Source organism: Silene latifolia, chromosome X (assembly GCF_048544455.1).
Source record: "Silene latifolia isolate original U9 population chromosome X, ASM4854445v1, whole genome shotgun sequence".
Lineage (NCBI taxonomy): Eukaryota > Viridiplantae > Streptophyta > Magnoliopsida > Caryophyllales > Caryophyllaceae > Silene > Silene latifolia.
This window is the reverse complement of record NC_133537.1, coordinates 325,047,757-325,119,845: the sequence shown is the minus strand read 5'-3', so window position 1 is coordinate 325,119,845 and position 72,089 is coordinate 325,047,757. Positions and strand designations below refer to the sequence as shown.

The 72,089-nt window shown below is 39.2% G+C and overlaps 1 protein-coding gene across 2 annotated transcripts; it reads right to left on the bottom strand.

Moving 5' to 3' along the window:
- Positions 1–23,155: 23,155 nt before the first annotated feature.
- Positions 23,156–26,031, bottom strand: LOC141618219 (alkane hydroxylase MAH1-like). Of its 2 annotated transcripts, XM_074435327.1 has the most exons (2): positions 24,552–26,031; positions 23,156–23,337 (listed from the first exon to the last, which is right to left on the bottom strand). In XM_074435327.1, exons 1-2 carry the CDS (start codon positions 25,993–25,995, stop codon positions 23,309–23,311), a joined length of 1,473 nt encoding a protein of 490 aa, XP_074291428.1. In that variant the 5' UTR covers positions 25,996–26,031; the 3' UTR covers positions 23,156–23,308. The 2 variants fall into 2 exon arrangements, with proteins under 2 accessions (XP_074291428.1, XP_074291427.1); XM_074435326.1 differs by lacking the exon at positions 23,156–23,337 and having other exon boundaries at positions 24,386–26,031.
- Between the last annotated feature and the right edge of the window lie 46,058 nt (positions 26,032–72,089).

The window sequence follows — 72,089 nt, the reverse complement described above, 5'->3', positions numbered from 1 at the left end:
TGACCCATATGGAGTTTCCTAAGTTTACGTGGTATTTGCCTTAATTGTTTGACTACTAGGTGCGTTTTGTACGTATTTTGTTTTGGAAATTATTATAATTTCCTAATTGTCTTTGTTTTCTAATTAGTTTAGGTCTCTTATCTAGGGTGGAATAAATCTATATAAAGACCATTATATCAGTCTAGGTTAACTAAGGAGAGGAAGATAATATTTGTGAGCACAATCTTATGAGAGTCGATTTGTGAGCTTCCCTCCAAGGAAGCTTTAGTTTGTTCCGGGCTCGAGTAGATTCGCGTTTGTCTGAATTTGGAGATTAAAGGAGTCTGTTCGGATCTTGGTGGCTACAAGATCGCTTGTCCTTCATCTCGTTTGAGTAGTCTCTTTTGTCCTTTTGAGATTACTATTTGGTTGGTAGAATATGGTATACTTTTGGCTTTTATTGAACGCGTGCGTACCGATTTACTGTTGTACTATTATCTCCACAATAGTGAAATTGCTCTCTTTCAGGGTGGACGTAGCCATTTATTTTACTGGTGAACCACGTATATCTGTGTGTCATCTTTATTTGTTATTCCCTATATTTTGTTCTTATCACCCTAATCAATTATTAACTATTGGGTAACAGGACGCCTCCGTTACAACACTTTAGATTAGAACGGGTCAAATAACATACCACTTACATAAATAGAACAAGTTTTGTTAATATCTAAGTATCCGTTTTAAATATAAAACAGATATTCTGTCTTTAAACAAGAATTTGTGAACAAATATATAACACAATTTCCTATTAGAGAGTTGTTGAATAAATATTGCTCCGTAAAATCTCGTAATGCTGAAAAATAATGCTCGTAATATAGAGATAGTACAAAACTATTGAGAAATTTTATCGTTTTAATTAGTTTTCCTACAAATGACCACAATTAAGATTATACATTCAATTGTATATGAGCATGGTACAACCAATACAATTCTAATTAAGCTTATATGTATTATTTTTAAGTTTCATTAAAATATATTGAGTTTAAAATTTATATAAAGACGCTCAGATTGTTTCCAATAAACTTCGTAAAATGTTTATATAAGCTGAAATTCTTTATTATAAAGTTCTAAATTTATAAAACGAGTTGCATACAACGGGTTATATAGTCTACTAATTGACAAATGACTAGCTTATAATTAATATGTCAATTTAGTTCAATTGTGAAATTATCGAAGATGTCCAATACAAGTTATTCATCTTCATCTTCATCTATTTATAATACTCCGTCACAAGTTCACAACCCAAGCAATAGAGCATTAAGTACTCCTTGCGTAAAAATTTGAACAAGTAAAGAACTAAGTCATCAGGCCAACTAGTACGGAGTATATGAGAATGCTCGACTCACAAAGGAAAATTGTTCGTGCCAACATACCTAAAATGACCTTGCGGATAATAGAGTTGATAAATGGGTTACTAAGGTCGGTTATTAGTTGAGTCAAGTGGGTCAGACATATCGCGCAGCCTCAAGTTGTGTTTGGTTAATAACGGGTTTGGGCCATTTACCATGCATGCATGTTGGAACCTTGTCAAGTGGAGTCATCAATCATCATCAATCAAGATTATCGTGTTTTATTATTCCACGACTACAGCTGCCAAAAGCTGCAGTTCTAATTTAGTTTTGGCAGCTTAAACTCTCCCTCCAAATTAACCAATTAACAAGAAATGCTTGGGATGTATGGGGTATGGTGGAGTCGGGTGTTTGGCTGTGACGCTGGGTCGGGTCGGATGCGGTGGGATTCTTTTTCGCTCATGTTTAAGCCATGATTAGCGTTCCTTTCTTTTTTCTTTTTCTGGTTTGTTCATATAAATAACACCTGGTGGTTTAGGGTGTCATGTCCTCTTATCCACGGGTTGATTAGGACGACGGGTAGTGTGCATTGGGTATGTGTTGAGTGTGTTGAGCCTGTTCCTCTGAGACTTTCAGAGATGGATTTGGTAAGGGGAAAGTTTAAGTGGTTTTCCCCTTTAGTTCCCACCTATTTACTCGCTTTTATTGGCTACGAGTTTCTGGTCAACGGGAGTCGTGTTCCAAAGTGTAGGAGTTTTCTCTACTCTGGAGACAGATTTTCATGGTCTGTTATCCGCCTCTTCTTTCTACGTCCTTGGGGCGTAAGTGCACTTTGTTCTCTCTCGTTGGGTCAAGGGGCTCGCTGGGTATCAGATGACGTGTTTTATAGCCAAGGAAATGAATCTCCAAGACGCTTTAGTGGGTCTTGTTGCAGGTATTTCTCTAAAGCTAGATCGATCAAGACGAGTAAAGATGAAGTTGAGTTTATGGGGGCTCGTTGGTTTCCCGAGGAAGTTTATCACAGCCAAGGAGATGAATCTCCGAGACTCGTCCCTGAGTTTTGTTGCAGGTATTTCTCTGAAGCTCCATCAATTAAGACAAGAAAAGATGGTTATTTTCCTTGGGGCGTGACCCCCGAAAAGATTGTTATGGATGTTGACCTTGAAGTCCGTGATCAGACATCCGTCTTTTGTCATCAACACGACACTGCGAGCCGATGCATTTACCTTGTTTTAGTTTATGCTTTTAATATTACTTTAGCGTTTTATGTTGTAGTTTATTGGTATGGTATAGTGAGCCATACTGCCACAATGTAAAACTCTTTCTTTACCGCTGCCAAAAAAAAAAAAAAACAAGAAATGCTTAACTTGAACTATTCATGTTCATATATATGAAGTATTAACAATAATATAAGCAACGTGTTCCTTACATAACAATTTAAATATATGACCATTTATGCTCGACGCCTCGACCACAATGGAAAATTATTCATGCCTCGGTGATGGGACAAGAGTTGGTCGTCACACATCCATCAAACACATTTATAATACTCAACAAACAACTAGTTAGCGGTAAGTCGAGGTCGATCCATGGGACGGTGTGCTTTGGGTTCTAAGTCTATCTATCTCAATTTATGCTAGTGTCACAATTGATGGGGTTTGTAGTTGTGTTCTAGACTAATGCAAGCAATATAGTAAAACAAGCAATAAAAGGAAGGATGTAAACAAATGATTAAAAGTGCTAGGATATCATGGGGTCATGGGGGATTCATGGTGTTGATCATACAAACATGTTTACAAAGTTGCAAGCAATTAATGTTGTGGAGGAACCGAGTTGGTTTATGTCTTACGGTTCATATGAAGAGTTGGGTCCCGGAACCGAATCGATTAGATTGTACAACACCTACAAGTCGACTTACTTTCCTCCTATTCAACTTCTATGCATGGTCTAACAAGACTCGAGTTGGTTTATATCTTACAAGTCAAGTTGAGTAGATAAGAGATGGTAAAAATGCAAGGATTCATAGGCTTAGCATTTCATCAAACATAACATGTGCATAAAGTTGACATCACAACAAGCAAGCAATTTGATTATGAAAACATATTAGATTAAGCATGAATCAATCCCATGTTAATTTCCCCTAATTACCCACTAATCCTAGCTAAGTAACTACTCACTCATTATCAAGTTTAACATGCTAACAAGGTTGTCAATCATATTAACAAGGCCAAACATGATGAACAAGTAAGAAAGATTAATAATTAAAACAAGGATAAATTACAAATAACCACCCCGTATTTACGTTTTTTTACAAATTACCACCTTGTATTTGCGTTTTTACAAATAACCCCCAACATTCATTGTATATTCCCCAATCACCACCGTATATTTACCCCGAATATCGTTTTTTATATTTTCCGTCTCGTTAAGTGACGACTTAAGTAAAATACCCAAAATACCCTCCTTTACATTACTTATTACAAGATACTAATTATCCTAAATGCATTTCATCTTGTTTCCCCAAATCTGAGAACCCTAATTCTTGAACTCTTCCCCAATTCAATCGATTATTTGAGACATTAATATCCTCCTAAATCACTCGATCTACATAAATGGTCAGTCAGCATGTGTCACAGAAGGCACAATAAATTGGGAGCCGCATCTTCTCCAACCGTCAATAAGGTGTCGCCTGACTACCACATGTACGGACACTACTAGCTTTCTTTACTGTGGGTTCCTTTTTTGTTGCCACGAGGATTAAACCAACTTCACTAATGCTTTGGGGTAATTAGGAGGAGATAATGCTTTTCTTCATTGATTATCGAATACGAAGAATATTTATTTAATCTACTGGGCAAATTGTATTTAGGGGGAGAAAATGTTTCAAATAATCGATTGAATTGGTTAAGAATGAAGGAATTTGGGGGATTAGGGTTCTTGAATTGGGGAAACAAAATGAAATGTTTTTGGGGGTAATCAGTGTGTTGTAATAAGTAAAGAAGAGGAGGGTAGTTTGGGTATTTCATTTAAGTTGCCACTTAACGAGACGGAAAATAAGAAAAAACGATGTTCCGGGCAAATATACGGTGGTGATTGGGGAATATACAATGAATGTTGGGGGTTATTTGTAAAAACGCAAATACAAGGTGGTAATTTGTAAAAAAACGCAAATACAAGGTGGTTATTTGTAATTTATCCTTAAAACAACGATTAAGAGAGTTATACCTATGGAGATTCCAAAATAATAATGCAAAGAATAATAGAAGAAACTTGATTGATTGATGAAGGGTTGTCAATCCTCCAATAATAACCCAATAATCTTCAATTACCCAATAATAAACTCGAATAATAAACTTGAACAATAATTAAGGAGAGATTAATGTGAGATTTGTGGAAAGATTAAAGAGTAATCTATTCTAATCTACTCCTAATCTAATCTAAAGAAGGATTTTCTACTCTAAAACTTGATTCTAATCTCATAAAACTTCATGGTTTGATTATTACAAATGGGGTATTTATAGTGGAAATTAGGTGGATGCATTAGGGTTAACTAAGGGCTAAACTAGTAATTACACTTTTGGGATTTGAGCAGGGAGGAGCCGGTATTTTTCGAAGGAAGGGCGTCTTTCACGGAGCTTGAAGAACACGAAAATTGCTGTAAAGGAATCCGAGCGGATTAGCCTCGGGACGCTCGGATTGTAGCAGAGGAAGACGGGCGGATTCGGAGCAAGACGCTCGGGCAAAAAGAGAGGGAATCCGAGCGGATTTGGGGCAATCCGAGTGGATTGTAGGGAAGACGGGCGTCTTCAGCTCGGGACGCGCGGATTCCTGTACAGCTTCTTTGTTTGAGCCCGGATTGTAAAACGGACGTCATTTTCTCATCCGGACTCCTATTGGAGTGATTCAAAAGCCTAGATCGCTTGTTTTTTCGACGCCGTTCCATCTAGCATATTTTCAGAGCCAAAGGAGCAACCCTTGGTTTGCGTTCCGAGCAATTGTCTTCATGAATGGCTTCCTTGGTTTTCCTCCTTGCGTTAAACCTTATGACCCTTCTATATACTCTTTATTCCTACATCATTGGTCATCATTCTTGCCTCCTCTTCATACTAGTCCATCTAATATCATCAATAAGCTTCCAAATATGCACGAAAGACGGGAATTTCCGCCTTATTATCTCCTTTTCTACAAAACATATGAAATTCGATAGAAAAGCAAATAGGAAGGTTTTGACGGATAAAATGGCCATGAAATGCTATAATAGTATGCAAAATAGGCTCAATTAGGGGACTAAATGTGCGCAAATAATGTTCACATCACTCGGTCAAACTCGGGCCGAAATATCTAAAATAATACGGTGGATAGAATTGACAAACTGGTTACTCGGTCGGTTATCAGTCAAGCTAACATAAATAATATTAGACGGTACAGTCAGAGCAACATTAGTCATTTCAGATGTCTTACCCAAGTCCGGCCTGACCTTGGCGGCTTGGCCTACCCAAAACTAAAAAGAAAAAGTTGGTCAAGGCTATCCAAACCAAAACTCAATCAGAGGGACCTGTCTAACCCCTTCAGCAGCTCGATTTAGGGCCATTTGGGGTAAATTGGTCCACGCCCGGGGTGTCCTGGCATGAACGACCCAACCATTTGGCCACCTCTAGGTGTAACTGGCATGCATGAACATCTGGAGAAGAGGATCAATGTCGAATTTATGTGAAATATAGCATCATTCATTGTCGAAATAAAACACAACTCTAATTGAATGATACTCTCTCTATATGAGATGGAGATAACACTATGACTTCTAGGGTGGAAGAGTAGCACTCTCAATTACAAACTCTCACCTCTGTCCACTTTTATAACTTGTCAATTTATGATACTCACATATATATATATATATATATATATATATATATATATATATATATATATATATATATATATATATATATATATAGTAATAAGATCAAATGAGTCCACCTCTTACATTTGAGTCCATAAGTCTCATTGTGAGCCTTTGGATCTTGGAAATGGAGGGCTTAGATGAGAACCCAAAAATTAAGGTTAATGCTCTAATTTGTCCATCTCCCTCTAATTTTCTCATTAACTACATTAATCCTCCTCATCTTTCATTCACCAACTCATTATCACATCTCCTCATTCTCTCTCTATATCTCACTTCTCCATATTCTCTCCAAAAAAACCAAGAAAAAAAAAACCCAAAAAACCAAACAAATAAAAAACCCAAAAAATCCAAATAAATCATTTACTCATCTTTTCCTCATTCACCATCCACCTACCACCACCCACCGGAAACCACCACAGTCGCCAACCGCCACGCCGCCGCCACCACCACCACGCCGTCGCCCGCCTCCCGGCGTCATTTTTTTTTTTTTTTTTTTTTTTTTTTTTTTTTTTTTTTTTAAAAAAAAAAACTTGATGTTTGGGTGTTCTTTTTATTTTTTATTTTTTTTTTTTTTTCTCCTTATATCGTCTTGCTATATAATATTGTTTCAAATTTGTGAGTTTTTTTTTATTTTAATCTTAGATCTACTAAAATAGATCAATTTTCATGACCCGTTTTTTTTTTCATTTCCGTTTTTTTTTTTTTTTTTTTTTTCCAATTTTGATGTTTTGGTCTTTTTTTTTCCGGTAATTGACATTCTTACAAATTATAGTTTGATTTTAGTACTAAATCTATTAGTTATGAAATCTCATTTTTTACTTTTTTCTTGTTGATATCACTTTGTTAATATTCGTCTTGTTATATATTTGCCAAATTTCGTATTTAAAATTTTCTTTTGGTATTGTGTGATTTAGGATCTATTAAAATTACTTTATCGGTTAAAATTACACTTTTTTTCGTTAAAATTACACTTTTTTCCGTTAAAATTACACTTTTTTCCGTTAAAATTACACTTTTTTTGGGTTAAAATCACAGTTTTTTCCTTGTTAAAAATACACTTTTTTCCGTTAAAATTACATTTTTTTGTGTTAAAATTACACTTTTTTTCCGGTTAAAATTATAGTACTAAATCTATTAGTTATGAAATCTCATTTTTTACTTTTTTCTTGTTGATATCACTTTGTTAATATTCGTCTTGTTATATATATTTGCCAAATTTCGTATTTAAAATTTTCTTTTGGTATTGTGTGATTTAGGATCTATTAAAATTACTTTATCGGTTAAAATTATACCTTTTTCCGTTAAAATTACACTTTTTTCCGTTAAAATTACACTTTTTTTTGTTAAAATCACAGTTTTTTCTTTCTTAAAAGTACACTTTTTTCCGTTAAAATTACACTTTTTTCTGTTAAAATTACACTTTTCTTTCGGGTTAAAATTACACTTTTTTCTGTTAAAATTACACTTTTTTCCTTTAAAATTACACTTGTCTTCATTAAAGTTACATTTATCTCTACTAAGGTTATCTTCTCAATGACTAAAGTTACGCTTTTGGACTAAAGTTAGAACAATTTGGACTGAAGTTACAAAAATTTGGACTAAAATTACACAATTTGGACTAAAATTACACAATTTGGACTAAAGATACACAAATTTGGACTATAGTTATACATTTGGATTAACATTACACTTTTATGGACTAAAATTACACTTCCGTGGACTAAAATTACACTTTTGTAGACTAAATTTATACATTTGTGGATTAAAGTTACACATTTGTAGACTAAAATTACACTTTTTTGGACTAAAATTACACTTTTGTGGACTAAAATTACACTCATAAAATGATGTAAGATACACACACTATCAATTTACTAAGTTACACTTTAGTGGACAATGATTGAAATTGCACAATCTAAATGACTCAAAATAAATGAATTGTGTAACTTTAGTTCTAATTGTGTAATTTTACTCTAAATTTAGTCGTAAATAGTGTATTATTAGTTCAAAATTATTCGTAAATAGTGTATTTTTAGTCCAAAAATGTATTTTTAGTCCAAAATTGTATAATTTTAGTCCAAATTTAGTTGTAAACATTGTATTCAATTTAGTCGTAAACTCCATTAGTTCGTCCAAATAGTCCAAATTAGTTAGTCCATATTGTCCAAATTGTCCAAATTAGTTAGTCCATATTGTCCAAATAGTCCAAATTAGTCTGTCTAACTTTAGTCCAAGAGTGTAACTTTAGTCATTAATAGAGATAAGTGTAATTTTTACAGGAAAAAGTGTAATTTTAACCGAAAAAAGTGTAATTTGGAACTAGAAAGATGTATTTTTAAAGGAAAAAAATGTAATTCCAACAAGAAAAAGTGTAATTTTAACAGGAAAAAGTGTAATTGTAACATAATTGAGTGTAATTTTAACATAAAAAGTGTAATTGTAACAAAAAAAGTGTAATTGTAACAAAAAAAGTGTAATTGTAAGAAGAAAAAGTGTAATTGTGACAGAAAAAAGTGTAATTGTAACAAGAAAAAGTGTAATTTTAACGGAAAAAGTGTAATTGTAACAGAATTGAGTGTAATTTTAACATAAAAAGTGTAATTGTAAGAAGAAAAAGTGTAATTGTAACAAGAAAAAGTGTAATTCCAACAAGAAAAAGTGTAATTTTAACAGAAAAAAGTGTAATTGTAACAAAAAAAAGTGTAATTTCAACAAGAAAAAGTGTAATTGTAATAGAAAAAAGTGTAATTTTAACAGGAAAAAGTGTAATTAGAAAAAAAAAATACACAACACTCCAATACCACCAACCTTTATAGATCTAACATTAAAATAAAAGTATATTACACGAAAAAACGAGATTTGAAAAAAAATCTGAAAAAAATAATAATAAGAGATTTGAAACTAGACAATGCTTAACGTATTAGAATGATATTAAGCTTGTAGTGAACAACCGAACAAAATAACAATTTGATACATGGTATAACACCCTTACTTCTTACTATTGTTGAAGAAGGTATTAGATTATATTCTTTACAAAACTCTTACCTGATTTATACAACATATTAAACAATTTGAGAAAAAAGATTGCAAGTCATCGAAACAACTCAAGAGTAAGCATCACATTTGTATATTAGCGTCCAAGTTAAGAAATAAGCAAGATTATAACTGTGTTTCTGTGAAACTAGATCTGAAAAAACGAGTATAATATTAAAATCAAAACATAATTTATAATAACACTACCAAAATACCAACAAACCGAAAATCAAAACAAACAAAAAAAAAAGAAAAAATAAAGTGAAACTAAATCTGAAAAAAACGAGTACATCACCGACATCCAACAATAAAACCATCACCGAAAATAATAGATCTTAACTTAAGAAAAACGAGATTTAGTGGTGGGATCTTAAAAAAAGGAGATTTAGTGGTGGGATCCAACAATAACACCTCTGACCACCATCAAAACTTATAAAAAAAAAAAATAGATCTTAAAAAAAAACGATCTAGGGTGGTGGGATAAAGAAAAACGGGAAGGTGGTGGCTGGATCTCGGGTTAGAAGAGGCGGGGTGAGGGGAGGTGGTGGTTGGCGCGGGTAGTGGCATGTGAGAGGAGGTGCGGTGGTGGGTAGTGGCGGTAGTGGGAGGCCGTCGAGGAGAGGAGAAGGTGGAGGAAGTGCGGTGGTGGAGGAGAGTAGGTGGAGGAGAGGTTTTTTTTTTTTTTAGTTTTTCAGTTTTGGGTTTTTTTTATGGGGTAAATTTTTGGGTTTTTTTATGGGAGAAAAATGAGAGGATTTGAGATTATAGAGAGAGAGGAGGGTTGTGTGATAATGAGGGGATGAATGGATTATTGAAGAACTTAATTGAATTGAGGAACTAATTAAGGGAGATTGATTTGTGGCCATCCATTGAGATCTAATCTCACCCATTGATTCCCTTCATCCAAAGGCCCTTAGAAGGACTTAGGGACTCAATTGATGGAAGGGACTTAGAAGAACTTATCACTATATATATATATATATATATATATATATATATATATATATATATATATATATATATATATATATAGAGCAAAGTTCTTCTAAGTCCCTTTTTTTTTTGAGTCCATAAGTCCCTCCCACAACCATTGGATCATGCATGGTGGAAGGTTGAGATTGAAAGCAAAAAACACACTTAACACTAATTAATTCACTTCTCTCTCTAGTTTTAATAATACATTCACTAATTCATTATCATACACAATTAACACTATATTTTGTCTTATACTTCAAAGTTTATGAAAATTTTGTTAACATTTTTCCCTGTTTCGGTTTTTTTTTTTTTTTTTTTTCCGACAAGTTTTCGAACGCTTTGTTTCGTTTTTTTTTTTCCAGACAAGTTTTCGACATTTTAGGATTTTACGAGTGTAATTCTAACAGCAAAAAGTGTAATTTTAAGAAATATTTTCGAGAATTTAGCGTTTTACAAGTTAACTTCAATCTTTTCCGAGTGATTTTAACGAATAATATTTTGAATTTTTGTCGTTTTATCACAAGTTATTGTAATTTAGCATTTTACGAGTGTTATTTTAATGACAAAAAGTGTTATTTTAGTCCAGGTAAGTGTAATTTCAATCCAATGAGATTCTTATTTTTAGTCAAGGAGAATGTAATTTTAGTCCAGAAAAGTGTAATTTTAGTCCAGAGAAGTATAATTTCAGTCCACTGAGAATGTAATTTTAGTCCATTGAGAATGTAACATTAGTCCAATGAGAAAATGAGAATATGACCAAGTCCATTGAGAGTGTAACATTAGTCCAATAGAGGTAAGTGTAATTCTAACAGAAAATAGTGTAATTCTAACAACAAAAAGTGTAATTCTAACAACAAAAAGTGTAATTTTAACCGAAAAAAATGTTATTCTAGCAAAAAAAGTGTAATTTTAACAAAAAAAAGTGTAATTCTAACAATAAAAAGTGTAATTTTAGCCGAAAAAAGTGTTATTCTAGCAAAAAAAAGTGTAATTTTAACAGAAAAAAGTGTAATTCTAAAAACAAAAAGTGTAATTTTAGCCGAAAAAAATGTGTTATTGTAGCAAAAAAAAGTGTAATTTTAACAAAAAAAAGTGTAATTCTAACAACAAAAAGTGTAATTTTAGCCGAAAAAAGTGTTATTCTAAAAAAAAAAGTAGAATTTTAACATAAAAAAGTGTAATTTTAATGGAGGAAAGTGTGATTTTAACAGAAAAAGGTATAATTTTAACAGAACAAAGTGTAATTTTAATGAAAAAAAGTGTAATTTTAACAGAAAAAAGTGTAATTTTAGCCGAAAAAAGTGTTACACCAACAAAACAACAACAAGAACAACAAATAACTTCAAAAAGTAAGATGCAATTGACGGATCTCATTCTTTGGTTAACCTTTATGATAGTTTAACAAAAGTTCAGTCAAAAGCCACCATTTAGAATATAGATGGAAGCCATTAATCAAAAGACACATCCCAAAAAAATTTTGTTCACAAAAAAGGTAACAGATGGGAAAATAAAAGAATAAAAAAATAAAGATTAAATGAAAAGAAAAAGAGGGACAGTCGTCCCCGTCAAGCCGCCGCCTGATGACGCTCCTCACCGCCACTATTTAGTCGTAGTCACCGCTCCTCACCGGACCACAATAACTCAGGTCGGAGGGTTTTTTTTATCTTGTAGGGGTTGCGACCGACGGTGTTGTTGGTGGCGGTGATTGATGGAGGTCGTCCAGATCTACGGAGGGAGGCGGCTGGTGGGTGTTGACTTGTGGTTAGGAGGCGACGAAGGTGAGTGGTCAAGAGGGGATGTATATGGTGTTGGTGTTGTCGGATCTGAGATGAAGAGGAGGTGAGATGGTTGGTTAGTGTTGTCAGATAAGAGGGAGGTTGTGAGATGGGTTTTTAGTTGTGGGAGGACCGTGGTCGTAGGGGTGGCGTGAGGGGGTGTGATGGTGGTGTGGGGGTGGGTGGTGGTCGTGGGTGTAGGGGGAAGGCGGGATTTTTTTTTTTTTTTTTTGAATTTTAGGGTTTCTGAGAGGGAGAGGTTTTGAGAGAGAGTGTGAAATGATATTGTGTGGATGAGAGATAAGTAGGTGGGAGGAAAAAGGTATATATATTAAATTAGTGAATAATTAGGATTAATTAGTGTGGTAGTGAGAGAGTGGGTTTTGTTAGCTTTAATCTCCTTTTTTTGTGTGTAAATCTCAGCCTTTTATTTTCTTCATCCAAGGGCTATAAGGGGGACTTATGGACTCAAATGTAAGAGGTGGACTCATTTGATCTTTTCACTATATATATATATATATATATATATATATATATATATATATATATATATATATATATATATATATATATATATATATATAGGGTCGGGATCCTATGAGAACCATTGTTATAATGAGAACCGTGAGAACCTCTCATAGGTGGAACTAAGACAAATGAATGAATAGATGTCGCCATTGAACCTCTGTCATTTAACAAAATTATGATCTCTATCAAATTTCTCTCTCTCTCCCCCCCTCACGAAACTCAACTTGAAGAACAAGCTTCAATATTCTGCTCCTACCTTCATCAATGGCGACATTAATCGAACCATCTTTCACTGGTCATCAAAATTCGATGAGGTTTGTTTAATTTCTCTATTAATTTCCCTTAATTTCAACTTTTTGTCTTTCGAATTTCCTAATTCGTCAACAAATTAGGGCTGAAGAATTGATGATTCGAGTTTATATTCATATAATTGGGGGTACGGAAATGAAATCAGGGTTGTGTAAAATTGAGAAATTGCCTCAATTGTTTCGTATTTTTTGATCCGTCAACTTTTCCCATATTAAAGTTCAGGATATTATGCATAATTTATTTGATTGATTTTGTTTTTAACTTAAAGTTGATATGTAGTGAAATAGGGTTCATAGACAATAAAATTGAAGCAATGTACAAAGTGCAATTCTTTGTGTTTGAATCATTGTACGAAGTACACTATAAGCAAATACATTAAGTTTTACACTTGGGTACATCGAGGTATTTAAAGGACGGAGGAAGGAATGGAAAGGTAACAATTTTCATCTCTCGATAGTGCGAAAATTGAAGCACTGTGCGAAGTACAATTCTTTGTGTTTGCTATGTGTTTGTGTATCTGAGAGGGTGAACTCGTGAAGCTAATTGATGTACCCGAGCTCTATTTTTGTGTTCCTGTGAGGTGAAATAGTGTATCTTAGCTATAATTTAGTGCATTAGTGAAATGTAATATTGTATTTGACCTATAGGTTGGTGTTAACCAATTCTTGCTTTCTATGCCATGGTGTAGTTATGTATATGATGTCCCATGAATCGATTTGTGTATCTAGAGGCCTGACATGTGTATCTAGAGTGCTAATGTGTGCATCTATGTAATTTCTCTGGTTCATGGTGGAGATAAGTGGGTGCTGCATCGTTGGAAATATGGTGTTGCTGCCAATGATTGGTGTGGTGGTTGGGGGCAGTGGTGGTGTGTGGTTGAGTGGTGGCCGCTCTGTATTGTCTGAATTTAATTTAGAAACATTGTTGGGATGAGAAATATCTGCTAGGCTTGTGGACTACTCTTAATCACATAAATGCATTACAAAACATTGACAGTTCAATTGATTGCTTTCATATGCTTTGGTTGCATTACCATGTATGTGTATATCAGGGTAAGACAGCATAACTGGAATTGTATTGTTAAAGGTTGTTGTTGTTTTATCAAGTTGTATAATTTTCTTGGTCGTGACGGTATACATAAATTGAAAATGTGTGTGTAGGCCGTGGTGAATAATATGGAAGATGCACACGAGGAAATCGATAGGGCCATATCAACTGCGTTGAAGGAGGGTAAGCCTGTGTATATTAGCATTGTCTGTAATTTATCAATGATGGACTGGAATCAATGATCTTAGATACTAGTAAATTTAGCCCTAAATCAGTGAAAGATTTCTGTGCCCTGGCAGTGGCAAACAAACCAATGACCTCATTTGACGTTTATGGTAAACCAATGTCAATTTCTTCAATTAACATATAAGTAGAGATGTATTGGAAGATTTGTCAAGTTTGTTTTAGCAAACCCTATACTTTCATATAACGTTTTTAAAAAGCTGTAGTGATTGTATATAGTGACTATATATTGGTCAAAATCGACATTGTTTAGTCCAAGAAGGCGAACTAAAACAATATGAATGCGATGGATGGACTACTTGCAGTCTTGCAATGTGATGTGATTTAATGCGTTCTGTCATTTTTCTTGACAGGGTTATGACATTAGCTTTCTCATCACCAACTTCCACTGTGAGGAGATGGAAAAACAAAGGCTTATAGATTTTATTGTTCAGTTTATGGAGGTATGGATTTTTCCTCCTTTTTATTTTTGAATTAATTGTCGCGCCTTGATATCTGTTGTGACTTGAAGAAAACCTGGACCCAATTTGGGTGATGATGAAGAGTAAAGTTTCCATTACCTGTACAAACAAAGTTTTTTCAAGCACCAATACTTACCTTTTACTTATTTCGAAAGCCAATTAGCTCAAATGGCAGAGCATTGTGCAATACACAAGATTTGGGTTCAACTCCCACATTGGCTAAAAAAATACCAGTGTTTCTTTGACATTCTATTATATTATGATTGGCAAGGACTGGAATGTATGGTCATAGTTTCTATGCATAAGCTAGTCTTTTTACTTATGCTCACTATAAAGCTATACATTCCCTCCTCGGCATTCTTGATGCACGCACGCGAGTCGCTCATCTTTGCCTAATTATGACTATGACCCGCTTAATGTTAGTTGTATTATACGGCTTGCATCTCAATAAGTTAAAATCATGGGATTTGTTATTTAATATAGGCTATATGGGATTCGAACCCATACCTTTGTGCAAAATTTGCACTTCGCTCTACCATTGAGCTAATAGCCTTTAAAATATACTAAACAAGGATTGTTTAATGCACATATATTGCTTTTCCGTGCATGTACTAGGTTGTTTAATGCACATATTTGATTTTTTCATGCATCTACATGACTACCCGACTACCTTTGTGCAAAATCTGAAGAACTTTTTCATGCACATAGAACCTTATTTCATGCACATAGAACCTTATTTCATGCACATATAACCTTATTTCATGCCCATGTAATACTTATTTCATGCACATAGAACCTTATTTGATGCACATAGAACCTTATTTCATGCACATATAAGGCTAAAAGTCAAATGCTTGCTATTGAAACTAGAACTCCTAGTACAATGTTGTTAGCCCAGACAACAACAACTTCACTGCTGAAATATCGATAGAATTGGGTAATTGCAAAATCTTAGTTTGGCTTGATTTGAAAACCAATAATCTCACTGATGAAGTCCCGCCTCGGCTAGGTAGGCAGCAAGGTAATCCTAAGTTACTTGAGATTTTATCTGAAATTACCCGATTTTTGTTCGAATGTTGGCAATAGTTGTAAAGGAGTAAGAGAGCTGTTTGAGTGTGTAGGAATCAGACCTGAGAGATTGAACCAAATACCATCACTCAGAAACGGTGATTTTACGCGTATGTACTGAGGTCCAATCCTCAGTTTGTTCACCCAGTACTCATTTTTGGTGCAGATTGATTTGTCTAATAATCAGTTAACTGGCCAAATACCTCAAAGGGGGCAACTCAGTACTCTTCCGGCTACCCAATACAAAAATAATCCCGACCTTTGTGGTGTGACCTTGCCGGAGTGCAAGGATGCAGGTGAATCTAACCCGCCTAATCCAACCCTAAACCCTTTCCTTTATGATGGGAACGGGTTTAACTTAAAAATAAGGTCCTTAACCAATAGTAATTAGATGCAACTGGAGACCTTTGTAGTGCACATACAACCTTATATCATGCACATATAACCTTATTTCATGCACATATAATCTTATTTCCTGCCCATATAACACACTTATTTCATGCATGTACACGGTTGTTTGATGCACATGTATTACCTTTTCATGCATCTACAAGGCTACTTCATGCATTGATAATGATTACTTGACTGCAAAAAGCACGAAAAGGGCGAAATGATAACTACTTAACTAGCAAGCTAGCAGCTCACCAGCAGCACGTGCTGATACTTTACCCTAACTTAAGAGACGAACAAGTTAATGAATGAACTCTTCTATGATTATTGTACAATCAAGACTAACAATTTTAACTCAAATTTTAATGGCTCTATTCATGAGTACTAGCTTCTCGAGCAACTACAAGAGCAATTAGATTATTAGAATAACCAGACAAAATTGAGCACATACTAGTAAACCTATGCTTCTTTAGCCAACTAGTGTTTTTCATTGACTCAAATTACGGTTTGCTTGATCTAAAGCAGGAATATTTAGTCGATAATTGAAGGGAAAATCACAAGCAAATCACATTTTGGAAAACCAAAACAAAAAAGAATTATTTTGGGAAATGGAATGCCTCTAGACTTATACGCAGGTCACATGACTCTATTAATCATCTACAAAAATTAAACATCGCATTGCAACATTTATCGAACAAACTATCAAATCAACTATAAGGAACTGGTCATACCATTGTCTCTGGTCATTAGTAGACTCTCGAAATTCAGTATCTCGTTGCCTCTGCTCTACCAATGATACGCAGTTACAAGTACGATCAACTGCAACCTAGAATTCAACATCAAATTCGGTTATTAACTCGCATCAAGCATATTCAATTAACTCGCATATAAATTATCAGTTAATGTATTAAGACAAAATCTAGTTCAAGAGAATTTGTGTTGTATCATAAGCCTCTAAATATCTAATATCATCTGAACATTATGAAACTTGGATAGGCATATTTTTCCGGAATCAATGTAACTTACATGATTATATTATTCTCTTTCGATGTGCCACATTTGCTAAAATACAGATAACTTTCAAGACGAAAAGTGCTATTGTTATGTCACCCTTATCCTAATTTGTTCAATACGAGCAACACAACAATATCATTTCAACCACTTGTGCGACCATTGCAGAACACTAACAATTCTCTGATGGTAATTAATTAATAAGTTCAAAAAGGAAAAACGGAAATATTCTAAAGCTCATTATGTAAAGTATTAGGTATATGTGTTGTGTAACACTACTACAATCTTCATATCTTAACCACTGCTAGTTAATCTATCGTAAACTCGATTCTAACCCTTGGTAATGGACAATTATTCCTGCATAATTTAGAATCGACTAGTATTCATTGGCCAATCCTCAACCGATCAAAAACCAAATTGAAAGGCAACTCCTACAATGACATCTTATAAACATAATTAGAGCATTACTCGGTATTGTAAACCACGCAGCTAACTATTCCTACATAATTGAGAATGGACGAAGTGAAATGAAGCATTATCGAATGTTGAAGATGAAAAGCAATAACTACATGAGAAATTAGGGTTAGATTATTGTTTAACTCTAACTAAACTAAAATTCCACATAGGTTGAAGCATAAGACTACAAATCTAAGAGTTCCTCATATAAGAACAATCAATTAGCTTAATTAGGGAAATTACTCGAAATTAGGGGTAATAGCTATAGACAAATTGATGAATCTCAAGGAAAATTACATAGCATGAACAAAGTGGCGTAGAATCGCCATAAATTTAAGAAGCGGATTACCTTAATTTGTAGGAATGAAACTCAGTAATGGCGGTTGAATCGGATTAGAGGAACGAAAATGCTATGATGAATGAGTTGAGATTTGAGAAGTGACAGAATTATGATTTGGTTAACGGTGATCGAAGAGGACGATCAGAATGGATGACGAAGAGGGTGATGGTCGAAGAGAGAGAAGGAGAGATGAGTGAGAAAGTGAAAATGAGAAAATGAATGAGATTGAAGGGTTTGGGGGTGCGCGTAGGTTTCAAATAAAATAAAGTCTAATGTCGTCCGTAGTATTATCATTATTATTAGTAGTAGTATAGTGGTTTTCATGGTTCTCATAGGATCCCAAATATATATATATATATATATATAAATTAGATGTAATGTGCCTTTTGGTGGAGTCTTTTGTATTACTTTTTTTATATATTAAAAACGTCATACTTGCCACGTGTCCTAAGCTCCTTGATTATTTTCCCGCCCAAGGTTTCACAAGTCACCAAAGAGTCTAACCTAAAATATTCTCCCTAAATCCTACTGCCGACTTTAGAAATCATTCCTATTCTCGCTAATTTATTCAGGTCTCCATGCGCATAGATTCAAGAAAGACATTCGATCAGATTGCAGATGCCTTCTTTTCCCCCATTAAACTCATCTCAACATTTTCCTGTAAGTCATTATTCCCGGTTTGTTTCGCGTTTTTGTGACTAATATTCACAATTTTTCCGAATCTTTAACATGCTAAGGTTCCAGATTTACTATTTTTCGCCGAGGATTTGTAGAATCAAATAAAGAAATGTTTGTCAAATGAGTATTGTTTGATTGAATTATCTTGCGATTCCTTCATCTTCGGGTTGTTTCGATTTTGGATTGCAGGTGTTTGTTTAGTTTTTTACATGTTGATCATGAATCCGTAAGTTGAAAATTTTTCCAGTTTCATTTTGTTTTTCTAATTGGTCATGTTGTTTAAATTTAGAATTTTATTAACTTGAACAGCTTCTTAATAGAAACTATCCAGATATTCGATTAATGATACTCATGTTTTCAATTTCTATTCTTTGTGAGTTGTGAGAGGTATTTTAATCAAAGACAAATAAATGATTGAGACGAGGGAGTATTATTCAAATTGCCTTTTTTTAGTGTGTTTTTTTAAATTAGAACTAATATTTTTAGGATGCAAACATACTATGAGTCGATGCAATAACGTTTGAAACAATAAGTGAGATCTTAAGATGGTTTAATATTTCCATGAATGAGTGATGTTCATGTATATATGCTCTATGGCTAGAATCTCAGTACAAATGAAGTTTGTCATTGTTGTTAATGCTTTATATTTATTTTGAATTAGAAGCCTAGTTGGTAACAAAATGTTCATATAATAATACTCCCATGTTCCAGTCATTTATTTGCGTTTGATTAAAATACCTATCTCAAAGAATAAAAAAGCAAACAAATAAGTGAGACAAAGAGAGCAATTTGTTTAATCTCAGTACAAACGAAGTTTGTCATTGTGGCTGATCATGCATGGTTGTCGTATTAAGAATGTGGTTCATACTGCTTCAAAATTTGACTGTGATGTAATATGGGCTATGTGGCAGAAATTCAAATTTCATGTTCAAACACATCTTTTGGTGTAAGTTGTGTATGTTAGTAACTTAGCATATTGGGTTATTGTGTATGAGTTGTAGATTATTCACAAGTTGCTGGTAGTACTCCTTATTTCCTTAATAATTCAACTACACCAAGTACCATTGTACTTAGAACATATTGGCCGTAAATAATTCTTCTTAACGATCTGGGATTTGAATTAATTTAATTTTCTATCTTGATAAATAGCACATACTCATTTATGGAGCTGAAGAGGTTCATTTGTGGCTACATTAGTTGACACCGTTTACGCTGTGTGATGCAAAAATGTAATAATCCCAATCACAATGGACCTTTGGCTACAACAAACTCATAATCTTCCCGATTTGTTATCTATGGAGTGTGGATTACCATAGTCCGCGTCTTCTCATTTGCCTGTATAACATGAAATATTGATGTATCTTAAGCTTCTCTTCTTTGGTAAGTAGGTAACATAACAAGTTTTATCTGGACTTTTGGTCTATGATTTCGATGTCATCCTCACATGGATCCTTTTCAGATATGTAATTATTTGTAATTTCAAAGGTCGTAACACCAAGTGTAAACGAAAGGGAAACACTATTGCTCAAACACTATTGACGTATCTTCTAATTTTAGAGTTCTTGCTGCCTTTGCACAACACAAATTTGTATCAACTTATATTTGATGTGGATGTATTTTTTTCTTGATTATGGATAATGTAAGTATGTTTTATAACTCCAACCTTGGCAGTTCTATTCAACTTGGCCTTTTTCTAGGGAATATTGCTAAACACAAATTCTCATTATAGACGGACATATCCGTCTATAGTAAGAGACGGGTCAGATCCCTCTCAGAAAGAGGCAAGTGGGAGGCCAAGTGGAAAACCAAGTGGGTTATCATTTAGCCTCCCACTTGCCTCTTTGTGAGAGGGATCCGACCCGTCTCATTATAGACGGATATACCCCGTCTATAATGAGACTTGCTGAATGCTGATTACTTAAATAGTAGGGAGTATCATTGAAAACAAATTTACGTGGGCAAAAGCTATATAATCCAAATATGTATATGTACGGGGGCAGAGTTTATGATAAGAAATATAGTAGAAAGGTCTAATTAGTCACAACACTGCAATTGACTTTTCGAGAATAATAGTGGTTATATTATATGATTGAGACTTACCCCATACCTAGAATTTGCTCACATTTATAATTTATTTATTCTAATAGTGAGTAATCCCTCATTATGGGAGCTCTGATGAAAGGATAAACAACTGGTCACAAAGTTTGCTTTATTTTATGGACACGAATTGAATCTCCGACCTTTTAATCAAGGGATGAAGTAAGCCACTAACACACCAAAACCACTTTGTGTTATGACACCAAAACCACTTCTCTAAGATAAATTTCTTTATTATTTTTTGAATTTGTTTTGGTATGCTTAAATTTAATCAAATTTATTAAGAAAGCTATTACTTCGTCTCAAGTATATATACACACACTTAAAAAATTTTATGTCATATTATGATACAGAGACAATGTATTAGCCTAGTATGACCCTAATTCTATATAAAAAAGTTCTCAAAATCGTCAATTTGAACAAAGTCAGCCGGTAAAACTTGTTGCGGTATCTAGGAGGTTTAATCCAAATATCCAACACTTTTTTTATAAGTTCTTTTCATCAGACCTCTTGATATTTGTGATCAAACTTTGAGTATCGATAATTTGAACGTGACAAATTTCCGACGAACATATGTAGAGTATGCAGCTCCATGAATCTCTATGCCATAATTCTTAAGTCCGTCTTGTTTGTGACGGTCACAAGCTGACAAGCTTATGACTTCTCATAACCTATGTAATTGAGTTTGTACTATAAAATAGCAATACGTCCATCCACTAATAATAAAATTAGATGTTGATAATAAAATTAGACGTATTAAACTTCTAGAGTTTCAAGGCCACTTAACCTTCGCATGGCTAAAATTATTCGATCCGTTTTTCTTAAGACCATTGCTTTTGGTCTGAAATAAGATGGGTAACATGTCATCATTTTACAATAAAATGTTGTTATTTTCTGATAACATGTTACCATTATTGTTCACATCATTTTCAGGGTAAAAAATGACACCTCTAGTCATAACATTTTGTGAATTAATTGGTTACATTTTCTTAAAAAATGGCAACATTTTATCCGTCTGACAAATAAGACCAAAAGTGTCCGTCTGAAAAAAGAATTTGTGAAAATTATTTTGCTTCTCCTATAAATTTTTATCTTCAAGGCTAATGAGTATATCACACCGCATTATCTTCTCGTTTCTTAAAACCATAGATTACTAGTATTGGTGCCCGACTTCGCTCGGGCTACCTTTACTTACCATTAATTTTTTTTCATTAAATAAAATTACTTAAAGTTGCATAACCCATAAATTTATCATTAATATATTTTTTTATAACATATCCTAAAATTACGATGAAATAAATTTTAAGACAAATTCACTACTCCCGCTATTAATATTTTACTCTTATTAATGAAACAATAGTAATAACATTTCACTACTTGCCCGTAATCATTATTACTTTCACTATTCCCGCCGTAATTATTGTTACTGTCACTACTGCCGCATTAATATTGATAATTTCACTACTCCCGCCGTAATTATTGTTATTTTTACTATTACCGCATTAATATTGATTATTTCACTACTCCCGTTGTTTCTACCACTCTCACTAATCTCGTTGATAATATTGTTACTTTTACTATTCCAATGAATGACTATTATCATATAACTATATCCAATGTTACTACAATTCTTTTCTTTACTGACGAAATTACTTTTACTACTTAGGCATGCAATTTTAAGAGGATTATATATTTATATAAATATATTACATATATGCATTAAATCAAATCGAAAGAATTATGCAATATTATATAGTATTATGGAATCTAACTTGAATTATTTATAACCTCCTTATTATATTTTTGTATGTTAAATAATTAACATCTCTATATATCTAATAAACTATAAAGTTTAATAAAATTGCATCGATTTTAAATTTAATATATAATTTTATTATAATAATAATTAATATCATAAGTGTGCATGTTTATACTAATTAATTATTTTATTCTAGTCTTCTATAAATATTTAGGAAAATTACCATACATATTCTTTCTTTTAGTCTTCTTGAAATTGACCATCTTAATTAATTATTTTATTTTAAGGAAATTGACCATGTTTAGGAAAATTACCAAGATTCTATCTAATTTAATTTTAACCCAAACTATATAATATTTGTATTGAGATCCCTTAATCGGGTCCATCACATGGTGCTATTGATTTAAAACTATATACTATAATTAATTTGTATAACTTTCTTTAATTACATTGAAGTCCCTTGGTTTCTGGATTTAATATATAGTATTGATATATCGAGTATTAATTTATTGGAGTAATACTATTACTTGAAGGGTTTTTCTGGCACATGTTAATAAGTTAATTACAGAAAGTCAATAAATCATGAAAGATAGATGTAGAAACTCACATTTACCATAATTAGTGAAATATTCTCAACAAACTTTCTCTAATTAACTTATTAAGGGCACATGTTAGAAAATCCGTTACTTGAAAGATATGCCTAACCTTAAATCTGTATCACAAAATTAAAAATTACTTAAAAGATATGCCTAACCGTAAATCTGTAGCACAAAATTAAAAACTTATCTTTTCCGCTCTAATACACTTGCAACCTGCTTACCATCGATAACATCGAGTCATCGATACGACAATACGGAGCAAAAAAAAATACTAATCTTATTGTTGATGTTGCAATGTTTCAATTTCATTATGTAAATGCTTGCCCTTCACTCTTTCCTGAAAAATTACAAAAAGCACAAAATTAGATCCCATAATAAAAAAATATAAAATTAACGTGATTTATTAAAGCAAAATTAGGGTAAAGGGAAACTATAAAAGGCTAAGAGCATCTCCAATGGTTTCCTTTAGGGACTTGCTTGCAATATTTATAAAATTGCAAGCAAGTAGCTTAGAGCATCTCCAATGGACGGCTACAATACATTGTAGTCTCATTTGCCAAGTCGGTTTTTTAAGCTGTTTTGCTTTTCAGCTACACACCGCTCCAATGGAAAGCTACAACATTTTGTAGCTTATATGGGTCCCACCTTATTAATTTCATCCAATAAAAAAATTTAACTTTTCTTTTTTTCATGTCAAGCATGTAGCTTGACAAAGCTACAATGCTTTCAAGCTACATTTGTTCACTCCCTCTCCAATGGTTAGCTACTTGCTTGAAATTTTACAAAAATTGCAAGCAAGTCCCTAAAAGCAACCATTGGAGTTGCTCTTATATTACCATTGGAGTATGAAATAGTTGATGTAGCTTATGAGCATTGTAGCTCTACCAAACATGTAGCTCTACCAAGCATGTAGCTTGGTTTTAAAAAATAAAAATAAAATAAAAAGTAAAATTTTTCATTGGTGGAAATTTTATTGTGGGACCCATAAAATTAGAAAATGTTGTAGCAAACCATTGAAGCGGTATGTAGTTGAAGAGCAAAATAGCTTAAAAAACTGAGTTGCAAAATCAAACTACAATACGTTGTAGCTGTCCACTGGAGATGCTAATGAGAAATAACATTCAATTTGAACGATAGCCAAGATGAAAAAGTGAAATATTTATACCATCTATAGTGTTGCAGTTGTAGTTGTATTTAGTATTAGTATTATTCTAGGGCTCTTGACCTCTTGTATAACTAAATGACGTATTAATATAATATAGATAGAAGATTAGATTTTTCTTAATTTCTTAATTATAATCTCTACAACAAATTCATATAATATTGCTCCAAAGTCTTTCGAAATTGTCGGACTATCTGTAATCGCTCGAAAAAAGCTTCATTTATTAATATAGATAGATATACAATTTATTCATTAGATAGAATATAATTTCTTGAATATAATCCTTTGAAAATTATTTAACGTGACTTAAACTTAAATTTTAAACATTTTAACCTTAAAACCATTTTTCATCTTAAGAAGTACAGAATTCTTAGGAACAATAGATTGACCTTCCAATGGTTGGAACTCGTAATTTAGGATAATTGAAGCGGCCATGACCTTCATTTGGATGAAGGCCATATCCTTACCAAGACAAATCTTTGGACCATCACCGAAAGCTAAAAACTTGTTGGGAGGCTCATGCCTAGTCTTCCCTTGTGGCGTTATCCATCTTTCGGGCTTGAACTCGCAACAATCATCACCCCAAATTGCTTTTATCCTTCCCATTGCATACAAGTTGAATATAATTTGCATATGTGGTTCGACTTTGTGCCCACTTGGGAGAATGTCCGTCTTAGTTGGATGTTTTGATTGAAATACTACCGGAGGGTACAATCTTAAGGCCTCACATAGAGCACCGTGAAGATAAACTAGCTTCTCGCTTGTTTCTTTGAAATTGTTCCTAGTGAAAACAGACAACTTGTTCATGTTACAATTGCCATTGTCATTTGTTTTTATGGTTGAGATGAGCTCTTGTCGAATTTTTGTTTGAATTTCGGGATTTTTTGAGATTAGATAGAAAAACCATGATATTGAAATACTGGTCGAATCTCGTCCTGCAACAACAAAACCAAATATTGTATCCCTTAAGAACTTGTCTTCTTCATCCCGGTACAACGTCAAAAGATCAACACCTGTATAGTGTTGATCATTAGGATTAATTGATCCAAAACGCTTCATTTCTTCATCTTTCTTGGCTATGCAATTGTAAATGAATTTGTCTATTGTTTCCCAAGCTTTTTGGAACTTCCTTTCTATTCCTACACCTAGCCACCTCATAAACTTCCATACACTAACGGGTAAAACATGCCGGTAAAATATAGTCTCCACAATATCATCCAAGGCGTTTGAGAAGGGAACACTAGGCAAATCGACACATAACGATCCCGACTCGTATCCCATTAAAAGAGAGCAAATAACATCAAATGTAAACCTTCCAAACAAATCTTGTAAATCAAGTACCAACTCTTGTTTAGAAGCGTGATCAAGTACCGGTATTAGTCCATTTTCGACTTTGGCAAAAATCGTGTTAAGCAAACGTTGATGAAATTGAGGCTGCCCTATAAATGTTTGAGCCATTTTCCTATGGTACTTCCACAATTCATCATCGACATTGAAGATCCCATCACCAAGGACATCGAAAATGTCGTTAAATTTTGGACCTTTTTTATAATGACTAAATTTCGTGCTCAGGATATGGCGTATGTTTCTAGGGTCGGTTGTGAGGAATAGATCCATGGAAGTGTACCAAGGACCCTTGAATAGAAAACTCAAGTCGCGCTCCGTAATATCAATACAAATATAGTGGATTCGATGAAGGTTTTTGAGAAGGGCAGGTAACATCCCAACAAAAGGCCAATTGGTAGGCAGACCATTTTTATTTTTGCGGAAAATGCAATAGAAAAGGAGCAATGTGAAAATGAACGTTAATAAGGAGAGATTGAGAAACTCCATAGAGGAAATAATATGATTATAAGTGCTTCAAGTTTGAAGTTTGAAGTTTAGCTAGTTGTTCTAACGGTATATATAATATATGCATGTATTTGGTGGTTGTTAATTAATGTCTAATTTGAGGTCCAAGATTGACATAGGGTAAGAGTGTGGGACATGTTTACCTTGATGGGGAAAGATCATTTGTCTACTCTCATTTCGCGATAAATATTAAGATAAAAACGGTTAAATCATGCAAACGGTTCTGGATTGCACCCAAATGGATTGTCGATGTACATACAATTAGCGCGTACATAACAATAATGTACGTGCCTAAAAAGTCACACATTAGTTGGAAAATTAATATATTGCAAAAATTGCCATCAAATTAAACTTTGAAAAGTCTCACAGTTGATAAAGAATTGATGTTAAATTAAATAATTAACGCTACAAAAATTTGACAAATAGATAGTAATTAGTAGTATTCTGCGCTTCGCGCGGCATGTTTTAAAATTTTATTATTATAATTGAAAAATAATAATTTCATTTATCTAATATTTCTATTTATAAAGAAAAACGGTTCTGGATTAGAACACCCAAATGGAAGAGATTTACACCTATGAATTAACTCTATTTTTATTGATGAAGGAACTTAGGTCTCAATAAACTCTTGAAAGTGTTAACTTTACCAATTTCGAATACACAGATTTCACTTAAGACGACACTATTCGTCTTAAATTTAAGACGGGTCAAATAACATACTATTTGTTTTAATATGACAAAAACAAAATGTTTAGATAATAGCAAAAGCCTTGTCTTATCTATGCAAGCTAAATGGTAGATTATTTGACAGATGGATATATCCGTTAAGTGAGAGTTATTGTTTCGAATAAGGATAAGCTAGTTTTTTTTGGTGTAAATCGAGGTGTCCACCGTCGACAACAGGGTATAATCCCCTCGCCGCGGGTGCTCTCACGAAGAGGTAAACGGCTGGCCAAAGAGTTTGCTCCATTCCCATGGGCAGGGATCGAACCCCTGACCTCATGGTTAAGGGATGAGGTGAGCAACCACCACACCAAACCCATTTGGTTAATAAGGATAAGCTAGTAGTATATCCGTTAAGTGAGAGTTATTATTTCGAATAAGGGTAAGCTAGTAGTATATCAGTAGCGCTCAAGGATTTATTATTATGCTATAAAAGGCAGTTCGATCGTCGGTTGAGTACAATTAGTGCGTGCATAACAATAGTTGTACGTGCCTAAAAAGTCACACATTAGTTAGAAAATTAATATATTGCAAAAATTGCCATCAAATTAAACTTTGAAAAGTCTCACAGTTGATAAAGAATTGATGTCAAATTAAATAATTAACGCTACAAAAATTTGACAAATAGATAGAAATTAGGTAGTATTCCGCGCTTCGCGCGGCCTGCTATAAAATTTTATTATTATAATTGAAAAATAATAATTTCATTTATATAGGACCTCTAATATTTTTACTTATAAAGAAAGACAAATTAACTTTTCTCAAATTTAAATTTAACTTCAATGTTTTAAAATAAAATACATACAATTTTAATTAAAACTAAAAAGTGATAATTAATTATACATGATCAACGTTTTATAAATAAATTTGTTACTGATCAAATATCATATTAATTAAAATAAAATTTATTCTAATAATGCAACAATCAAAATAAGTTCTCAAACCATATCATTTTACGACACGTTATGTTCCAAATCAATTAATATTTTTTCAAAATGATGTGAATATAATTTTATGTAATTTTTAATTTTTTATGTATAACGTATGATATTTATGTATCAAACATATAGAGTCTAAACTCAACTTATTCAAATGTTTTGATTGTGTGTTGTATGCAGGGGCGCTTCTTTAGGGGTTTCATGGGGTTCCATTAACAAAAGATAAAATTATTATAGTTGAGGAAAACAACAATAATTTGTTAGTGGTGTAATGGTATGAGCTGCCTTTTACTTCCCAAAGGTCGTCGGTTCTATCATCACAACTATCAAATTTTATTTTGTTTTGTTTGTTGGGCTTAATTTCAATTGTTATCATTAAATATTTGTCATTATGTTTGTCCACTTAAATTTTTTTTCCCAATTGATAGATTATTTTTAGTATTTGATCTCATTAATTTCTTTTACTTGTTAATTTTATCTAGCATATTGTAATGAGTTTTATACTTTTATCAAATGTTTCAATACATAACATAAAAAGTTTTCGGGTACCAATGTTATTTTAAGAAAAAAACATTATATTTATAAATTACCGAATTTAGCTTTAAAAAAAATTGTCTATAAAATTCAAACCCCCGTTAGCGAAGTTCTAGAAACGTCACTGGTTGTATGTGCTATGGTTCAAACATATCTATAAGAAATTTACACCTTTTCTTTTTTTTAAACAGCTATATGTAAATATATTATTGTGCGGAAGCGTGAATATCTCGTGTTGGGCCTGTTAAAAATTTTGTGCCTTGAATTGCGTCGAAGACGAAAAGACAAGAAGAAATATGTGTGTGCGAGTCGCGTAGAAGGCTGATCCAAGTGTGAAGTGGATCGTGGTTTGCTACGTGATTCTTCTACTTAGCCTTTGTAGTTTGTTTATTAACTTTTCACGTGAAATTGGTCTTTGACTTTGTCAAGGGCAATTCATCGGCTGTTTATTAGTGTTGGTTAGTCTTCTCTAATTGTCTTTGTTTCCTAATTAATCTAGATCTTTTATTTAGATTGAATAAATCTATATAAAGGCTCTAATATTAGTCTAGAAGAATTAACGAGAGGGAGATAATATTTGTGAGCACAATCTTATGAGAGTCGATTTGTGAGTATAACAATGATAAAAGGGTCAAGGTGGCGGAAACACCTGACCAATCCGATTCGCAACTAAAAACCAAACCCAAACTAATACATTATTCGAGATTCTCAAAACATAAAAGCAACTCCTAATTTATTATTTGGCTCGCCCCTCGATGCATCCCAAACAAACATCATCCAAACAACGACGAGCATTCAACCTGAGAATGGGGGTCGACAATCAGTCGGGAGTAACTAGATGCTCTCTCAGTCATGTTTACAACAATTGAATATAACAAACAATCATTAACAATTGAAACGTAAAACCAGTAAACATGTGAGATCATCTATACTCATGAAACCCAAGACAAACTTATCATTGATAGGTCCATTTTATATATAGTTTACTCCCTATTTTAGCTCGGTTTTATTGGATTATTGTACTTCTATTAGTGTATTTGTGAGCTAATTCCGTGTTCTATGTGTTTTTGCTCGTATTCATTGCATTTTGTACGAAATGAAGCCGTTGGTAGCTTTTTTCCATCAAATTAGCATTCACCCAAGTTCACGAGGCTAATGAGAGCAAGTCTTGACCATGCAAGGGCGTTCCGGGAAGTATAGGGGCGTTTTGGGAAGAAATAGAGAGGATCATCTTATCCATCCTCTACCCATTATCAACATTTTACAAAGAAAAAAAAAGGAAAATAATCCACATGGAGAAATATTATTAGATAGTTGGCATAAGGGTCAATGTTATACTTCCTCTAAAATTAGAGGAAGCATAGAACATCCTCTTGCTAAGAGGATTTCCTTACATGCTCCACAATAGAAAAGACCTCCTCTTAGAGAAGAGAGAGTGCTAAGAGGAGGCTTCATCCTCTCTATTGTGGGTGCTTTAAGTGGGAGTTATTGTTTCGAATAAGGGTAAGCTAGTAGTATATCAATAGCGCTCAAGGATTTATTATGCTATAAAAGGCAGTTCGATCGTCGGTGGAGTACAGTTAGGGCATTAGCAATAGAGGTTTGTCAATATGTTTGTAAGATGATGTGTTAATTATTTTAGAGGTTTGTCAACAAACCCTCTATTGCTGGACATGAGTTTGAGGTTTATAGATGAAAAGGGTTAAAATATAGTATAAAGGTTTGTAGAGAGAGAATGTGAGAGGAGAAAAAGTATAGTGGGTCATGTGATGAACCTTGAAGAAGTTTAATTATTGTTGAGATGAAGTTTGTAAGTAAATGAATTTGTATACTAACTTATGTGGCATGAGAACAAACCTATTGAAGTTTCATCTATTGCGATTGCCCTTAGTGCGTGCATAACAATAGTTGTACGTGCCTAAAAAAGTCACACATTAGTTGGTAAATTAATATATTGCAAAAATTGCCATCAAATTAAACCTTGAAAAGTCTTACAGTTGATAAAGAATTGATGTCAAATTAAATAATTAACGCTACAAAAATTTGACAAATAGATAGTAACTAGCTAGGTAGTATTCCGCGCTTCGCGCGGTTTGTTTTAAAATCTATAAATATTATTGATGGGGCATATTCTGCACCCGCTGACCAAGTCAACATATTGACTAAGGTCAAAGCCAAAAGACAACAAGTCAAAGGAAAAACAACCTAACCGACGAAGCCTGTCGGCCTGTCACTTGGGTCTCGGCTCGGCAACTAGCCGGCCGAGAGGCATATCCGTGTACTCACATCCAGTCCCCTCGGCATGGAGTCAACCAGGCCTACCGGCCTGTCATGGGTCCCTCGGCCGAGGGTAAGACAGTCTTTCCACCTGCTACGACCACTTGGCCACTTGGCCACTACGTGACAAAAGGTGAAAGTCTATAAATACTCCACATCTCTCATTGAGAAACTCATCTCACAAATCTAATAATCTGGTATAAACTCCCTTATCTCTCTGCAATATACTTTGCCAAGTTAAACATACAACTTATCTCTCTAAGTTTACTGACTTGAGCGTCGGAGTGAGTACGCTTGGCCCCAAGCCGAGTCCTCAGTTTGTTAATCGTTACAGAAAAGAGTGAAAGTAAGAGACAAGCAACGACATCATTCTACAAGCTCAAGTGGTCACAATCCTGCTCCGAAATTACAACCCGGAACAATTGGCGCCGTCTGTGGGGAACACGTACTGAAAGCTAGTCACCTACATCACCAAACAAAAAAAAACCCATTCAGCGAGCTAAGAAGATGTCAAAGCAACAAGAAACTGTGAGTGAGGGAACTGCATTCTTCCAGGATGACACGTTCCCTAATTCTGAGATCGGGATGCCGAAAGAGCTCGGGATGCCGAGAGAGCCAGAAACACCGCTGCCTACCGACCAAGTCACTGTCATGGGACATGTGGTCGATACAGCCAAATTGAAGCTATTCCTGGACCTGATGGGTAGTACGCCGGTCACCCCTGTCACGACGACGGTGACGGCAGCGCATCCACAGGTGACCAGGGCCCATAAAGTGACTCCGAACAACTTGACCGGAGCGATACAAGGAGCTGGGCATGCTAGGACGCCGGCAGAGCCCGTGGTGCCAGTGGCAGACCTGAGTCCTTCCCCCACTCGCGGGAGGACAGCGTCGCCGCGAAAACAACGAGGGCTGCCCCGAAGGAATGAAAGAAGTCCGACTCACCAAAGTCGGACAAAAAGCCCTTCCCGCCAGAGGGAGAGAAGCCGAACTAGGGTTGCGTGGAGCCGATCGCCGCGTGTCATTCGACTCGTGGTCAGACAGCCCCTCAGTACCTATGTCCTAGAGATCCCTGTGCCGACTAAGCTGAAGCTGCCGCCCATATCATACAAAGGGGATAGCGACCCGACCGACCATGCCGAGGCTTTCGAGTCGTACATGTCGGTATGGGAGCAGCCTGATGAGGTGTGGTGCCGAGTCTTCCCAACGACCCTGCATGGGATGGCTCAGAGTTGGTACAAGGGGCTACCTAATGGCTCGGTATCTTTCGTTATGCCGACCGAGAGACAATTTCATAGCCCAGTATGCTTGCAACAAGAGAAGGGTCGTGGAAACATCAGATCTCCTAACTATCCGACAGGGGGAGGACGAGTCCCTCCGAAGCTACGTGAAAAGATTCGACGCTAAGGTTCAGCAGATCTGTGAGCTGAACACCGAGCTAGCGGCCTTCGCGCTGATGAAAGGCCTCCCGAAAGGCGAGTTCAAAAACGAGCTGATCAAGTGCGAAGACCTCAACTTAGACTCCGCCAGAAAGATGGCCGACCGAGCCGTAAAGGTGGAAGACTATCACAAGACCTGGGTAGGCCACAGTGAAGCTGGGCACCCAGAGAGGAAGAGCCGCCGGGACAACATAGATGAAGGTCGCCGTGACGGGAATAGGTTACGGCCTGAGAGATTTAATAGAAAACAGCACTCGGCGGGCGCCGGGGGGAGTTCGGGACCGTACAACCAGAAGCGGTACAGTAGTCTCACCCCCCTGGTCGCCTCTCCAGCCGAGGTCTTTACCCTAAGCAAGAATGATGGACGAAGTGGGCAAGGCCCCCAAGGCGGGGGGACGGTGACGCAAGCGATTTTGCGAGTACCACGGCCACACCGGCCATAAAACTGACAACTGTCGGCACCTAAGGAACGCCATCGAAGAGCTAATCCGAAAGGGGAGCCTCAGCAAGTATGTAGCTGGAGGCCCTGTTGGGAAATGTGTCCTCAACAATAGTGCGATCACGTGATTTAAATATCGTTATTAAATCTCATTTTAAAGAATACAATTGGGAAGTAATATTGTTACTGTCAACTGGTCAACATATATCGGTAATGATTGGCTGACTAGAGTTTGACATTACTGTCGTGTGACGGTGGTGATCAGTTGACCCCCTAGGTCATACCTATAGGGCGATACTCTTAATTGATCATTTAATTAATCGTATAATGTTACGAGTTAATTAAATTACTTGAAAATTGACGGACGATTTTGGAAGTAAAATTTACGTATCAAATTGAAATGTGATTAAATGAGATACGGTCTGAGTAATTAAATTGTATAATTACTCGGATGAAATAAATTGTTTAATGTAACAATTAAAATGAATGAATTATTATAAATTCAATCAGTTGAAATTTATAAATGGTAAAATATTTTGGCACAAGTAATTATGAAATTACTAAGTCGATTTTTGTATGTGACGTATTTTTATTAATACGTTGATTTTTAATATGTTAAAAATACATAACATATTTATGTCACATATGACATGTGACATATTGACAATTGACAAAAATAATATGGGATCCATATTATGTTAAGTGCCGAAAAATTGGGGAGATTAAGCTAGTTAATTGTTTTATTTAATTGATAAAACATAATGATGAAAAAGCAAGTCTAGGCATGCAAGCCTATTGTTCCTTGTGAAGAACAAATTTTTTATGCATTGGCTCCCCAATAGCCCTCCTCTTACACGGGTTTGGGGAAGAAAAACTATCATTGTTTTTCTTTAATTTTGCCTAATAATATACTATAGGTAGTGTATTATTTTCTATTCTAATTCACTCATCCAAAATTACAAGTTCTAGTGAGAAGAAAATCCTCTCTTCTTCTCTCTTAAAAACCGAAAAAACACATAAGAGTTTTATAAAGTTTTTGGTTCAATTTTCTCCCATATTAATATTATACTAGATCAAATAATATTAATTAGATTAAGTGTTAAGCCTTGGGTATAAAGCTTGGGGAGAGATCTTATTCTTAGATCTTGTTCATCCATTGGAATAGCTCAAGAACAAGAAGAGAAAGGTGATCTCTCTTGTGCCCAATATAGCCGAAATATTGAATGTAAGGACATTATTTCTCATCTCTTTATTTAATGTTTGCATGCATAAGACCTTTATTAATTTTATGACAAATTAATTTATAAACATATATGAATATGTTAGTGTATATGAATCTACTTTTCCTTCAATCGGTATCAAGAGCCACGGCTGTTTGCATGCAAATTGGTTAAAAGTTTTTCCGAGTTATACGAATAACAAAATAAAACTTGTAAAATTTGTGTTATTATGATATATCACGAAATAATTACATGCATGTTAATATTTCTGGTCCTAAAGTGTTTTAGGATATTTTGGTTAATTTTTCGGATTTTTATTGTTCATAATTTACAATAATGACATTTAAATGTGATTTTATGAGTAAAAATGTCATTTTTGGTCGAAAATTAGCTATACTTCGAATTTTAAGTTGGTTTTTGGATATGTTGTTACATATATTATTTTGAGATAACCTGCAAATGTTCATAATTTTTGGACTAGTTATGCTCGAAAAATGATTTTTTCATCATTAAATTCGGATTTAAGAGAAAAATAGGTTAATATGAGTTAAATTTCGAATCTGGTCATAGAAAATTAATATGTTGTCACATGCAATTTTACAAGATGTGTGTAAAATAATTGGCTATAAAGAAGTCTTTTAGCATGATTTATGAATTTTTGAAGAAAAATGGCATAAATAGTGACATTATTAGTTAAAAATTAATAAAACATAATCTATGACTTAGGAAAAACGTCTAATGTTGCATTTTATTATATTTTTCAGATCTAAAATTGAAAAGTTAATGAAAATAATTTTTCCATGTTTTTATGATTATTTTATTAAATATCGATAAACCGCAACATTGTTTTTCCGGAAAAATTTCGAAATTTTTAACCTAAGATTTTGAACATTATGAGTGTCATGGATTTTTCCAGAATGTTCATGAATTTAAATTTCAAATTTTGAATTTATTTGAATTTTTCGACTTATTTGAAGTTTAATGGCTTATTTTTGTAATTTTGGTCCATTTATGAACAATTTTGTAAATAAAAGTTAATTATGGTCAAATATTTTGAGTCCTAAAAGGTTAGGGTAATTAACTTATGCATAAATATGAGTTTATGTATTTTTGTGATTATAAAATGTTGAAATCACGCAAATCCGTAAAAACCGAGTAATATACGATATTGGCTAATTAAAAGGCGATTTAGCATAAAAATTGAGCATGTTCATACATATTATAATGCTGCATTTTTCCTTTATGATTGTCATAATTTTAATTTATGTAATTTTGAATTATGTAATTTTACTTAGTATGGCCTTAGTTTTTAATTGGTATTTCCCGAAATGTATGGGAATATCGATTCGGTTGTAATTTTTATTGTGATCTCGTATCACCGTTTTGTAATTTAATAGATTTATTTTATTTTAGTTACAAATGTATAATAGGAAATTATGTAATTTATTATGTAATTTTATTCATTCCGGAGTTCCAAAAGACGGATTTCTTCAAGAATGGCGATACATAAAGACGGTGTTACCTCGAGATGCGTGCCACAACCGAAGTTCAAGGGACCAATGGAGTTGGTTTCCGAATATGTAATAGATTAATAGTTTTTCTATTTTAGGAAGGCCATACTAGGATTTATTTATTTTATGCTTGCATTTTATTTTATGTCACATGCATCGCTAAATCGCCATAACTAAACATGCATTGTTATTTTATCGAGTTTATCGACCGTGTCAATTCGAATTATCATAGTTCACCGCTTTAGTTCACTTAAAACGTGATAGATAATAAATTGACATGACCTCTCGCTAAAACAATTAATTGAGACATAGCCTTACCAAAGAGTAGAAACCATGAAAACCTATTTCGTGAGGGAGTGCACTCGGCCACACCGGGGTACAAACCTTGTTACGTAGGGGAAGTGGGTGATAAATGTCTATCCACCGAATTCATGTTGATAAGGGTTTCATCGGCCACACCGTGCCCAAGTAAATGTGGGTTTGGATCATGGACACATTTATTCGAAATTTGGATTGAACTCAACAAAAGTTTTTCGATAAGGGTTTCATCGGCCACACCGTCCCCTTGTTGAATGTGTTTTGGGCTATAGATAAATGTTAATGTAATATTATCGACCAAGAGTTCTAGAAGTAGAATCGATTAAAGCGTTAATCCACCGAGTTATATTGATAAGGGTTTCATCGGCCACACCGTGCCCAAGTTAATATGAATTTGGGTCTTGGAATCATTTATTATAGTTGGGTAGAGGTCACTATATAAATGTTCATATCTTGTTATATTTGCAAGTATGATTTTAAAGACAAATGTTAATATTTCCTTTCCTCCATATTTGTAGTGCATTACTATGAATCCATCAAATGCTACCGCACCGATAACCATTGAGTCATATCACCATGTTCTTGACAACGTATGCTCCAACAATAATTTCGATACAACTAGAGAACTTCATTTCGGGATAGGTTCGGATGGAAACCTTAATTTCATCACCACTTCTAAACCACCCACTACTACTAGACCTCGTGTGAGTCCGTCTCAGGAAGACTACCTCATACGATCTATAGGGTCTTTATCTCTGGAAGATAAGGATGCCAAAGCTAGTGGGAGCTCTAGCAATCAAGTTCTTGCTTCAAAGGGCAAGAGGTTCAAGAAGAAGGGAAAGAAAATCAAGAACTTCAAGCAAGTTAATGATGAGTGCCATTATTGCTATGGCATGGGACATTGGCTAAGGAATTGCCCTATGTATTTGCGAAATATAAGGGAGGGACTCATTACTCCAAAAGGTACAATTCCTAAAGAAATTTATGTTATTGATATAAATTATACTTCCACTACGACATGGGTACTTGATACCGGTTGTGGTTCTCACCTTTGTAATCATTTACGGGGTTTAAGAGATGTGGAAAAGCTTAGCAAGGAGATGTGGATCTTCGACTTGGAAATGGAGCTCGGGTAGCGGCCGAATCCAAAGGAACTTATGTTCTAGCTTTGCCAAATGGTTTTGAGTTGTATTTGCATAATTGTTTTTATGTTCCTACGCTCTCTAAAAACATTATTTCAATCGCCATGCTAGACATGGACGGTTTTTGTTTTGTCATTAAGAACAATCGTTGCTCTATTTCTAGGAATGATTTGGTTATTGGCCAAGCTTCTTCCATAAATGGGATTTACATTTTAGAGACCTCAAATCCGACAAATGATATTTATAACATTCAATCAAAGAAACTCAAAACAAGTGACCCAAGTGAAGCGTTCATTTGGCATTGTCGATTAGGTCACATAAACGAAAATCGCATCAAAAGATTAATTTCTACTAATGTGATTACACCATTTGATTATCAATCATTTGGTACATGCGAATATTGCCTACTTGGCAAAATGACTCGTAATCCTTTTAGCGGTAAAGGGACACGAGCTAGTGAGCTATTGGGACTCATACACACCGATGTATGTGGACCAATGACTATCACCGCTCGTGGTAATTATGACTACTTCATAACCTTCACCGATGATTTAAGTAGATATGGGTATATCTATTTGATGAAACATAAGAGTGAAGCGTTTGAGAAATTCAAGGAGTTTCAAAACGAAGTAGAGAACCAATTGAACAAAAGAATTAAGGCACTACGATCCGATCGCGGTGGAGAATACCTTAGCCATGAATTTGATTCGCACTTGAAAGGTCGTGGTATTATATCACAACTTACTCCACCTGGAACACCACAACTCAATGGTGTTGCCGAAAGGAGGAATCGAACCCTACTAGATATGGTTCGATCCATGATGAGTCAAACCGAGTTACCGAACTCGTTTTGGGGATTTGTGATACAAACCGCAATTCGATCTTTGAACAATAGTCCCACAAAGTCCACTGAAAAGACTCCATGTGAGATGTGGACGGGTAAGATCCCAAATATATCCTATATGAAGATTTGGGGATGTGATGCTTACGTCAAGACTAAAGCCGACAATAAGCTTGCCCCAAGATCCGAAAAATGCATCTTTGTAGGCTATCCTTTGACCTCTCGAGGTTATTACTTCTACAAACCTCAAGATAACAAAGTGTTTGTGTCTTGCGAGGCTGTCTTCTTAGAAAAACAATTTATTTCTAACAGACAGAGTGGGAGAAATTTTGAACTTGACGAAGTTCAAGAGCCACAAACCGAGGTAGAGACGCAAGAAGATGTTCCTTCATCGTCTAACGCGGTTGTACCTCCTCCACTAAGAAGGACGGGCCGAGTTATTCGCCATCCCGATCGATATGTGGGACTTATCGAAGAAGATGGAACGCTCGATGTGTTGCTTATGGAAAGTGACGAGCCCGCCACCTACAAGGCCGCAATCTCTAGTCCTAATTCCACCTTATGGCTTGAAGCCATGAAGTCCGAAATGGATTCTATGCTTGAAAACCAAGTTTGGGACTTGGTAGATTTGCCTAAAGGGGCAAGACCCCTCCAATGCAAATGGATATTAAAGGTCAAAAATGGCATAGAAGGACATGACGATGTCTACAAAGCTAGGCTAGTGGCAAAAGGATTTACCCAAGTCCAAGGTCTCCATTATGATGAGACCTTCGCCCCCGTAGCCATGCTAAGATCCATACGGATTTTGTTAGCGATCGCCGCATTTCATGATTATGAAATTTGGCAAATGGATGTCAAAACCGCTTTTCTAAATGGGCATTTAGAAGAGGAGGTGTACATGATACAACCCGAAGGTTTTGTTGATTCTAAAAATCCTAACAAAGTGTGCAAGCTTAAGAGATCCATTTATGGTCTTAAGCAAGCATCTAGAAGTTGGAATCATCGATTCAATCATGTTATAAAAGAAAATGGGTTCACTCGAAATGTTGAGGAACCATGTTTATACATGAAATTCAGTGGGAGCAATGTTATGTTCCTAATCTTGTATGTCGATGACATACTACTCATTGGAAATGATATTCCAATGTTGTCTTCTGTTAAGAAGTGGTTAGGTAACCACTTCCAAATGAAGGATTTAGGAGAGGCACAACGCATATTAGGTATCTGGATCTATAGAGATAGACCCAAGAGGATATTGGCACTAAGTCAAGAGTCTTATGTTGATAAGATTCTTGACGATTCAAAGCATGGACAAATCCAAAAGGGGTTTGGTACCTATGGTAACCGGAACGATATTGAGCAAGACTCAATGTCCCTCCGAACCCCATGATGTTGAACGCATGAAGTTGATCCCTTACGCTTCCGCTGTTGGATCAATCATGTATGCCATGATATGCACACGTCCTGATGTCTCGTATGCCTTGAGCATGACGAGTAGATATCAAGGAAATCCAGGTGAGAGTCACTGGATTGCTGTCAAGAACATCCTTAAGTACTTGAGAAGAACTAAGGACTCTATCCTTGTGTTTGGAGGAGACACTGAGTTGCGTGTTACAGGATACACGGACTCAAGTTTTCAAACAGATAGAGATGACATGAAATCACAAGTTGGTTTTGTTTTCATGCTCAATGGTGGTGCCGTAGTGGAGAAGCTTCAAGGAAGTCAGAATCATGCGGATTCAACAACGGAGGCCGAGTACATAGAAGCATCGAGGCGCCAAGGAAGCTATGTGGATCAAGCAATTCACGGAAGGTCTAAAAGTAGTACCTACCGCCGATGATCCCATCACTCTCTATTGTGATAATAGTGGGACGATCTTCCAAGCTAAGGAGCCGAAGTCTAGTAATAGATCTAGACATGTACTTAGAAAATATCATGTAATAAGAGATTTCATTGAAAGAAAGGAAATTGCGATTTGTAAGGTTGGGACGGATGACAACATAGCCGATCCGCTCACCAAGCCTTTATCGCAGGCTAAGCATGATGGGCATGTTACGTCCATGGGACTTAAACGTGTACCAAATTTACATTAGATTTTGAAATGAAATAAAAGTGTTGTTTTTGTTCATGTTCATAATCACATTTGTCTTTTATCTTTAATTTATACTTTGTTACATCCACACGGGTTGTAGAGACAATTGAACCCCGTTAAAGTGAACACGGATTAACATAGTATTTGCCCATAGTCACTTGTATGAGGTGACGTCTCGAAGTGACTAGAGTGTGAGGCGATTGATGGCAAGTTCAAGTGCCATAGAGTCATGTGAGATGACTAGTCGATCACATAGGCGATTAAGAACATTTTTGTCGGGCCTAATGACCGCTTATAGAGTTCTCGCAAATTTATATAGCCTGGTCGTGGCGAGAGCTACTATAGTATTCAAATGAGTCGATTCTTTTGACTAAAGACTATTCACCTAAGATGGCACAGTTTCAGATTAACTTTGATTTGTGTTACTACGACCTTCGTAAATGGGGTCAAATGGGCATATTTTGGGTTATGATGGCTGTGGCTAGTCGAAGGGAATGAGTGCGATAGGAATTGTCCACCCCTTGTCAGGGTTATAACAATATCTCAGGGCCACTCGAGGAGCAATGAATCGAAATGCGTGGCCACGCTCGGAAGGTATCCGAGTGGATGAATCCGGTCAATCGCTTATTCTCCGGATCGAGGAAACCACTCTCGATATGATCACTTGCAAGTACGACCTGAAAGACACCTTGCATTGAGTGGGAGATAGTAATAGGACAAGAGAATTGGTGACGCACACTTGTCGAGGACAAGTGGGAGATTGTTGGGAAATGTGTCCTCAACAATAGTGCGATCACGTGATTTAAATATCGTTATTAAATCTCATTTTAAAGAATACAATTGGTAAGTAATATTGTTACTTGTCAACCGTCAACATATATCGGTAATGATTGGTGACTAGAGTTTGACATTACTCGTCAGACGGTGGTGATCGATTGACCCCTAGGTCATACCTATAGGGCGATACTCTTAATTGATCATTTAATTAATCGTATAATGTTACGAGTTAATTAAATTACTTGAAAATTGACGGACGATTTTGGAAGTAAAATTTACGTATCAAATTGAAATGTGATTAAATGAGATACGGTCTGAGTAATTAAATTGTATAATTACTCGGATGAAATAAATTGTTTAATGTAACAATTAAAATGAATGAATTATTATAAATTCAATCAGTTGAAATTTATAAATGGTAAAATATTTTGGCACAAGTAATTATGAAATTACTAAGTCGATTTTTGTATGTGACGTATTTTTATTAATACGTTGATTTTTAATATGTTAAAAATACATAACATATTTATGTCACATATGACATGTGACATATTGACAATTGACAAAAATAATATGGGATCCATATTATGTTAAGTGCCGAAAAATTGGGGAGATTAAGCTAGTTAATTGTTTTATTTAATTGATAAAACATAATGATGAAAAAGCAAGTCTAGGCATGCAAGCCTATTGTTCCTTGTGAAGAACAAATTTTTCATGCATTGGCTCCCCAATAGCCCTCCTCTTACACGGTTTTGGGGAAGAAAAACTATCATTGTTTTTCTTTAATTTTGCCTAATAATATACTATAGGTAGTGTATTATTTTCTATTCTAATTCACTCATCCAAAATTACAAGTTCTAGTGAGAAGAAAATCCTCTCTTCTTCTCTCTTAAAAACCGAAAAAACACATAAGAGTTTTATAAAGTTTTTGGTTCAATTTTCTCCCATATTAATATTATACTAGATCAAATAATATTAATTAGATTAAGTGTTAAGCCTTGGGTATAAAGCTTGGGGAGAGATCTTATTCTTAGATCTTGTTCATCCATTGGAATAGCTCAAGAACAAGAAGAGAAAGGTGATCTCTCTTGTGCCTAATATAGCCGAAATATTGAATGTAAGGACATTATTTCTCATCTCTTTATTTAATGTTTGCATGCATAAGACCTTTATTAATTTTATGACAAATTAATTTATAAACATATATGAATATGTTAGTGTATATGAATCTACTTTTCCTTCAGGCCCAGGAACAAGCTCCGACGGGGCGAATAGAAAATCCGTTTTTCAATGGATGGGAGTAATCCAGGTTGTCATCGGGGGAAACGAGAACGGTGGGTCAGCTAATGGGCACAAACGGCACCTAAATGAGTTATACCAAGCCATCAACTTTGTGCCTAAAACAGCGATCCCCGCTTCCACCATCCCCGATATAACCATTGGAAAGGACTACGAGGGAGTCGTCGCCCAAGACAAATGACCCGCTTGTTGTCCACCTGGATATAGCCAACCACTTGGTCAAAAGGTGCCTGATTGACACAAGCGCCTACACGAACATCATGTTCAGAGAGTGCTTTCTTAATCTCGGTCTGAAGATTGGAGACCGAGCCCTCGCACTAACCCGCTATATCTTTGCTTCTGGGGGCCGGCCTGTACCCCGGGGTCAATCAATCCACGGTGATGTTCGGCCAAGCGGATGCGGCTAAAAATGTTTTATCTGAGTTCGTAGTTATCGACGGTTCGTCTGCCTACAACGTTCTCATAGGTCGGGTCACTTTGAGCGAGGCCGATGCAGTGATGTCCATCCGGGCCCTGACATTGATGTACGTCTCGGACCGGGGGGAAGCACAAAAGCTCGTCTCAAAGGACGAGAGAGACGAAATAGTCAATATCCAAGTGTCTGCCAGGGGGTGCAACATGCAATCCCTCAAAGTGGCGAAGAAATCGGAGAAAGGGAAGAGCCCATCCTTGCAGCAGGAGGGCGATCCGATGAATACTAATGTCGGTATGGTCGAAGGAGCCGAGACCGAGGAAGTGGAAATTGACCCAGGGCGCACCGTAACTGTCGGTGTCAACCTGGAGCCAAAATTCAGGGCCGATCTCCTAGACCTACTGAGAAAGAACAAAGATGTCTTCGCATACTCAGCTGCCGAGATGCCAGGCGTGAGCCGGGAGGTGATCGTTCACAAGCTGAACGTACTCTCCACCGCTCGGCCTGTCAAGCAGAAGATGAGGAACTCCTCGGCCGAGAAGGATGGGGCCATCAAAGCTGAAGTAGACAAATTATTAGCGGCGGGCTTTATCATGCCTTGTACTTACACTGAGTGGCTAGCAAATGTTGTAATGGTGAGGAAATCGTCAGGGGCGTGGAGGATGTGTGTTGATTTTACCAATCTTAATAAAGCGTGCCCTAAAGATTGTTATCCCTTACCTCGAATAGATAGTTTAATTGACGCCACAAGGCTACACTATCTTGAGCCCGCTAGACGCCTTCTCGGTATCATCAGGTATTCATGGCCGAGGAAGACATGCCTAAATGCGCATTCATCACCATTCACGGCACATTCACGTACAAAATGATGCCGTTCGGTTTGAAGAACGCTGGCGCAACTTACACTAGGCTGGTGGACAAAGTGTTCCAAAATCAAAAAGGGCGAAACATCGAGGCTTACGTCGACGATGCTATTGTAAAAAGCAAGTCTGTCAGCGAGCACTTGGCCGATTTAAGCGAGACATTTTGTTCACTAAGGAAATATAAAATGAAGCTTAACCCAAAGAAATGTAACTTCGGTGTCCGGGCGGCAAGTTCCTCGGCGTGCTCGTCGGCGCCGGGGAATTGATGCCAATCCGAGAAAAATCCAAGCAATACTAGACCTACCGGAGCCGAGAAATCGAAAAGAGGTTATGACGCTGACCGGGAGGATGGCGGCTCTCTCCCGCTTCATCTCTCGGTCGGCCGACAAGAGCACTCCGTTCTTTAAAGTGCTGAAAGGGAATAAAAACTTTAGCTGGGGAGAGGAACAGAGCACGGCTTTCGCAATCGAAAACCCACCTTCGACACTACCGACCCCGTCCCGTGCCGACGCTGGGGAGACGCTATATCTATACTTAGCGATTACCTCGGCCACGGTCGGTCTTGCGTAATCGTCGAGGGAATAAAATAAGCAGCAATACCCAATTTACTTTATCAGCCATACACTGCTGGACGCCGAAAGAAATTACCCACTAATCGAAAAGGCAGCCCTCGCCGTCGTCGTTGCCGCAAGGAAGCTGAAACCCTACTTCGACGCACATCCCGTGACGGTCTTAACCGACTAGCCATTGGAGAAAGCATTAGAAAAATTCGAAAAATCCGGCGAGACTTATCAAATGGGCGGTGGAGCTCTCCGGCTTCGATTCAAGTACAAGCCGAGGTCTTCGATAAAGGGGCAAGCGCTTGCAGACTTCCTGGCCGAGTGCACGTATCAAGAAGAATCACATCCCGGCGTGTGAGAAGTGTATACCGACGGGTCCTCCACGGCGAATAGCTCAGGAGCCGGCATCGTTATCATCAGCCCTAACGGAAACGAGTTTGAGTACGCCTTGAAGTTTACCTTCTCGGCCTCAAATAACGAATCCGAATATGAGGCGGTGATAACTGGAGTCGAGTTAGCTAGAGCTGCCGGGGCGGAGCATATTGTGTTGAAAACAGATTCGCTCTTAGTGACTAATCAAATCCGAGGAGTGTATGAGACTCGATACGATGGGATGGTAAGGTATCTGGAGAGGGTAAAAGCTGACACCTCAAAATTGAAATCTTTCCAAATACAAAGTGCATTCCCAGTGTCCGAGAACAACCGAGCCGACGCTCTCAAAACTTGCCGTTCAAGCATCAAGAATGTCACGAACCGTCTTTGGTGGATATCGAAATGCTAAAAGCATCACCGAGACCGTCGGCATGGTGGGCGACATCGAAGCCGAGACGACGTGGATGACTCCGATAATGAAATAGAAGGCGACAAAAGAGTTGCTTGAGGACCGCATGATCTGTCTCGAAGATAAAAAGGATCGCCGCAAGGTACTCAGTGTTCGAAGGAGAATTGTACAGAAGGTCCGTAATAAGACCACTCTTGAAATGTGTCGGCCCAGCCGACGCGGAGCTTATACTTACAGAGATTCACGAAGGCATATGCGGACATCACATGGGGGCGAGAACGCTAGCCCACAAAGCTCTCCGAGCCGGCTACTTCGGCCTACCATGCTTTGAAAGATTCCGGGCAAAAACCAAGAAGTGCAAGAATTGTCGGATGCATGCTCCCGTAATACATGTACCTTCCCGAGACCCGCAATCGACTTAGTCCCCTACCATTTGCACAGTGGGGGATGGATTTATTAGGACCATTTCCGACGGCCTCCGGAGGAAGGAAGTACCTGATTGTCGCCGTTGACTACTTCACCAAATGGGTCGAGGCTGTCGCGGTACCTGCCAAGACCACGGCGGCCGTAAGAAAGGTGATTTGGGAGAACGTCATAACTCGTTTTGGGTTACCCCAAGTCATTGTATTTGACCACGGCCGAGAGTTTTGGAGCGACATGGTGATGAATTGGTTGGAAGAGCTCGGTATCAAATTTGCATACTCCTCCATCTGCCACCCTCAGAGCAACGGGCAGGCGGAGGCAGCTAATAAAACAATACTGAACGGGTTAAAAAAGAAGGTTGAAGATCTAAAGGGAAGATGGGCTGATGAACTACCCGGCGTCCTGTGGTCCCTTCGAACCACAGAGAAAGAAGCAACAGGGTACAGTCCATTCCACCTAGTCTATGGGTCTGAGGCCGTCCTGCCAATTGAAGCAGCGGTGCCGACATTCAGAACGCAAACCTTTAACCCAGTCGAAAATGAAGAAGGCCTGAGAGCCTCCCTAGACCTGGTCGAAGAAAGTCGAGATACGGCACGGCTCAACTTGGCCGTATATCAAAACCGAATGAGAAGAGCCTACAACCGTAGGGTCCACAAAAGGGACTTGAGAGTAGGAGATCTAGTCCTAAGAAAGTCGGCCGCAACCAACAAAGGAAACATCCATGGTAAGATGACGGCCAACTGGGAAGGACCCTACAAGGTGGTTGAAGAAATGAGGCCGGGGACATACCGGCTGACAGACATGGAGGGTGTGCCTCTAATGAGCCACTGGAACACAGACAACCTTAGGAAATATTTCGTATAGCGGCGGAGGTATCCGAGACCATTGTGGGCACCCCAACGCGTGACTATATCTTATAAAGAATAATCCAAGTTGTCCATCGAAATGCCAAAGCCGGGCAGTCACTACAAATGCAGTTGGTACTCGCGAAAGCGACCAACATGATTAGTAGACGCCACGGCCAAAGCGGGGCAGTCACTACAAATGCAGTTGATACTCGCGAAAGCGACCAACATGCTTAAGAACATATAAGTACAGTTGAGAACGCAAATCTGACTGCCTCGGCCAATCCGGGAGTGGCAGAGGAAGCGATCAATATGTCTATAGATACGAATGCAGTCAAGCCGTAACCTCGATTGCCTCGGCCAAAGCCGGGAGTGACGGGGAAAAACGACCGATATGATAACATGTTTACAACAAATTTGGGAAGCGCAAAATCGACCACCTCGGCCAGGCCGAGAGTGGAGGAGGAAGCGACAACATGCCAACATGTTGCTAAGCAAATTGGGGAACATGAATCTTGCTGCCTCGGCTGTTTAGGTGCGAGGAGAGGACACGACCAATATGCTAAAAACGTTTAAGTCTGGTTGAGATCGCAATCTAACCGCCTCGGCCAAGCCGAAGGTAAAACAAAAAAAAAGCGCTCAATATGTTTAAAAACGTAAGAAGACAACTGAATGGAGGATGAAATCAAAGCCTCGGCCAAGCCGAAGGCAAATAAACAAACTTCATTAAAAATGTTTACAAGTGAGGCAAAACAATGTCGACGACCGTCCCCATAGAGATAGCCTAAGCACAACCTACCAAAGTTTAACAAAAAAGAAGGAACAACAAAAATTACAACATTAAGACTTGAAGCGCCAAAAGGATGGCGGGAGGAAAGGCTCAATAGTTGGCCCCGAGCAGTGAAGCGATCCAAGGGCGGGTGAATCTGGTGACGACCGCCCGTCTCCCTATGCTTGTTCTTTGCTCGCCACCGACAAAGAAGAAGAAACATCACCATCGGTGGGAGGCCCAGGAAGGGCGACTTGGCGGCTTCACTTGCCTTTGCCCTCTCGCCTCCTCCCTAGCCTCCTTCACCTTAGCGGATGGGCGCCTTGGCGCGGCTTCCGAGCGACCTTCGCCGCCTTCGCCTCGGCCACGGCCTTGGCCTCCGCAACAGCCGCCTTCTCATCCAGAAGCTTGTCAAAATCCTGCCACGGAAAAGTGCCTTCAGGAAGGAGCTCCTTAATCGCATCCCTTATGGCATCTTCAGCTTGGTCCCGGTACCGGGCACACATGTCAGGGATAATGACGGTTTTCAGCGTCTCAATATCCTTCTCCCTCTGAGCAAGGATAGCCTTGGTGCTCTTATGTTCCTTCGCCTCGGCCGAATGCAGGGTCTTCCATCTTTCCCTCTGCACAACCATGGCCTTATAACCGCCCTCAAATTTGTCTTTCTCCTCCCGCAGCTTAGCGGCGTCAGCCAACGGAGACTCAACCTTAGCTCTCTCGGCCAGGACCACCTTCTTAGCGTCCTCCTTAAGCTTTCGCTCAGCGAGGAAGTCCTTCATGGTGGCCAGGAAGTCCTTCTTCGTCCTCTCGAGCTCCTTCCTAGAAGCGGCAAGCTCAAGCCTAAGCCGTTCGAGCGTAGGGGAAGTTTGAGCCATGAGCTTTTCTTGCTCGATAATATGAGTGCTGGCAGCTTCAACCCACTTCACCAGCCTTTTGGCCAACCTTATGCCGTCCGCCCTGAGCTGAACGGAGGAAGCGTTCTCGGACGAGGAGTCAGCGGCGACATTTTTGTCGCCCGTCTGCACAGGCTACTTCTCCAATTGCCGTTCGGTGAGAACAACAGCTGGCGACGGCTGATCTATAAAAAACCCAGACAAAGCATCCATGTCAACATTCATCGACATATCAGAAAGCCTGTCATCAGGAATGCATAAGGAACCTGCTAAATCCGAGCCGTGGGTTAGATCCGTACCAGTCTTGGCCTTCTTGGATAGAGGGTCGGCTGACCCTTTCTCTTTCCCTGCCTCGGTAACAGCAGGAGCACGCGTTTTCTCTTTCCTCTTATTTGAAGGAGGAGGACCCTCCAGAACGGTGAGGTCCTCGTCAACATTGACGACCTCTTTATCTTTTTGGATTATGGGGGCTGGAGTTGACGCCGTAGCCGCCGAAGGCGTCGCTTTTGGTCTTCGGCGCGGCACGTTACCACCGATCTCTGCCTGAGTCGCCCCCACGTCCATTGCTTTCAAAGCCTGCCCCATGAGTTCGTGAGGGGCCTGCCTGCGATCACGCGACGCGGCCTTAGGATGCAGTTCAACAACTCTCCTGTCCTGGTCAAGTCCCAATTTGCGTAGGATGGAGACAGAGAGATCCCGGCCAAATCGGTCTGCAAGAAACAAAGCAAGAGTTAAGCAAAAGAAGTAAACCGAGGCTCAAATATCGAAGCATAAAAGCAAAGGTGGGCCTCATACCGACCCCACTCACCCTGGCCGAGGGCCGGTATGAGGCCGACGTGACAAAGCGGCTCGTCTTGAAGGACGATCTGCTTCGGAGGCATTCATCCCTTCGGCGTGCCATCCTTCGTCGCCTCGAACATGCCCATTGCCCGCACTTCGTCGTCTTTAAGATAGACCTTCTTGGCGTCCATCTTAATCTTATGACGGGAGACATATCTTTCATGCTCCCCCTGACTCTCACACCGTAAATTGACGCGGCGCTGGAAGGACCGGGGCAGTGGATAGTCCTCCGGAACCTCGACGTATACCCACCTCCCCTTCCAGTCTTTGCAGGATGTCAGCTTTGAGACGGTCACGTAACCCGGCTCAGTCTGCACGCTGTACCACCCCATGACGCCTTAGGCAGACTGACGAAGATGGTGGAGCCGGCAGAAAAGGTTCACCGTTGGGGCCTCCCCCTTAAAGAGACATAACCACACGAAGCCAATAATCGTCCTAATGGCCAACGGATGCAGTTGTGCCACGGCGACGTTCATGGCTTTGATTATGGCCGCGACGTGTTCATTAAGAGGAAAACGGAGCCCATACTCCAGATGTCTAATATATACACCTATACAACCTTCGGGAGGGCAACAGACTGCCTGATCACCCACAGGGACAATAATTCTATACCCCTTGCCGAAGTTGTAACGATCTTCAAAAAGTTCAGGCCCGGAGACAGAAGCGAACTTGTTCGTCCAAACGCGATCAGGGTTTATCGAGCAGGCTTCGTCGTGCCACAAGTAATGCGGCCTCTCTGAATCAGATTGGGTCTTCTCATCATCATCATCAAAATCCTCGAGATATTTCTCGTCGATTTCAGGAGAAGGCGACTTGCGACCCCCGAATCCTACCGGGGTGACAACCAGTGGCTCATGTTCATCAGGATGCGGCGGTTCGCCCCCGGGGATGAGGTACTAGGCGGAGCATCAGCAGCAGACATGGTGGCAACAAATAACAAATAAAAGTTGGGGAAGAATTTGCATGTTTACCTTGAGAGAAAGTGTTACGCCGAGTAACGCTTCGGAAATTAGAGAGAGAAAACTCTTAGAAAACTAGAGAGAGAAAATTTTTTTGAGAAAAAGAAGTTTGCAGGTCAAAATGAGGGGCAAACTGCTCTATTTATAGAGCAAAGCCTATTCAATGGACCAATTAGAGCAAAGCCCATGAAGCGTCCACCAATCAATACCAGGCCACGTGTCAAGCATGCAGCCACGGAATGTTAATCGACATACAGTAACCAATCTTCTTTGACACGCTCCTTGGTATCTACTTGCCAACGGCCCGCTGATCAACCAAGCTTGACAGCACCGGCCGGGGGCAATTAAAAGCACACGGCATTCTCAACCTAGGTTGCACGAAAACGGACACGGACACGGACACGACACGGACACGGGACACGGCACTCCAAAAATTTTTGGACACGGACACGGCAAAAAAAATAATATCAATATACATATTGAAATAAAGAGAATTTAAAGAATATTATAACGGACATCTCAACTTTGCTCATTTTATAGCCACAAAATCGTAAAAGGACAAAACAAATATTAATGACACAACTTTGCTCAACAAAATATCAAACCAAGGAGTGCAGCTCCTCTCCAGGAACGGTCCACTACCCACCTAATCAGGTAACACGTGGTAGGACAATAAAGCAAGGGTCAAGATAATTTACTTTATATTTCTTCATTTTACTTTTCACTGTATTCATCTACCCACCTAATCTATTATTCCTTCAAATTCCATCTCCATTGCTAAGCATAACTGCCTAAGTACATAACTCCCATCATCCATCATCATCATCTCTCAATTCTCAAATCTCAACATTTTTGGCCTCTTAATTTAACTTCGACGGAAACAAAATGCTCCTAATCTCACCATTATTTTCCACAACTCACACATAAATAGAGATATTGGCACCATTATATTACATCCAACCATTACATCCATTATTTTTTACATATTACCAAACTAAGAACAAACCCATTACATCCATTAGTTCATACACAATCAGACACCCAAGAAACAATCAGGTTTTATTTTCTATGTAATCAGTTCAACGAATTCAATTTGGGGAAAATTGCAAACATAAAATAAGATCAAATAAAGATTGGGATGGTGCTAGTATTCTGAGACTCAACAATCAGTGAAGTAGAGTGAAGGATTGAATTCAAGTGTACTGGAATATTGGATTAGTAACTGGATAATGAAGGATCGAATTAATGTAATTAGCACAAACCCTAGATTTAATTTGGTGGGAATTGCAAAACAAATTTGGTTAGAGGCTAGAGCCGAGAGGGAGACATCGGCGACAAATAGAGGACAAAGGTCGTCGATGTCGGAGTTTGCCTTGTGGTAGGTGCCGTCACCGGAGAGGTCAAGGGAAGGAACATGTGTTGTTGCTGTGATACAATGGAACAAAATCGTGATTGGGAATTTTTGAAATGCTATGAGTATTGCAATTAGCCGTGTCCAGCTATGACACGGGCCGTGTCCGAGGTGTCTTGGCCGTGTCCAAGACGTATTGCGATAAATAAAAACCAAGGACACGGTTTAAGGCGTGTCGGACACGTTTTGAGGCGTGTCCCTCGCGTGTCTGTGTCGGACACCGTGTCCGACACGCGGACGCTAGAAATCAGGCGTGTCCGTGCAACCTAGCTCTCAACCTTGGTCTCGACCAGCGCCATTTCCTTTTCCACATTCGATGTCCATTACACAACAATGTGGAGGGGGATATGGTACGGCCTGAACAGAACCAAGCCGAGGAAAAAGTTCGACATGCGCAGAATACGCTCAACACGCATCGAAAGTCCATACCACGGCATAGACTACGCTGGGGGAAAATTGATGGGACATATTCTGCACCCGCTGACCAAGTCAACATATTGACTAAGGTCAAAGCCAAAAGACAACAAGTCAAAGGAAAAACAACCTAACCGACGAAGCCTGTCGGCCTGTCACTTGGGTCTCGGCTCGGCAACTAGCCGGCCGAGAGGCATATCCGTGTACTCACATCCAGTCCCCTCGGCATGGAGTCAACCAGGCCTACCGGCCTGTCATGGGTCCCTCGGCCGAGGGTAAGACAGTCTTTCCACCTGCTACGACCACTTGGCCACTACGTGACAAAAGGTGAAAGTCTATAAATACTCCACATCTCTCATTGAGAAACTCATCTCACAAATCCAATAATCTGGTATAAACTCCCTTATCTCTCTGCAATATACTTTGCCAAGTTAAACATACAACTTATCTCTCTAAGTTTACTGACTTGAGCGTCGGAGTGAGTACGCTTGGCCCCAAGCCGAGTCCTCAGTTTGTTAATCGTTACAGAAAAGAGTGAAAGTAAGAGACAAGCAACGACATCATTCTACAAGCTCAAGTGGTCACAATCCTGCTCCGAAATTATAACCCGGAATAATTATTAAAAGGGTAAACCTTAAAAGCCACGTAGACAATGCCACCTTGTATTACTAAATGCCACCTTGCATTACCAAAATTCACGTCACCAATCCTCCATGTAGTATGATGTGTTTAATTAAGAGAGTAATTCATGTTCGTATAATGATCCATTTAAAACGATACACAAATTAAAAAAATATTTACATAAAAAATAAATTAGCATAACAAACATTAAATTTTGGCCTTTTTAATTTCTAAATAAATTAAAAAATAATTAAAAATTACAATTCATGCTAAATTTTAAATTTCTACGTTTATTCTTAGAATATTTAAAGTAACAAATAAATATCACATAATTCTAATTTTACCCCGTTTATGAAATAATAAAGAATTTGTAAATATTAAGGGCAAATAATAACATACTTAACATTAAACATTGACATTTTAATTTTTAAAACAACAATTGGTTAAACGAAAAATTAAAATTTACATCACTCTAATTTTAAATTATTTAGATGTGCAACTCCTTCTTAAATATTATTGCAATAAACTTACTCAATTTCATTAAATTGAATACATATGTAAATCTATAAATATGATTTATAAATAAAAGGGAAGACAAAATATGTACCATTTTTTAGTTCGTTAGATAACTCCCTAAACAATTCTCATACAATGTGGATATTGTAAAAAAAAAAAAAAAAAAAAAAAGTAAACCTTTTATATTTCATTTCTCATTACTCTATATTTATGTCTATATTAAATTTGCTAATAATGAAAATGAATGTTCAAAAGTCATAAAACATTTATACATATTTATGTATATATTAAATTTGGTAATAATAATAATAATAATAAAAAGTCATAAAACGCATCCTCATTTGGCTATAAATATTTGATGGAAGACAACATTTGTGAGACGAAATTCAAGCGAATATTTTTTTACCCCCATCGCTAAAAGAATTACATATATGTGTATCAATAATCTTTCTTATCATTGTATCAATATCAAGGTAAGTGTACTATGGTTTTAAATTAATATTTTATTTATTTATTTTTAAGTTCCACTGGTTATGAAGTAATCTCCACATTTTTAACCTTCACATATATGTTGTTTTGTTCTCATTTAGAGGTTATCAAGATTTGTGGAGTTGTGCTATTCATAGGTAAATATACTTACATCTTTATCATTCAACACCCTTGTTCTGGGTTGTAATTTCGGAGCAGGATTGTGACCACTTGAGCTTGTAGAATGATGTCGTTGCTTGTCTCTTCCTTTCACTCTTTTCTGTAAAGATTTAACAAACTGAGGACTCGGCTTGTGGCCAAGCGTACTCACTCCGACGCTCAAGTCAGTAAACTTAGAGAGATAAGTTGTATGTTTAACTTGGCAAAGTATATTGTAGAGAGATAAGGGAGTTTATACCAGATTATTGTAGTTGTGAGATGAGTTTCTCAATGAGAGATGTGGAGTATTTATAGACTTTCACCTTTTGTCACGTAGTGGCCAAGTGGTCGTAGCAGGTGGAAAGACTGTCTTACCCTCGGCCGAGGGACCCATGACAGGCCGGCAGGCCTGGTTGACTCCATGCCGAGGGGACTGGATGTGAGTACACGGATATGCCTCTCGGCCGGCTAGTTGCCGAGCCGAGACCCAAGTGACAGGCCGACAAGCTTCGTCGGTTAGGTTGTTTTTCCTTTGACTTGTTGTCTTTTGGCTTTGACCTTAGTCAATATGTTGACTTGGTCAGCGGGTGCAGAATATGCCCCATCAATTTGCCCCCAGCGTAGTCTATGCCGTGGTATGGACCTTCGATGCGTGTTGAGCGTATTCTGCGCATGTCGAACTTCTTCCTCGGCTTGGTTCTGTTCAGGCCGTACCATATCCCCCCTCCACATTGTTGTATAATGGACATCGAATGTGGAAAAGGAAATGGCGCTGGCCGAGACCAAGGTTGAGAGTGCCGTGTGCTTTTGATTGCCCCCGGCCGGTGTTGCCAAGCTTGGTTGATCAGCGGACCGTTGGCAAGTAGATACCAAGGAGCGTGTCAAAGAAGATTGGTTACTGTATGTCGATTGACATTCCGTGGCTGCATGCTTGACACGTGGCCTGGTATTGATTGGTGGACGCTTCATGGGCTTTGCTCTGATTGGTCCATTGAATGGGCTTCGCTCTATAAATAGAGCAGTTTGCCCCTCATTTTGACCTGCAAACTTCTTTTTCTCAAAAAAAATTTCTCTCTCTAGTTTTCTAAGAGTTTTCTCTCTCTAATTTCCGAAGCGTTACTCGGCGTAACACTTTCTCTCAAGGTAAACAAGCAAATTCTTCCCCAACTTTTACTTATTATTTGTTGCCACCATGTCTGCTGCTGATGCTCCGCCTAGTACCTCATCCCCGGGGGGCGAACCGCCGCATCCTGATGAACAAGAGCCACTGGTTGTCACCCCGGTAGGGTTCGGGGGTCGCAAGTCGCCTTCTCCTGAAATCGACGAGAAATATCTCGAGGATTTTAATGATGATGAGGAGGAAAAGACCCAATCTGATTTAGAGAGGCCGCATTACTTGTGGCACGACGAAGCCTGTTCGATTAAACCGGATCTTGTTTGGACGAACAAGTTCGCTCGTGTCGCCGGGCCTGAACTTTTCGAAGACCACTACAACTTCGGCAGGGGGTATAGAATTATTGTCCCTGTGGGTGATCAGGCAGTCTGTTGCCCTCCCGAAGGTTGTATAGGTGTATATATTAGACATCTGGAGTATGGGCTCCGTTTTCCTCTTAATGAACACGTCGCGGCCATAATCAAAGCCATGAACGTCGCCGTGGCACAACTGCATCCGTTGGCCATTAGGACGATTATTGGCTTCGTGTGGTTATGTCTCTTTAAGGGGAAGGCCCCAACGGTGAACCTTTTCTGCCGGCTCCACCATCTTCGTCAGTCTGCCCAAGGCGTCATGGGGTGGTACAGCGTGCAGACTGAGCCGGGTTACGTGACCGTCTCAAAGCTGACATCCTGCAAAGACTGGAAGGGGAGGTGGGTATACGTCGAGGTTCCGGAGGACTATCCACTGCCCCGGTCCTTCCAGCGCCGCGTCAATTTACGGTGTGAGAGTCAGGGGGAGCATGAAAGATATGTCTCCCGTCATAAGATTAAGATGGACGCCAAGAAGGTCTATCTTAAAGACGACGAAGTGCGGGCAATGGGCATGTTCGAGGCGACGAAGGATGGCACGCCGAAGGGATGAATGCCTCCGAAGCAGATCGTCCTTCAAGACGAGCCGCTTTGTCACGTCGGCCTCATACCGGCCCTCGGCCAGGGTGAGTGGGGTCGGTATGAGGCCCACTTTTGCTTTTATGCTTCGATATTTGAGCCTCGGTTTACTTCTTTTGCTTAACTCTTGCTTTGTTTCTTACTTGGACCGATTTGGCCGGATCTCTCTGTCTCCATCCTACGCAAGTTGGGACTTGACCAGGACAGGAGAGTTGTTGAACTGCATCCTAAGGCCGCGTCGCGTGATCGCAGGCAGGCCCCTCACGAACTCATGGGGCAGGCTTTGAAAGCAATGGACGTGGGGGTGACTCAGGCAGAGATCGGTGGTAACGTGCCGCGCCGAAGACCAAAAGCGACGCCTTCGGCGGCTACGGCGTCAACTCCAGCCCCCATAATCCAAAAAGATAAAGAGGTCGTCAATGTTGACGAGGACCTCACCGTTCTGGAGGGTCCTCCTCCTTCAAATAAGAGGAAAGAGACAACGCATGCTCCTGCTGTTACCGAGGCAGGGAAAGAGAAAGGGTCAGCCGACCCTCTATCCAAGAAGGCCAAGACTGGTACGGATCTAACCCATGGCTCGGATTTAGCAGGTTCCTTATGCATTCCTGATGACAGGCTTTCTGATATGTCGATGAATGTTGACATGGATGCTTTGTCTGGGTTTTTTATAGATCAGCCGTCGCCAGCTGTTGTTCTCACCGAACGGCAATTGGAGAAGTAGCCTGTGCAGACGGGCGACAAAAATGTCGCCGCTGACTCCTCGTCCGAGAAGGCTTCCTCCGTTCAGCTCAGGGCGGACAGCATAAGGTTGGCCAAAAGGCTGGTGAAGTGGGTTGAAGCTGCCGGCACTCATATTATCGAGCAAGAAAAGCTCGTGGCTCAAACTTCCCCTACGCTCGAACGGCTTAGGCTTGAGCTTGCCGCTTCTAGGAAGGAGGCCGAGAGGACGAAGAAGGACTTCCTGGCCACCATGAAGGACTTCCTCGCTGAGCGAAAGCTTAAGGAGGACGCTGAGAAGGTGGTCCTGGCCGAGAGAGCTAAGGTTGAGTCTCCGTTGGCTGACGCCGCTAAGCTGCGGGAGGAGAAAGACAAATTTGAGGGCAGTTATAAGGCCATGGTTGTGCAGAGGGAAAGATGGAAGACCCTGCATTCGGCCGAGGCGAAGGAACATAAGAGCACCAAGGCTATCCTTGCTCAGATGGAGAAGGATATTGAGACGCTGAAAACCGTCATTATCCCTGACATGTGTGCCCGGTACCGGGACCAAGCTGAAGATGCCATAAGGGATGCGATTAAGGAGCTCCTTCCTGAAGGCACTTTTCCGTGGCAGGATTTTGACAAGCTTCTGGATGAGAAGGCGGCTGTTGCGGAGGCCAAGGCCGTGGCCGAGGCGAAGGCGGCGAAGGCTGCTCAGGAAGCTGCGGCTGTCGGTGGCGAGCAGCAACAAGCATAGGGAGACGGGCGGTCGTCACCAGATTCACCCGGCCCTTCGGACAGCTTCAGCTGTTCGGGGGCCAACTATTGAGCCTTTCCTCCCTGCCATCCTTTTGGCGCTTCATGTCTTAATGTTGTAATTTTTTGTTGTTCCTTCGTTTTTGTTAAACTTTGGTAGGTTGTGCTTAGGCTATCTCTATGGGGACGGCCGTCGACTTTGTTTTGCCTCACTTGTAAACATTTTTAATGAAGTTTGTTTATTTGCCTTCGGCTTGGCCGAGGCTTTGATTTCATCCTCCATTCAGTTGTCTTCTTACATTTTTAAACATATTGAGCGCTTTTTTTTCGTTTTACCTTCGGCTTGGCCGAGGCAGTTAGATTGCGTATCTCAACTGTACTTAAACGTTTTTAGCATATTGGTCGTGTCCTCTGCTGCACCTAAACAGGCCGAGGCAGCAAGATTCACGTTCCCCAATTTGCTTAGCAACATGTTGGCATGTCGGTCGCTTCCTCCTCCACTCTCGGTCTGGCCGAGGCGGTCAGATTTGCGCTTCCCAACTGCTGTTGTAAACATGTTATCATATCGGTCGTTTTTCCCCGTCACTCCCGGCTTTGGCCGAGGCAATCGAGGTTACGGCTCGACTGCATTCGTATCTATAGACATATTGATCGCTTCCTCTGCCACTCCCGGATTGGCCGAGGCAGTCAGATTTGCGTTCTCAACTGTACTTATATGTTCTTAAGCATGTTGGTTGCTTTCGCGAGTATCAACTGCATTTGTAGTGACTGCCCCGTTTTGGCCGTGGCGTCTACTAAGCATGTTGGTCGCTTTCGCGAGTACCAACTGCATTTGTAGTGACTGCCCGGCTTTGGCATTTCGATGGACAACTTGGATTATTCTTTATAAGATATAGTCACGCGTTGGGGTGCCCACAATGGTCTCGGATACCTCCGCCGCTATAGGAAATATTTCCTAAGGTTGTCTGTGTTCCAGTGGCTCATTAGAGGCACACCCTCCATGTCTGTCAGCCGGTATGTCCCCGGCCTCATTTCTTCAACCACCTTGTAGGGTCCTTCCCAGTTGGCCGTCATCTTACCATGGATGTTTCCTTTGTTGGTTGCGGCCGACTTTCTTAGGACTAGATCTCCTACTCTCAAGTCCCTTTTGTGGACCCTACGGTTGTAGGCTCTTCTCATTCGGTTTTGATATACGGCCAAGTTGAGCCGTGCCGTATCTCGACTTTCTTCGACCAGGTCTAGGGAGGCTCTCAGGCCTTCTTCATTTTCGACTGGGCTAAAGGTTTGCGTTCTGAATGTCGGCACCGCTGCTTCAATTGGCAGGACGACCTCAGACCCATAGACTAGGTGGAATGGACTATACCCTGTTGCTTCTTTCTCTGTGGTTCGAAGGGACCACAGACGCCGGAGTAGTTCATCACCCATCTTCCCTTTAGATCTTCAACCTTCTTTTTAACCCGTTCGTATTGTTTTATTAGCTGCCTCCGCCGCCCCGTTGCTCGAGGGTGGCGGACGGAGGAGTATGCAAATTTGATACCGAGCTCTTCCAACCAATTCATCACCATGTCGCTCCAAAACTCTCGGCCGTGGTCAAATACAATGACTTGGGGTAACCCAAAACGAGTTATGACGTTCTCCCAAATCACCTTTCTTACGGCCGCCGTGGTCTTGGCAGGTACCGCGACAGCCTCAACCCATTTGGTGAAGTAGTCAACGGCGACAATCAGGTACTTCCTTCCTCCGGAGGCCGTCGGAAATGGTCCTAATAAATCCATCCCCCACTGTGCAAATGGTAGGGGACTAAGTACTGATTGCAGGTCTCGGGAAGGTGCATGTATTACCGGAGCATGCATCTGACAATTCTTGCACTTCTTGGTTTTTGCCCTGGAATCTTTCAGCATGGTAGGCCAGAAGTAGCCGGCTCGGAGAGCTTTGTGGGCTAGCGTTCTCGCCCCCATGTGATGTCTGCATATGCCTTCGTGAATCTCTGTAAGTATAAGCTCCGCGTCGGCTGGGCCGACACATTTCAAGAGTGGTCTTATTACGGACCTTCTGTACAATTCTCCTTCGAACACTGAGTACCTTGCGGCGATCCTTTTTATCTTCTGAGACAGACTGCGGTCCTCCGGCAACTCTTTTGTCAGCTTCTATTTCATTATCGGAGTCATCCACGTCGTCTCGGCTTCTATGTCGCCCACCATGCCGACGGTCTCAGTGATGCTTTTAGCATTTCTGATATCCACCAGCACGGTTCGACTGACATTCTTGATGCTTGAACTGGCAAGTTTTGAGAGAGCGTCGGCTCGGTTGTTCTCAGACCTGGGAATGCACTGTATTTGGAAAGATTTCAATTTTGAGGTGTCAGCTTTTACCCTCTCCAGATACCTTACCATCCCATCGTATCGAGTCTCATACACTCCTCGGATTTGATTAGTCACTAAGAGCGAATCTGTTTTCAACACAATATGCTCCGCCCCGGCAGCTCTAGCTAACTCGACTCCAGTTATCACCGCCTCATATTCGGATTCGTTATTTGAGGCCGAGAAGGTAAACTTCAAGGCGTACTCAAACTCGTTTCCGTTAGGGCTGATGATAACGATGCCGGCTCCTGAGCTATTCGCCGTGGAGGACCCGTCGGTATACACTTCTCACACGCCGGGATGTGATTCTTCTTGATACGTGCACTCGGCCAGGAAGTCTGCAAGCGCTTGCCCCTTTATCGAAGACCTCGGCTTGTACTGAATGCCGAAGCCGGAGAGCTCCACTGCCCATTTGATAAGTCTGCCGGATTTTTCGAATTTTTCTAATGCTTTCTCCAATGGCTAGTCGGTTAAGACCGTCACGGGATGTGCGTCGAAGTAGGGTTTCAGCTTCCTTGCGGCAACGACGACGGCGAGGGCTGCCTTTTCGATTAGTGGGTAATTTCTTTCGGCGTCCAGCAGTGTATGGCTGATAAAGTAAATTGGGTATTGCTGCTTATTTTCTTCCCTGACGATTACGGCACTGACCGTGGCCGAGGTAACTGCTAAGTATAGATATAGCGTCTCCCCCAGCGTCGGCCTGGACAGGGTCGGTAGTGTCAGAAGGTGGGTTTTCAGTTGCCTGAAAGTCGTGCTCTGTTCCTCCCTCCAGCTAAAGTTTTTAATCCCTTTCAGCACTTTAAAGAAAGGAGTGCTCTTGTCGGCCGACCGAGAGATGAAGCGGGAGAGAGCCGCCATCCTCCCGGTCAGCGTCATAACCTCTTTTCGATTTCTCGGCTCCGGTAGGTCTAGTATTGCTTGGACTTTCTCTGGATTGGCATCAATTCCCCTGGCGCTGACAAGCACGCCGAGGAACTTGCCGGCCCGGACACCGAAGTTACATTTCTTTGGGTTAAGCTTCATTTTATATTTCCTTAGTGAACAAAATGTCTCGCTTAAATCGGCCAAGTGCTCGCTGACAGACTTGCTTTTTACAATAGCGTCGTCGACGTAAGCCTCGATGTTTCGCCCTTTTTTTTTTTGTTTTTTTGAAATCAACAGCCCAAAGGCTTTACTCCATTAATAACTTATCAAAACGAACAGCAGAGTTTGCAGACGATGGTAATACATCATCCCATACAACTTTACCCGACACACGAGCTTCTGTTCATCACATGGATTTCCATGTTCGGGAGGGAGAGAAAGAATGGAGAGTCACGGGATTCTATGGTTGGCCTGCGGTCTCAGATCGTCATCTTTCGTGGGAGCTCCTTCATCTTCTTCATGGACAATCGTCTCTACCATGGGTTTGTGTCGGGGATTTTAATGAAATTCTATTTTCTACGGAGATGAAAGGGGGATGTTTCGCCCTTTTTGATTTTGGAACACTTTGTCCACCAGCCTAGTGTAAGTTGCGCCAGCGTTCTTCAAACCGAACGGCATCATTTTGTGCATGAATGTGCCGTGAATGGTGATGAATGCGCATTTAGGCATGTCTTCCTCGGCCATGAATACCTGATGATACCCTGAGAAGGCGTCTAGCAGTGCTCGGATAGTGTAGCTTCTTTGTGGCGTCAATTAAACTATCTATTCGAGGTAAGGGATAACAATCTTTAGGGCACGCTTTATTAAGATTGGTAAAATCAACACACATCCTCCACGCCCCTGACGATTTCCTCACCATTACAACATTTGCTAGCCACTCAGGGTAAGTACAAGGCATGATAAAGCCCGCCGCTAATAATTTGTCTACTTCAGCTTTGATGGCCCCATCCTTCTCGGCCGAGGAGTTCCTCATCTTCTGCTTGACAGGCCGAGCGGTGGAGAGTACGTTCAGCTTGTGAACGATCACCTCCCGGCTCACGCCTGGCATCTCGGCAAATGAGTATGCGAAGACATCTTTGTTCTTCCTCGCAGGTCTAGGAGATCGGCCCCGATTTTGGCTCCAGTTTGACACCGACGATTCGGTGCGCCCGGGTCAATTTCCACTTCCTCGGTCTCGGCTCCTTCGACCATACCGACATTAGTAATCATCGGATCGCCCTCCCGCCGCAAGGATGGGCTCTTCCCTTTCTCCGATTTCTTCGCCACTTTGAGGGATTGCATGTTGCACCCCCGGCAGACACTTGGATATTGACTATTTCGTCTCTCTCGTCCTTTGAGACGAGCTTTTGTCTTCCCCGGTCCGAGACGTACATCAATGTCCGGGCCCGGATGGACATCACAGCATCGGCCTCGCTCAAAGTGACCCGGCCTATGAGAACGTTGTAGGCAGACGAACCGTCGATAACTACGAACTCAGATAAAACATTTTTAGCCGCATCCGCTTGGCCGAACATCACCGGCATCCCATTGACCCCAGGGTACCAGGCCGCCCCAGGAGAAGCATATAGCGGGTTAGTGCAGGGGCTCGGTCTCCAATCTTCGAGGCACCGAGATTAAGAAAGCACTCCCTGAACATGATGTTTGTGTAGGCGCTGTGTCAATCAGGCACCTTTTGACCAAGTGGTTGGCTATATCCGGGTGGACAACAAGCGGGTCGTTTGTCGGGGCGACGACTCCCTCGTAGTCCTTCTTTCCAATGGTTATATCGGGGATGGTGGAAGCGGGGATCGCTGTTTTAGGCACAAAGTTGATGGCTTGGTATAACTCATTTAGGTGCCGTTTGTGCCCATTAGCTGACCCACCGTTCTCGTTTCCCCCGATGACAACCTGGATTACTCCCATCCGTTGAAAAACGGATTTTCTATTCGCCCCGTCGGAGCTTGTTCCTGGGCCTCCAGCTACATACTTGCTGAGGCTCCCCTTTCGGATTAGCTCTTCGATGGCGTTCCTTAGGTGCCGACAGTTGTCAGTTTTATGGCCGGTGTGGCCGTGGTACTCGCAAAACTGACTTGCGTCACCGTCCCCCCTCGCCTTGGGGGGTCTTGCCCACTTCTCCATCATTCTTGCTTAGGGTAAAGACCTCGGTGGAGAGGCGACCGGGGGAGACTACTGCACCGCTTCAGGTTGTACGGTCCCGAACTCCCCCCGGCGCCCGCCGAGTGCTGTTTCCTATTAAATCTCTCAGGCCGTGACCTATTCCCGTCACGGCGAACTTCATCTATGTTGTCCTGGCGGCTCTTCCTCTCTGGGTGCCCAGCTTCACTGTGGCCTACCCAGGTCTTGTGATAGTCTTCCACCTTTACGGCTCGGTCGGCCATCTTTCTGGCAGAGTCTAAGTTGAGGTCTTCGCACTTGATCAGCTCGTTTTTGAACTCGCCTTTCGGGAGGCCTTTCATCAGCGCGAAGGTCGCCAGCTCGGTGTTCAGCTCACGGATCTGCTTAACCTTAGCGTCGAATCTTTTCACGTAGCTTCAGAGGGACTCGTCCTCCCCCTGTCGGATAGTTAGGAGATCTGATGTTTCCACGGCCCTTCTCTTGTTGCAAGCATACTGGGCTATGAAATTGTCTCTCGTGTCGGCATAACAAAGATATCGAGCCATTAGGTAGCCCCTTGTACCAACTCTGAGCCATCCCATGCAGGGTCGTTGGGAAGACTCAGCACCACACCTCATCAGGCTACTCCTATACCGACATGTACGACTCGAAAGCCTCGGCATGGTCGGTCGGGTCGCTATCCCCTTTGTATGATATGGGCGACAGCTTCAGCTTAGTCGGCACAGGGATCTCTAGGACATAGGTATTGAGGGGCTATCTGACCACGTGTCGAATGACACGCGGCGATCGGCTCCTCGCAACCCTAGTCCGGCTTCTCTCCCTCTGGCGGGAAGGGTTTTTGTCCGACTTTGGTGAGTCGGACTTCTTTCATTCCTTCGGGGCAGGCCTCGTTGTTGCCGCGGCGACGCTGTCCTCCCACGAGTGGGGGAAGGACTCAGGTCTGCCACTGGCACCACGGGCTCTGCCGGCGTCCTAGCATGCCCAGCTCCTTGTATCGCTCCGGTCAAGTTGTTCGGAGTTACTTTATGGGCCCTGGTCACCTGTGGATGCGCTGCCGTCACCGTCGTCGTGACAGGGGTGACCGGCGTACTACCCATCAGGTCCAGGAATAGCTTCAATTTGGCTGCATCGACCACATGTCCCATGACAGTGACTTGGTCGGTAGGCAGCGGTGTTTCTGGCTCTCTCGGCATCCCGAGCTCTTTCGGCATCCCGATCTCAGAATTAGGGAACGTGTCATCCTGGAAGAATGCAGTTCCCTCACTCACAGTTTCTTGTTGCTTTGACATCTTCTTAGCTCGCTGAATGGGTGTTTTTTTTGTTTGGTGATGTAGGTGACTAGCTTTCAGTACGTGTTTCCCACAGACGGCGCCAATTGTTCCGGGTTGTAATTTCGGAGCAGGATTGTGACCACTTGAGTTTGTAGAATGATGTCGTTGCTTGTCTCTTCCTTTCACTCTTTTCTGTAAAGATTTAACAAACTGAGGACTCGGCTTGGGGCCAAGCGTACTCACTCCGACGCTCAAGTCAGTAAACTTAGAGAGATAAGTTGTATGTTTAACTTGGCAAAGTATATTGTAGAGAGATAAGGGAGTTTATACCAGATTATTGTAGTTGTGAGATGAGTTTCTCAATGAGAGATGTGGAGTATTTATAGACTTTCACCTTTTGTCACGTAGTGGCCAAGTGGCCAAGTGGTCGTAGCAGGTGGAAAGACTGTCTTACCCTCGGCCGAGGGACCCATGACAGGCCGGCAGGCCTGGTTGACTCCATGCCGAGGGGACTGGATGTGAGTACACGGATATGCCTCTCGGCCGGGTAGTTGCCGAGCCGAGACCCAAGTGACAGGCCGACAGGCTTCGTCGGTTAGGTTGTTTTTCCTTTGACTTGTTGTCTTTTGGCTTTGACCTTAGTCAATATGTTGACTTGGTCAGCGGGTGCAGAATATGCCCCATCAACCTTGTTTCTTACATTATTTAAGGGAAAAATTAAATTAATAACGATAAGGTTAATATTACATAAATCAAATTCCACCATTTTGTTTTTTATCAATCACTCAATGGATTTTTTTTAGGGATAGTTCATTGGAGAAAGAAGATTATTTGAAGAAGAGAAATACTAGAATTGCTTAAACAAATATTCCCTCCATTCCACTTAATACTATGTTATAAACTAACTATAAAATTGACTACATGAATGTGAATGACTAATTGTTTTTAGGTTCGTAAATAAAATTTAGTATTTCAGAAACTTTCAAATGTATGTTTTATTTAGGTATGTGTTTCTTTTTTATTCATTATTTTTTCTTTGAAAAACAACTCTCATAGAATGAAATTGGAGTTGCAAGGATCTCAATCTTATTAACAAGTTGAACAAAAAAATTCTATTGACATAGATAATGGCCTAATGTAAATTATTAGCTAATATTTATGCGTACATGTCATATTTTCTAATGCATATGTCTTATAACAAATAAGAGATTGTACACTACTATAGATACAGGCTATAACAACGGGTAAAAACCGTTGTAAAAACAAAAGGCGGACGTTGTTAAAGCGGTCGTTGTAAAAGGTATTTACAACGGTTAGGTTATTTACTTAAACCGTTGTCGAAAGTATTCACCACCGTTAAAAGCCGTTGTTGTTGCGTGTAAGCCGTTGTGGAAAGTGTTTCAAAAATTTGGTGGGAATAATATAACAACGGTTGTCATATGTATAACCGTTGTTGTAACTTTCCCTCCAAAATTGTGAAGACATTTAACAACGGGTATATGCTACATACCCGTTGTTGAAATTTGTAGTAACAACGGTTCTTTGTTTAAAACCCGTTGTTGTAACTTTCCCTCCAAAATTGTGAAGACTTTTAACAACGGTTCTTCGTTTAAAACCTGTTGTTGAATATTATGCGCGGTATTTGTGATAGGTATTCACAACGATTTTTTGTTTTACTAACCGTTGTGAAAGGTATTCACAACGGTTTTTTTTAGTAACCGTTTTTATTACGAACTCCTAATGTTTTTAAAAATTAAATATGTTTCATGCCATTCAAAAACCTGCATATATCAAGAGAAGACCATATACCAAAGACCAAAGATAAATCACAAATTGGGTTCATCAGAACTCAATAGATTCAATTCAACCACAACGGAAGCATCATATATATATATACTTACAAGGAGTTAAATTTACATGAACCAATCATTCCCTAACTTCAACAAAAAATTTACTAATAAGCTGATCTAAGCTCTGAGTATCATGCATTTCTATGTTCTAAGACGTATTTGCCCAACATGTCCCTTACCTCGTCTATATCTAAACTTTTGTACGGCTGGATCGTCTCTTGTGACGGGTTGATTACATACTGCGGAAAAAACAAAGACAAGACATTATTGTAACAATGCAACATCAAATACTGCATAGCAACATCATGGTATAGCAGCAAGCAAGACAACATCAGCTCTAATTTAAAAAAAGTAATAAACACATTATTAAATTACTAACCTTTTCTGGAATAAGGATATATCTTCGCCTAATAATCTCCAACATGAACCGACAAACGTAGTATCCACATTGTATGCTATCCGGCTGGTGAGGGGCCTATTATTACATAAAAACAAACATTTAGAGAAGGCTCACATCAGAATCTTGAACTTTAGGTATTGTATTAGTATTAAACACAGATTTTTGCACTTAATGTATTGTATTTGAGCACGTACCCCTGTTATCGTAATAAAATCAGGGCCATCATCAGAATCTTTCGTGGGTTGATCCTGCTCGTTAGCTCTTCTCTTCTCAAAGACCCTTTTTTTTAAAATAAAAAAGGAGGCAGAAACTCATTTTTTTAGGGGCAAAAATGAGCTTTTTGCTATAAATAAAAATTGAAACTTAATGTTATTATAAATAAATCAGTATTATAAACTTACTTATTAATCAAGCGCTTAAAAGTCTCGCTTGGTTGATTATGTAAAGAGTCCAACCAAAAAACTTTCTTCTTTGTCGACATGATGGCTGCTAGCACCTAATGAGTCCTACATCAAGAGACATCATCATTATTAACAAGTACATATATTAGTTATGAAAATGCAATTGTAGGGGGAAACGTAATATTAATTTGTTTATTACCCTTTTTCATTATAAGGGGCAAAAATCAGCTTCTTGGTTGTCGCCAATTGCTGAGCAATATAATCTACCCGATCTTCGAACGAGAATTCCAGAATAAATAAAGATAAAACATAGGGGCACAGGAATCCGTATTGATCAGATGGAATCTTCTTCTCGGGGATCACTCTCAATTCAATATCCGACATTATTACGGTATTAATTCCGGTATTTAAAACACTATCTAGTAGTCAGAATATTAGAATATGAAATTATTTATTAAGAAACTTACTTCATCCAAACAAATAGGTGTTGGACATCAATCTGGTCTAGGCCAGCCCAAATGGCTAGCATATCCCATGACATAAGTGCTTCGCGCTCAACCCCTAGAATATCCTCCTCGAGCGGAATAATTATCAATTGCTCGTTGGCTATGCGACGGCAAGCCTCCTCATGCAGTTTCCTCATCGTCACCGTTCTTACTTTTTGCATGTAATCCTTCCCATAATATTTTGTGGAGTTTAAACTCCTAACTTCTTTCAGGTCGGGGAAATAATGATTCTTTGATTTTGTGCTACTACCACCAGCCTACACATGTAGATAATTAAAATAATAAAAAAATCCAAAGGTAACATATCCTAGTTGGAGTAATAAAAATAAAAGCGTACTTAACTAAATACCTCATGAACCTGCTCTTTCAATGATGAGGTAGTAGTAGCAGGTATGACTGGGGACTTAGGCTTATCAGTCTTTTTTGTTCCCTACACAAAATTACCATGCTTTTTAGAAATACAGACAAAATATAAATAAAGGGAGCGAGGTTTTTAAAAAAATGGAAAAGTTAATTAAATACCTCATCAAGTTGTTGTCTGGACGGGGTAGTTGGCATGTCCGGGGACTTAGGCTTATCCGCCTTAGCCGGCTTTTCTGTTCCCTACATACAAAAAATTTCCATGCTTTTTAGAAATACAGAAACAAAAAAAAATTAAAGGGAGGTTTTCATAAAAATGGAGAAGTTAATTAAATACCTCATCAAGTTGTTGTCTCGACGAGGTAGTTGGCATGTCTGTGGACTTAGGCTTATCCGCCAAAGCCGGCTTTTTTGTTCTCTACAAAAAAAAAATAACATATAAATTTAACATATAAAAACATTCAACAATTAAAAATGTAACATATATATAAAGGTATTTCTTCTAACCCCAACTGCTTTCGGCTGCTGAGGCGGAGACGACCGTGCCAAGTAGATGTGAGTTTCAGGCCATTAGATGAAACTTCCAACCGCATCTCCCAGAATGGTAATGCCGTCACGAACTGGGACAGGCAGTTCAAAGTTTTCATGGCCTGGAAAGACTGTAGTTATCTCTACTTTTCTATGATTCGGCAAAAGTTTTTCGCCATGAACTACAGTTTCCGCTGCTGATTTGGTGTGCATTTCTACGAGACCCCGGCCAACACGCACATATGGATTTTCGAATTTAGGGTCAGCAAGAATAACTGGCCTCTTGTTTACGGCCTGACGAATATACACATACATTATTATATCCCAAAATTTAATAGAATTCATATAAATTTAACTAATTAAACACTTCATGCATACCTTACTGAAAACAGTGAACTGACTTGAAGGAGATGTATGCTGTTTTCCATCAGCCGTCTTCTCAAGTTGTATCTCCTTTTCAGACCCATTATTTACCTAATAAAATTAACCAATGGCACGATGTTAGAAGTTATAGCATTAGAGCTGGCAGGAAACACACCCCCTGATCTTACCCAAAAAAAAAGAAAAGAAAAATAAGGAAGTATTAGGTACCTGATCGGCTTTAGTTGTTACAACTTCAGAAGCATTAGGTACATGATCTTTCTGAATCTCGTTGACCGATACTTCCTTCTCATGTATTGCCAAGGTAGTAGCGGCCTCTTGACCAATCTATTGTACCTTATTACCCCCTTTATAAATGACATCCTCCATCATCTTCACTTCTTCTTTGGAAAGCTTGCCTCCAGCATTCAACTTTAGTAGTACGGATGCCATTAACTGAAGTTGCGTGCCAAGAATGTAATGTTTCAGCAATTTTTATCCCAACAATAACATGTGAATTGAACTTAAATGAAAATAATAGAATAAATGGTACCATGTCAGCCTTCTCAGACTTAGTCTTCCTTTTCTTCTTTATCGGGGCAGTTGTCCCATAATATTTCGTTACTCCAACCTGTAACGGGACGCCCCTCAAACGACCTGGATGTTCGGGTCGGCCGATCGCTCTAGCAAGAACGTCATTACGACCACTGGGAGTGAATTTCCCTTCTTCTACCTCCTTCAATACGTTGTCCTATAATATATTAAATAAACTTCAAATTATATTTGTGACTAAAATAATAAAGTTAGTAATGAACTCGTCTTGATAAAATAATGCTTACTATGTTGGCCAACACTTCCTCATCATATTTGTCACGCGACCGGGATCCTTTAGGCGTGTGCCCTTCTTTATAAGTTACATGCCGATCCAAGTTGGTCACTCCCTTTGTCACCTACACATTAACATGGTAACATTTATACATGTAAATGTGTATCAATGCAAGTCCAAGTGTGATTAAAAAAATAAAGTCTCACATGGGAATAATGCATGCTACTTACGAGGTTCTCTTCTATCTTTCTGTAACCGCCTCGAGAACCATACCATTTCCCATTCTTGCATGAAATGTTAGCACGATTTCTTCTGCTAACGGCCTTCAAATAATTATATAAAAGCGCAAGTAGATGAGATAATAAAAAAATTATATAAAGGACTCATTAATTAAAAAAATGATAGGTAAATCGTTAAAAGGCGAGGATATTTAACCTGAAACTTCTCAGTAGTTCTCATCTCTTTGAAAAGATCCCATTGTTCCTGACTGATGGTGGGACACTTATTGTCTCCCGGTGGGTTCTTATGCATCTCCCCCGTTGCCTTGTCCACATACAACCAATCCCTAGCAACGTCACACTTCCACTGCCTTAGGACATCCGCTGCCTTATGCATTAAATACTTATCATGGCATTCATCGGGTATAATAAAGGCTTCCTTTACACGAGCCAAGTATAACTCCGCCAATTTTGGATTCAAATTTCTAATGTCATCTAATGGATAGGCACAAACTGTCTTGTGCAACATCCAATCCAACTGGATAAATAACCCGCATTTGGACCAGTAGGGAAACCCTTAGAGCTCCATGTTATTGTCATCGGGTCTTTAGCGGCTATAGCTGCAAGGGCTTTCTGGAACTTCGTAGCACCCCTCTCACCAGGCTTATTATCCCCAGGCTTATTATTCTTTTGACTTCTTTTCCATTTTTCACCCATGATAATCCTAAAACCCAAATATGAATGATATAGGAAATGAACAACTTAACAACGTACATGCAGAGTATTATCTAAAACCCTAAACCCTAATAGAAATGAAAATTTAAAACAACAGATTGAGCTTCTAAAATCCTAAACCCTAATAAGAGGAGTGAAGTAGATGATGCGGGATGATAAAGATAACAAAGAAGACGAAAAACAAACAGATGCATGAAAAAGAAAAAAGATGATCGTCTTAAAACCCTAATGACGAAACACAAAATTAAAGTGAACATACCTGATGATGATGATGATAAAGAGAACGAGCAAGATGATAAGGGAAGGCAACGGAATCAAGGCGTCGAAATCGGGCGGCACGGCAAACGAACGAATGTAGAAAGCGAGGAAGAGAGAAGAATAAACTCAGGATACCAACGATTGAACTTGTGTGTGTGTTTGTGTGGTATGATGTATGTGTTTGTAAATTAGTTTTTTATTAAGACAAACTATTGACAACGGGTGCTCCAAACAAAACCGTTGTTATATGTTAATAACAACGGGTCAATAAAAGTCAACCGTTGTCAAAACATTATTACAACGGTTAAAATATACCCGTTGTAATATATTTTCACCAAATTTGCGCCAAAATGAAATATGTCAAAAAAATCAATGACAACGGGTAGGGGTACTACAACCATTGTTTAAAGTAATAACAACGGGTAATGTAACTATAACCGTTGTTGATTGTAATAACAACGGGTAATGTAACTATAACCGTTGTTGAAAGTATTAACAACGGGTTTTTTAAATATAACCGTTGTTATTGTTGAACCTTTTTTTTTTTAAATTACTGTAATTCCATTACAGTCCAAACCTGTAACAATACATACTGTAACAGCAGAAGCACCATATACTGCAACATTATTCAACAATTTCAACACCAGCATCCACATCTAATAATAAGATCAAGAAAATAAGACAACACCAACATGCATGCATACTACATATCTAAGCTACAGGATTTACCATGCCATGCAAATTTGGGAATTTTTATTTAACAATGATCATTATTGAGTTACCAATAAATTAAACCATCAAATTATTGGTCTGAAAATGACTCAAAATGTTGGTCGTCCATATCACTGTGTCCTGATGAACCATCTCAGGACCGGGAACGTTTCTTGGATGTCATAGTTTCTTCGTTAACCCAAATAGCTTCACCATGGTCATCACGCATATAGATGCTTTCAGTGTCCTCATGATCAGTGTCAACATCGTCGAAATAAGATACAGTGGTAGAATGATCCATTCCCTCAAAAACGACATCCTGATCATCATCACCATTATCAGATGGACTACTCCTTCTACTCCTTATAGACAGTACAACATACCACTTCTTATCCATAGGATCTGTGACATAGAACACTTGTTTAGCTTGGGATGCCATTATGAAAGGATCATCCTTATTATTGCCAACCTTACCCAGATTGACCAACGTAAATCCCATCTTATCCTTTCAGACACAATGGAGGTTGTTATCAACCCAGTTACATCGAAACAAAGGCATTGTGAAATCAATGTAATCTAGTACCAATATTTCTTGAATAACACCATAATAAAGGCATTTTCCCCAAATAGGCTTTTTATCTTTTGAAGTAGCAAAGTGCATTGCCTCAAATTCAGAACTCACACCACTATTTTGCATTGTGCTCAACTCATCTTGCTCGCGGATGTAAAAAGTATATCCATTAATGGCAAAACTGCTGTAAAAGGTGATCCTGGCATTTGGACCTAAACCAAGACGTAGCAACCTAGGAGAGATGTCATCACCAGTTTGATTCGCACACTCTAAGACAATATTCCTAAACCACTCTGCAAACGTCTTCGTATGCTCGTTTGCAATCCACTTCTCGGTCTTGTTTGGGTGATCGTATTTGAGCTCATCTTTGTGTTGTTGAATATAAGGTTGCACCTCATCTTCGTTGTTTAGCACATACGTATGTGCTAAATGCAACATTTCACGTGTCACAATTTTTTCAACCCGGCCCCTAATACCTTTTCCGGTCATCCATTCACTATGACGATTCTTAGGAACGCCAATCAACTCCTCAGGGGAGAGATGAGCGTAACAATATGAAAGAGCTTCGTCTAAAATAGCGCGTTCTGCAATACAACCTTCCGGACGATACCGATTAGATGTATAGTCCTTGTAGACTTTCATCAATCTTTCGAAAGGATACTGGTATCTCAAGTACACGGGCCCAAGGTACAAAATCTCCCTAACCAAGTGAATGGTCAGATGAATCATGATAGTGAAGAAAGAGGGTGGAAAATACATTTCCAACTGACAAAGAGAGGTTACAACGAGGTCCTGCAATGAATCCGCGTCATCGGAATCGATGACTTTCTCGCATATGGACTGGAAGAAGAGACAGAATCTAGTTATAGCATATCTTACCTTTTCAGGTAAAATGGAACGAATAGCCACAGGTAGTAATTATTGCATCAAAGTGTGACAATCATGTGACTTTAACCCGGTGAGTTTTAGGTCTTGCATCGACACTAGGCTTTTGATGTTCGACGAATAACCATGTGGCACTTTAATTCCATTCAAGCATGCACAAAACTCTTTTTTCTCATTCCGTGAAAGGGTATAAGCTGCTGGCGGTAAAAATGTACGATTACCTCTCTTCTGTGGTGCCAAATCTAGCCTAATACCCATCATTTTCATATCTTCCCTAGCTGCGGCATTATCCTTTGTTTTACGAGGAACATTCAAAAGGGTATTGATAATATTATCACAGACATTTTTCTCAATGTGCATGAAATCGAGGCAATGTCTGACCTCCAGGTCAGGCCAATATGGAAGTTTATCAAAAAATATGGATCTTTTCTTATACCCACGAGTAGACAATTTAGAGCCGCTCTTCTTCCCATAATCTATCTCAATATGCTTTACTTTCTGATAAACTTCATGCCCACTCAAAATTCTAGGAGGTTGACGAAGTTCTTGTCTTCCATTGAATGCTTTCTGCATCTTGCGATAACAATGGTCATGATACAAGAACCTCCTATTTCCCATATACACATACTTACGAGAAGACTTCAAATATTCAGACTCGATATCCTCCCCACACAATGGACAAGCCTCTTTCCCATGAAACGTGTGCCCAGAAAGGTCGCTATAAGCCGGATAGTCAGATATTGTACACAATAACATC

Coding starts and splice junctions, on each gene's coding strand:
- LOC141618219 (XM_074435326.1), bottom strand. CDS start 25,995: ATGGAGTTTCTCAATCTCTCCTTATTAACGTTCATTTTCACATTGCTC.